General features: G+C 35.7%; 3 protein-coding genes across 3 annotated transcripts; 1 reads left to right on the top strand and 2 right to left on the bottom strand.

The window, feature by feature from the left end:
- Positions 1-4,223: 4,223 nt before the first annotated feature.
- Positions 4,224-5,662, bottom strand: LOC125648696 (uncharacterized). The gene is made up of 3 exons (XM_048875702.2): positions 5,221-5,662; positions 4,967-5,117; positions 4,224-4,844 (listed from the first exon to the last, which is right to left on the bottom strand). The coding sequence occupies exons 1-3, from the start codon at positions 5,660-5,662 to the stop codon at positions 4,451-4,453; spliced, it is 987 nt and encodes a 328-aa protein (XP_048731659.2). The 3' UTR covers positions 4,224-4,450.
- A 22,647-nt stretch (positions 5,663-28,309) lies between these two features.
- On the top strand, positions 28,310-32,447 carry LOC125647343 (uncharacterized). Its single transcript, XM_056147788.1, has 7 exons — positions 28,310-28,638; positions 29,474-29,645; positions 30,264-30,363; positions 30,711-30,785; positions 31,371-31,521; positions 31,856-31,896; positions 32,191-32,447. Exons 1-7 carry the CDS (start codon positions 28,448-28,450, stop codon positions 32,445-32,447), a joined length of 987 nt encoding a protein of 328 aa, XP_056003763.1. The 5' UTR covers positions 28,310-28,447.
- A 2,155-nt stretch (positions 32,448-34,602) lies between these two features.
- On the bottom strand, positions 34,603-35,559 carry LOC130049781 (putative nuclease HARBI1). The gene is made up of 3 exons (XM_056147787.1): positions 35,474-35,559; positions 35,051-35,302; positions 34,603-34,822 (listed from the first exon to the last, which is right to left on the bottom strand). The coding sequence occupies exons 1-3, from the start codon at positions 35,557-35,559 to the stop codon at positions 34,603-34,605; spliced, it is 558 nt and encodes a 185-aa protein (XP_056003762.1).
- Between the last annotated feature and the right edge of the window lie 36,530 nt (positions 35,560-72,089).

The raw sequence follows: 72,089 nt of genomic DNA, 5'->3' as shown, positions 1-72,089 counted from the left end.
GTGACTAGGTCTTCCAACAGTCTGTTGGAATTCCCATGGGCACGAATTGTGCTCCTTTGTTGGCTGACCTGTTTTTATATTCATATGAAGCAGAATTTATTCAAAAACTACGTGAGAAGAAAAAATATCTCGCTGTGACCTTCAATTCGACTTTTAGATATATCGATGACGTTTTGTCTATTAACAATGAGAGCTTTCATTCATATGTCGATTTGATATATCCCTGTGAGCTCGAAATAAAAGACACCACAGAGTCGTCCACTTCTGCTTCATACTTAGATATTTTATTGAAAGTAGACATTAACGGCAAACTGACAACTCAACTGTATGACAAACGGGATGATTTCAGCTTCTCCATCGTCAACTTCCCACATTTATGTAACAATATTCTATTATCACCTGCATATGCTGTTTATATATCTCAACTAATTTGATATGCAAGAACTTGTTCTGGGTATAGTCGGTTTTTAAATCGAGGTAGGCTACTGACAAACAAGTTGATGGTACAGGGATTTCAACAGTCTCGATTGAAGTCAGCATTTCGCAAATTATATGATCGTTATAACGATCTAGTTCGTCAATACGACCTCGCATTGGGTCAAATGCTGTCTGACGTGTTTCATACCGATTGTTAAACCGTTCTTGGTACACTGATTTTGACTGCGGATAACTCCGTTTACCTGATCAGGATATAGGGCTCACGGCGGGTGTGATCGGTCAACAGGGGGTGCTTACTCCTCCTAGGCACCTGATCCCACCTCTGGTGAGTCGAGGGGTCCGTGTTTGCCCAACTATCTATTTTGTATTGCTTGTAGGATTTATGTGATTGATCACTGTTCGTTATCTTCACCTTGCTGTTAGCCCGGAATTGAAATATGGTGGCCTTAAAACCGTTCAAAATATTTTGTAGAGTAACAAAGATGTGTTTGTTACTAACGACAATCCTGATACTGGTGTAACCAAGGTGACGCAATACACAAATCACGTGAAACTAAACGTATCATGAAATCACCATAAACCACGCCATCTCCCACCTCAAAAACGTGACATATTGCGCCATCAGTTTGATTGATTATTTTGACAAGACATTGTTGTACCGGTAGTTGAAAATGAAAACCTATATATTACTATAGTTGCAAACAAACTGTTAGAAATAAAAGGTAAATATTTCCGGAACGATGAACAAGAACATGCATTCAGAAAATCAAAGCGTCTGCTATTGGGAAGATCTCTTTTGATATTTTCTCATCATGATATTGAGTTCGTCTTCTCGTAGATACTTCCAGTAAAGGAATCGCGTACATATTTTACCGATAACACTCTGCTGGAACATCTCATGTCGTACGGTTTGGATCCGAGGAATTGCCAAAATAGCATATATCTTATGGTCCGACAAAATTACAACTTCTTGGCATGTTTACTGCCATTATCGATTGCTCTCACTATTTAGATGGAAAACATTTTAGCTTTGAGTGTGATCAACAAGCATTAAACCGTTATTCCAAAAGCAATTGCGAACTGCTAGTTATGAGGAATGGCTTGCACTTTTACAACGATACGACTTTTCAATTGAATGCAATCAATTGATTCTTGCAGATGTTGTGTCGCGGAACCCAGAATTTCTGAAAATGTTATTGGATAATCCAGATGAAGTGGACTCATTCTTCCCTTATGTCGATGAATCTTTAAGTTCTATTACATTACCAAATGGGTAACACTTCCGTCTCTTTTAAATGACAAAAGACTTTGTACAAATTTCATAGATGTTCGTGATAGATATGATGAGGAAACAGCGGCTAACATTGACTTTCCTGTCGTTGCTAATGAAGCACCTCATACACAATGAACCCCGCACAACAAGAATATCCGAGTTCCATATAGCACACCGCCGATTAAACAAACACTAATAAACGGTCATTTCGATCAATCACAAACCAATGATGAAATAACTGTGCGAACAGATTCTACTGATAATGAGCTTTTAAACCCTTCATTGTTGAGTACCCAGGGTCATTAAGACGAAATGATCTCTACTGAGCTTGTATATAACACCGATTCTGATAAAGGATATATAGACGTCGTTTCTCGTCGTGTAACCATTGTCAAAAACGGAAGCTTAAACAGAAAGTAACAAAGACACATAATACTGCACATTTCACTCCTTCTGGAACTTTTGAAGTGTTGGAAATTGATTTATACAAAAATTACAACCACCCTATGAGTGAATTATCATATGTGTTTACCGCTGTAGATATGTTTTCAAAATAACTATACGTACTTCCAATCGGAAGAAGGACGCTTTGACAGTGGCTAATGCACTTTTGTTCAATTGTTTAGAGCATCTGGTGTTTGTAGCTCGTTGATTAGTGATTAAGTTAATTCATTGGAATGTTACACAATCATTTGCAAAACTTTACATGTGACTTAAGAATTTACGTCAAGATCCGTTCATCTTTGTTTAGGGGCATGTGAGCCGACACATTTAACTTTAGCACAGAAAATAACGCCGAGTGTATCAGATGACCAAAACTCATAAGCAATATTAAATAGATAGTTGGGCAAACACGGACTCCTGCATATAAGACGCGATATCTCAAAAGGTATGTTCACTGGCATGGTGATGTTGGATCTGCCAAAAGTATTTAACACCATCAATCATAAAATTTAATGCGACAAACTAGAGGTTTAAGGAATTTTATCCACTGGGTGTCAAATATATATGATAGGCAGTCGCACGTTTATTTCAGTACTGTAGCATGCACTTTCAATTCAATGGAGTGTCGCGTGCCTGAGTGGGAATTATTGGCCTTTTCTAATCTCAATCATGCCAATGATATGTCTACAAGAATTAACAGATACTGCAACATGATTGTATATACCGATGGTAGTGCAATATGTTATGTTCATAGCGAATAAAATGGCATCACACATACACTAGGACATCTTCTAGAAATTGTTCCCCGTTTCTTAGATATAAAACACTGTCTCCTCATCTTGGCAAACCGACACAATTTTATCAGAATCATTCCGAAAACCGATACAAATGTCACGAGTTATTCAAGGTTATGCAATGATCATGAAATCATAAGACATCCACGTGCTATATATCAAATTATATAGATTGATAAGTTTCCCTCACGTAAATATATATTTTTTTAAGAAAGTAATGATTTAAGCAGCATTTGAAAGGTAAACACTAAGCTCAATTTTCCATACAGAAATGCATATTTCCTATTTTTAAGACAGGAAACACCTCCTGTTGTGTTATAATACACTACTATTGTAATTCACCGTGTTAGTCAAGGGATAATGGTACTGGTGTGTTCAACAAAACATTTTTGTCAAATTCATTTTTAATATAGTTCCTATAGCCATAATTTCTGTTGACATTTTAGATTGTTTGAATGTGGTAAGAATGAATGACACAGCTACTGAATAAAGATTGAACCATGTTTTAACATATTGTATGGTAACGCACCAAATTATCGCTGTGCTCAATTCGTACTAAAAATAAGAATACTAGAAGTGCTACCAATAAGTGGAATTCCCCAATATGTAGGTATCTTTGTTTAGGGTAGTATGTGGTAGTCTTTTTGTAGTGCTTTGTAGCAGCCTACTTTGTAGTATGCTTAAGGTAATGTCATTATGATTGAAGATTGATCTGACCAGGGATTGGCCCGAATCTTGCAAACGATTTTCTATTACACGACATCAACATAATATGAGGCATTATTTATCATCTAACACCTTTGTTATTACACGATATTAACACACTATAGGGCATTATATAACATCTGACACCTTTTCTATTAAACGATGTTCACATAATATGGGACAGTATTTATCATGTAAAAACTTATACGGTACCAATTTTGATGCACCAGATGCGCATTTCGACAAATAATATGGGACATTATTTATCATCTAACACCTTTGTCCAGTTGATGCAACTCTACTGAGACGTGCTACTAAAACTAATAGAAACAATGCATAAGTTATAACTTAAAATTGAATGTGAGGAAAAGAAACAATATTTTTGTCTATTGACAGGAGTCGCTTACTAGTTCATGGTGTCGACGTAAATAATTGGGTTACTCTGAGTTTTGCATTTTTAATAGGGGATATGGGACCACTTCTACTTTTGGTTATCATACGTCTAGCCCATCTGCCTGTTCAAAGGGTAACATTCTTCAAAAACATGGTTCAGTTTTATAAACATTTGAGCCGTCCCATGCAAAAAGGGCCCTTATGGTAAAAATTATCAAAATTAACTTTTTAATGGAATATGATAGAAAACAACATTAAAAAGACACATGTGAAGTTTGGGTCAAATATTCAGCATATTTACTGAGATATAGGCTGTCAAAGGTTAAGATAATATTTCAATGACGTTACAAAAAATGACGTTGAAATGACGTTAATCATTGTCGGAAACAATTGAAACTTTCACTTATTCTTCATGAAATTCTGGACATGTTGTGTCCCTGAAACATTCCCGGACATGAGGTCTGATATGTTTGAATAAATATTCCTGTCGTTCTCTACTGAGTCCGCCCGGCATTATCTCTGGTGGTAGATTTACACTGATTTGGTCGTGATTACTGAGGATTACTGGGACCTTGTCGCCATCTACATCAACGCTGCATAATACAACTCCAGGCAGCAGTGCTGAAAAAGTGAAGTGATGAAACTTGCGTATCCCTTTCAAAGGCTGAAAAGTTGTTTTTATATACTCTTTCCATTCATAGTATTTCACATTTCCATCCTCTATTATCACAGCCTCGTTACTTTTGGAGGACTTGGAGACTACGTCAGCAACATGCTGTAAAGTGTCACAATCTGATCTAAAAACAAAATGCATCGCCGCGTAAAGGTTTTGAACAAATATAGACTATTATAGAAATTCTCGATTATGCTAGATACAATTTTAGTTTTGGAATATTAATTGATATTAACACAATATCACCTCCTGTACTTCTTTTTGATCTGAGCAAAGCCTGCATCCACTTGACATTTTGTATGCCCTGGTATCTGCATGTGAAGTTCAATTGCTCGATGTAGCCCAATCATGACCCGCCATAGCAAATATCCAATCACATACCGGTTTTTGTTTTGACCTAAAGATGAAGTTAGCATTAGAATATTAGAAGCAGCATATACATGTGGACAAAATGAATAGAACTAGGTGTATATGAAAAAATGAAGATGAAATATACATACCTGGACAGTTATCACAGTGAAGAACAGCACATTTCTCTCCCATGCTATAATTTTGAAAATGGTGATGAAGTATGCTGATGACTGTATTTGGCCCATGGGCATTCTTTCCATCTCTTCCAATGGTCTGGTCTTCATCAATCAAATAATTTCGCTGAGATCCTGCTCCCTCCATACAAATTCCAAAGATCTGAATTTTCCGTGGTGTCTCAAAGAATACTGGCCCTACTTGTCTGGAATGATGAGGTACAGACACACATTGCGCGAAGTCAAAAGTGTAGTGAGTTTTGAGGAAATCTGTGGAACAGGGTCTAACAGGTGACTCAGGAAGCTGAATAGACTGATGTTCTTCCCTGGCTTCTTTAATGCACTGAATGTAGAGGTGATGCTCCCTCTGCTTTTTCAATGTGATCTGTAAACTTTCTTGTTGCTGTAAGCTTTTCATTTTCAGATTTTGCATTCAAAATGTGCTCTCTGTGGCGCTCACAGGTATTGCATACATCAGATCTGGGGTTGGCAATCTGAATGTTAGGAAGGCATGGCAGACCAGATGAAATAGAATGAGGACAATTTAACAGCACGAATTTGGACCTCATGATAAGTTTCAACATATAACTGATGAATTCCGTTCTTTGGTGTTGAACAAGGTAGAAAAATGGGTGGTTCGGAGTCGCGACCTCTTGGAGCAGCTGGCATAGGAAGTCCATTATCTTCAGAATATCGATTGATAAACTGCACGACAAATTTAATTTCTTCAAAGGACAGGGCATTGTGTGGTTTTTTCCCGATCTTTCCATGTGTCCGTGGTTTTATTTCATGGGTCTTCATATGCTTCACAAGATTTTTAAAATGTTTTTCACCAATGTCATGTAAAAATAAAAACACATCTGTACATACTTCCCGGTCATCAAAATTGTATTCGTATCTCTGTCGTTTGGCATCGCGTCTTGAAGATCCGCCACCAGAACTTTTACTTTTTAGCTTTCCCACAATGTACATATCCTTCTCTTCCTTGGAAAGTTCTCTCATGGAATAAATATGGTGACTGATTTCTTCAAAACTAATATTTGATATGCAATCCATTCTGCAGGAGCAGCCTTTGATTATCTTTTCACGAATTGTTAAGTCAAGATTGTTATTATCCCAGTCCTCCTCCTCTGAATTTAGGTTTTTATTCTGATCACTATCGTCTGTATTTTCATCAGATGATTCAACACTTTGTGAAGGAGGAAAATATTCCCTATGCCACTCGTCAATAATCTGTAACAAAATATCCCTGTGAAATTCTACATGTTCACATACCATGCAAATATTTAAACCTTCATGTATTTGTTTAAAATAAAATATCAAATACATTCATATTACAAACAGAGATTTTACAGTAGTACTGAATTTAAATTTTGACAAGTTGTTGATTTCAGCACAAAATGGTAATATCATTTTTATTATTATAAGTATTAGATTGTTTATGAGCTATTCATTAAATATAAATCCAGTAAATAGTATTTTTATTTATCATTAGCATGTTGATCAATTAAATGTAAGACTGAAATAAGCACCTAACTACAGAAATATTTTATCTGAATAAACGTGTCTACATGCAGAAAACTGCTCTGCACTCTGCATATTTCGATTAATAATAACCGCATTTGATAGAAAAAATTGTATTCAGTCTTTCTAATTTGAAGTCCCAGATCTCTCTCTCTCTCTCTCTCTCTCTCTCTCTCTCTCTCTCTCTCTCTCTCTCTCTCTCTCTCTCTCTCTCAGTAAGAGTAATAAGGGGTCATCCACTATGGTCATTCTGATTAAACTGGATTTATGTATTCAAATATTTATATATTTATTTGTTGAAACAAAACTTTACTTTAAAAATTGTTGATGAATTTGAAAAGATTAATTCTTTATTATTTTTTTGAATTTAATATGATCATTGTTTATTTAATTTTTGAGTAGCCACCGGTGAATCCGCCTATGAGATACGAAAACAGCGGGACGTAACTTTAAATTTTATCCATTTACCTATAAATAGCCGCGATGAAAACAAGTCATTTTAGGCACTAAATAAAGTTTAGAAAGCCAGATGATAACCCCATTATGATATAAGAACAATTAGTTATTTGTCTTTTTAAAAACTTTATGAAAAATAACTAGGATATCACAAGCGGGACATATATAAACACATGTACATGCACGGAGCTCAACAATCGCGAATGTAAACAAACGTACGTCATTGATTTATGTTTTAATGAATATCGGTAAAATAAGTATTTTTCACTTAAATGACAAATCTCTAAATTGTATCATTTGATTTGATTAATCTGCTTAATGCGTAAAATTGCATGTATATATATGTGGATACATATGATCTTAGATTGAAGTGCACCTGCAGTACCCGTCAACATATGCGCGGATCCCAAATCTTGTGCATCGAAATATTTTATAGGTCTAATTGTCACCAAGACAATATTGGTTATGTCTGTTTATATAAAACTCACCTCTAAAAAGTCCATGTTTTCCTCTTGTTAATTCCAGGTACATGTCGGCATCGTTCCAGGTGATTTATATAAACACAATCACGTTATATTGACAGCATTGCAAACATAAGTAACAGACGCAACTTGCAAATAATGACGTTATCTTTACCAGCGTTTTTCTCATTATGACGTCAATATACATAAGGGCCCTTTTTGCATGGGACGCCTCATTTAATATATTGGTGGCTCTGTTGATCAGATCGTCCAACAATATGTTGAAATTCCTAGGGGCATGAATTGATTTCCTTTGTTAGCTGACCTGTTTTTATATTCATGTGAAGCGGAATTTATTCAAACACTTTTACGTGAGGAGAAAAATATGCTGATGTGGCCTTCAATTCAACATTTACATATATAGTTCGTCAATGCAACCTATCATTGGGTTAAATGCTGTCTGACGTGTTTCATACCGATTGTTAAGCCATTCTTGGCACTCTGATTTTGACTAAGTATGACTCCGTTTACCTGGTCAGGTCGTATGGCTCACGGCGGGTGTGACCGGTCAACCGGGGATGCTTACTCCTCCTGGGCACCTGATCCCACCTCTGGTGTGTCCAGGGGTCCATGTCTGTCCAACTATCTATTCTGTATTGCTTATCTGAGTTTTGAGATGTATCGCTGTTCATTATCTTTGCCTTGCACTGACGATCCTTTATCTATTAAAATAATAACTGCCATTAATGTGTTGATTCAATATATCTCTGTAAACTCTTGATAAAATACACCACGGAGTTGTCCTTTTCTGCTTCATACTTGGATATTTTATTGAAAAACATATAAACGGCAAAGTAACGACCCAAACGTGATGATTGCAATTTCCCATATTCTTGTACCACCATCTGTATTTAGTGTTTATATAGATCCAGTGATTCGATGAGCAAGAGCTTGTTCTGCTTACTGTCATTTTGTAAATCGAAGTAGGCTACTGATAAACAAATTGATGGCGCAAGAATTTCAACAATATCGTTTAAAGTCAGCAATCCGCTAATTATTTGGTTGTAATAACGATCTAGTTTGTCAAAACAGCCTATCATTGGGTCAAATCCTGTCTGGCGTGTTTCATAACAGTTGTTAAATCGTGCTTGGCACACTAATTTTGACTACGGATAGCTGTGTTCCCTGATAAAAGTACACTTGTAATGCTCATGACGGGTTTGACCGGTCGACAGGGGATGCTTACTCCTCAGAGGCAACTTATATCATATCTGCTATATCAAGGGGTTCATGTTTCCTTAGCTCTCTATCCTACATTGTTTATAGGAGTTATGAAATTGATCACTGTTCTCTATTTTCACATTTAAGCAGGTTCGTTATTTTTCAAATGTACAGCCATTTAAGATATTCCTGTAGTATCTTATCTACCGTGCATTATCAATTCACGATTATTTCAAACTGTCTTCATTTGTTGTCTCAAAACAGATATAATACATAATCATACCGATTAGTTAAAATTATTTTTAAAAAACAATTATATTGAAATTGAAGTCCGTATTACAAATAACGCATTATTTGCACCAATGGTGTACAGACGATAAGTATAAGTCATTCACCTATCAACGGCTGCAAATTTTAATGAAATGATCATGGTGTCATTAAGGACGTGTGGAATATCAAAAATGATATGGCCGATTAAACTTGAAATGAATCACCAAGTAATTAAGACAGGGCAGACTATTTCCCAATGGAGGTTCAGTTTCAGGATATGCATTTTAGAGAAATCAGCGCGGATACAAAATGATATTCTCCCCGCGAAAAAAAGGAATGTTTATAACCACCATCATCATCAGAAAATTATGATTTCTACACATGCACATGTGAGTTAAGAGACAATTAACCAACTTCAATGCATTCTCAAGAAAATATGTAGCAAATTCAGGGAAGGCTTTATCCGAAAATATAAAGCATTCGGAGACACACATTTAGATTCCTACAATGCTTTTTGAAGGTGTTAGACTTGTGATAAATTATGTCACAGTGAAGAGGGTATACCTTGTTTGTTGCAACACATCGTTATGTTTCAAGACTGGATACATATCAGTGATTCCTTATGAAGTGTTTAAAGTAAAATAAATATTCGCCTAACAAGCAAAGGAGGGGTACCTTTTTAAGATTGAAACATATTATGTGAAATATAACTAATTTGCAAATTTCCCAAATGATAATATCTACATGAGTGAACGCAAACTATCTTCAAAATGGTTTGATAGAGGCCGGATGCCCAGCTATCGTAGTGGTTAATACACTTGCTTCTCACCCCTTAACCCTAGTTTGATAATCAGTATCGACAGTGGTTATATGGCATAGGGTATTGTGATCGATCATTTTTAACCCATGGGTTTCTACTGAGTACTCACGTTTCCCCCACACCAACAGCCTAAGAGCTTTTACAAAAACGTTATGATATGTCTCATCAATCTAAACAATAACCCAACAAATTAATCTTTATGGAATGAAGCTTATTGTTAATCAATTTCCCATTAACCTTTGATATAGTGTTTCTATATACCAGTTGATACCATATGCACAATATTCTACGTTATGATTATTGTTTTTGTAAATCGAGACAGGCTACCGACATAAAAGTAAATGCTGCAGTCCCTGAAACGGTATGATGGCATACTTGAACGGTGAACGCACCCAGAGCAAACGATGAACACAAACAGAGCAAACGATAAAGGCACGCAGAGCAAAATGTGAGCGCAGTTTGGTGAGCAGTGAGCGCACGGTTATAGCAATGCGATTGGTAAGCACATGGTAAACGCAAAATGGTTTATCCAGTCGGTATATTTTGGGTTTTTTCCTTGGATTGTACTTACTTAATAATCAGGTAGATACAATATATACATAAATACATCTGATTGTTAGTGTTTGTGGAAGTACATATTTCTGTCATATTATAATATATAGAATTCTTTACTTTTTCATAGATCATCAATATTGATGCGTCATCTCGGTATACTGCATGCATTTTATATTTTGGCTTAAGAAATATTCGGTTGAGCATCACTGAAGATACATTATATTTCGAAATGCGCATCTGGTGCATCAAATTTGGTACCGTATAAGTTTTACATTATAACCCCTGGGTCGAGGCCTCTGCTGGTGGACTGTTAGTCCCCGAGGGTCTCTACAGCCCAGTAGCTAACTACTTCGTTACTAGCTTGGAAATACGGATGTATATTTAATTGCTGTTATAAAATTTAGAAATTAATTTCAAAATTAAGGAATATATCCCTCATACATAGCTCTTATCCTTAGATGAATTTGACTCCACTTTTTTGGCACGCTGTTTTCGGCTCTGATAGCTCTATTACTTCATTGTTATTTCGGATTTCAAACATTTCGGTTGAGCATCACTGAAGAGACATTAATTTTCGAAATGCGCATCTGGCGCATCAAAATTGGTACGGTAAAAGTTTTGATACATAGTATTTAATGTCTTATTACATGAGTATAAACAATCCATGTACAATAAAGCTAGTCTAGTAATTAGCGCCAGGAATTTACAGGTGCACAAACAAGACTTCAAAATGTATCTGGGTATAGTCAGTTTTTAAATCGAGGTAAGCTACTGACAAACAAGTTGATGGTACAGGAATTTCAACAGTCTCGATTGAAGTCAGCAATTCGCAAATTCTATGGTCGTTATAACGATCTAGTTCGTCAATACAACCTCGCATTGGGTCAAATGCTGTCTGACGTGTTTAATACAGATTGTTAAGCCGTTCTTGGCACACTGATTTGACTGCGGATAACTCCGCTTACCTGATCAGGATATGGGGCTCACGGCGGGTGTGACCGGTCAACAGGGGATGCTTACTCCTCCTAGGCACCTGATCCCACCTCTGGTGTGTCCAGGGGTCCGTGTTTGCCCAACTATCTGTTTTGTATTGCTTGTAGGAGTTATGAAATTGATCACTGTTCGTTATCTTCACCTTGCATCAGTAATGTCGTTTGGATTACACGCAATTAAAACAAAAAAATCATCTCAGAAAGGAGTCAAGATAAATACAGTAAATAATCAACACGGTAGAACAGGTACCTCGTAATGACATCTGAACGCTTCTAAATAGTGTGGAATATGTCTTCCCATGTAGATCTTTTGTAATTCACTTTATTGGAAATATATGTATAAAACATCGACCTGAGGAAATAATATTGGAATCAATGTACGTACGATGAAAATGGTGTAACCACAAATTTTACATTTACATTGAGCAAAATATATCTTAAATGCGGAAAATAAATTGTTTGTTGTAATGAACTATTCATGTACGTAAATCAAATGTGGGGCAGAAATGTACGTGAACAATTGTATCTTTATATTAGAGACAAACGATACTAAGATATAAAATTTGGGGAGAGGAATAAATACATTCATTGACAATACATGCCATCAATATAGGCACACAATAATCAGAAATACTTGTCAAATCAATTTGACATTCAGACACGAATGTGCATTGGGATATAGCATCGTTTTTTAAGTAATAGAGAAATGAGAGTGGAGCTTAACGGAATAAACTGACTTACATACAATTCTTGTCAAGTGAGACCAACACATATATAGTAAATTGTTCTTTTGCCCAAACTTTAAAATGTTAAAATGATTATTTGGGGGGGTATATTAACTGAAACTGTCTCATTTTGTTCCTCGTACCAGTGATCGTTGCTCGTTCTTCGCTACTTGTATTTGAATAAGGGTTGTATTGATTACTACAGGCTCTTACATTTTTCTATTATTTAGAATCACTCCCACTCTTTAATTAAACTATACTGATATTTGTTTAATGATAATAACAATGATTTATTATATTCTTTGATTTTGATGAGTGATCGTTCGTTTTCCTTCACTTTTCGCAGCTGATAATCCGATATTTGTACTTTATATATTAAATTTCTGATATAATAAGAACGTTTAGTTTCACTCATACCCATGCGTTCCTTTTTCATGTTTGCTTTGCTACGAAAATAAATCAATGCACTTTTAAATTCCGAATGGCAATGAACAGTGCATGCGTTATGAACGTTGAACGCACGGTGAGTTCAAAACTGTAAATAGATAACGCACGGTGAACGCGCAGAGAGCGGATAGTGAACACACTGAGAACGCACGGAGAAGGTCGGGTAAGCGAATAGAACTAATGGTAAAGTAGAACGTTTCCGGGACTGTACAGGTGTTTCAACAGTTTTATATGAAATAAGCATTTCGGAAACTCTATTGTTATAATAATGATATAGTTTGGAAAGACAACCTATCATTGGCTAAATTGCTCCCTCACGTTTAATACCGACTGTTATGCTGTTTTGCATGTTGATTTGCACTAGATAACGGATAAATGCGGATAACTCCATTTACCTAGTCAATATATAGGGCTCACGGTGGGTATGATCGGTCGACAGGGGACACCTAAAACTCCTAGACCTCTGGTCCAACCTCTCGTATATCCATGTTTTTGTGTTTGTCCAGCTCTCCATTTTACATTCAGTAAAAGAGTTATGATATTGATCACTGTTCCGTATCTTCCTCTTTGTATCCAAAGTACTTCAAAACAAAACAATAAGATTCACCTTAAACCTGAACCCCAGAACTAGTATAAATTGTGATATTTTAGATTCAATAAACACACTCTATACGTATTAAAGAATTACGACTCAACCATGCCTTTAACATAAACCGTGGTTTTGCACCAACTCATTTACATGAGAAATTTGACATGAATCATAATGCTACCAGGGGAGCCTCCAATTTTAATTATCGTGTCCCTAGAGTTAGCGCGTACAGTAGTATCATGTCATTTTAAACTGGAATTATCTTCCCTTGAAAGTAAAACATATAGCTAATAGAGCTAGTTTTAAATCTGCTGTCAAGTTGCGTATTGCAGAAGAAGCTTGTAGGAGGGAAGAACGCATTTTGTAAATAATGTTTTGTATGGGGTATAATGATACATTTTCAAAAACATTTTGAATCAATACATAATCATACAATGTACATAAATTTACTTAATTTTGTCGAGGAAAATCATATAATGCTCAATCTAATTTTTGTCTATGCTGCCTTAGTCATACATAATCTAATGTTAACTTATACCATCTTAGGACCCCATTGGAAATAAGCAAGATTTTTAAATTGCTTTCATGAGTTATCCTAGACAAAGATTTATTTAAAGTATATACTTTATATTGTCTCGGATAAGACCTGATACTGTAATAACCATGCATTTCATGATAATGATGTTATTGGTGGTTATAGCTGTGATAATATATGGAGCCCTATTGTGTACACATGATAACAATGTGCCAACAATTCATTTGTGATCCCTAATTGACATTATTAATGTATTTTGCAATGCATATGATTAAGATTTGTATTTTATCTTATGTTTTGCCTGAATAAACATAATAATAATATAATATACATATTTTGTAACGAAGCTTATTGTTACTCACTCCATGCATATATCTGGTTATGTTGGTAAAAATATGGACAGAAATTATAGTGTGTCGGGATATTTGTATATGTACGTTTAAAATTTCTTTTGTTTTAGATACGATTCAGCTTGGTGATTCCTCGAATGAGGTGAAGAAAAGTCATTATTGAAAACACGGAAATAAAATGGTAATATATTAATCCCTCATTCATCAAATTAAAAGGTTAGTTACCATAGTTATTACATGGGAATGCTTGGAGGGACCGGATAGGCTATTATATACGGGAAAAAAATAGATACTTGCAAGCCTTGTCATTTGCCTCAAACACGTTGCTCATTTATCCAAGTTAAGTTAAGAAATAAGCACTGTGATGTTATTTTTAGAACTGAGATTGTTGGTAATTTAGCAGACAGTATCCCTAAAATGAATTTATCTTTGTTATTAAGATAACTCAAAAGAAGAAGAAAAAAAACGATGTGAGTGGATGGTAGTGTATACACTGTATATGCGACATGGGGTATTTCCACAACTATTATTGTCATTATATGAACACTTTGGGTCGAAAGATGAATCAGATTGGGAAGTCCCCAAAGATGAAGTGATTTTTTATTGGAAAGCACTACAGACAGTTAAATGTGTATTAATGTACACCAGTAATAAAGTGAATTAGGGTAGTGGGAACAATTTGAGGCACTGGATTGTTTTGAAGTAGTTAATTGTTGTCTAGACACATGATAGAAAAAATTAAATAACTATGCAATGTGATTCCTTGTTCAGGACTAAAGCAGGACACTGGGACTGACCAAGATAAAGAATCTGAGGAATCCGAGATAAATTTGAGACTTTTTCCTGTCAGTAGATTCACTTTGATTTGCATTAATGGTTTCATTAGTGTTTATCAAGTGTACACCTGTAATATTCTAAATACACAAACTTGAATTTATACAATAACATAATACGGACAATCACGACTGCAAAAAAAAAACAACAACAACAAACAAACAAACAACAAAACAACAATAATTAACTAACTCAACTCATTTGTAGGGTTTTCATTAGTAAAAGCAATACCTAAACAATATCACAAACATTCAAGAAATAGAACATTTATAATATGCCATTTTTGTTTAGACAAGCGATATAATGTTTGTTACATTTATCAACCATCCTATAATACAAACAGTAATTTATTTTTATATATCAGTCTTTTTATAGGATGCATGGAGGTACATTTATATCTCCCCCTCTTTCCTTTCATTTCCAAGCTATAATATACTATTTTAATGTAACCAATCAATAATTCGCCTCTGTGGAATCAGTTGACTGTGTTGTGAAGTGCTAAACCATCGGACAAACTAAAATGAAATGAAATGAAATGAAATCATCCTAAACACATGATCCCACCTCTGGTGTGTCCAGGGGTCCGTGTTTGCCCATAATATATTTTATATTGCTTATATGAGTTATGAGATTGATCAATATTCGTTATCTTCACCCTGCATTGTATTTTCAAATAAATGTATTTGATTTGTAATTGTTTTGCTTTTCTGATCAAAATTTGTCTGATATGTGTCCTCGTCGTCAGTGTCATCCTTGTCGTCGTCATTGCAAACCTTTTCACGTTTTCATCTTCTTCTTCAGAACCATTGGACATATTTAAAGCAAACATAGCACAGGACATCCTTGAATGAAGGGCTTTCAAGTTTGTTCAAATGTAGGTTCACCTCTCCCTTCAAAGGGGAGACGATTACAAAAATGCAAAATAGTGTTGAGTTATTTAAAAATCGTCTTTAAAAAAAACTTGGCCAGAACAGTTAATATTTGCATGAGAACATCTTCACATAGTGCAAATTTATGTTTGTTAAAATATGCCACCTCGGGTAAAACCTTTTTAAGAACCATTCGACTAGAAAAGTACAAATCTATATGAAAACTTCCTGTCATAATGAAGATCCAAGTATATTCCAAACGTGACTCCTAGGGGTAGGATTGAGCCACATAGAGGATCAACATTTTGCATATCAATGTAGAGATAATCTTTAAAATCTTCTCAAGAACAATTAGGCATACAAAGCTTATAATTACATGAAAGCTTCCTGACATATTGCAGTTTCAAGTTTGTAAAAATCATGGTTCCCGGGGGAAGGTTGGGGTCACAATAATGTCCAATGTTTTACTTGCAAATATATATGAAAAATATTTAGATATGGGACAAGGTGACTGAGGTGAGCGATATTGCTCATGAACCTCTTGCCTTTGTGTCTATAAACGCTTTTAAGTAAATATGAATACGTTATCAATGAAAGGTGAATAAAACGAAACGTGATCAATGCCATAACTTCTATAAGAAATAAAGAAATATTAAATCAGGCTAACACGGATGTACACAATTTCACAACAGTTGAAATTGCGCCCATATATAGAAAGCGGAACAAATCTTGTCGTTCAAACACAACCTGAAAAGCAGTGGCGATGTACGACTAGATGTGTAGAGTTTGACAAAGAACATAATTATTCTCCAGCACATTGATGTGACAACATCAACTAGTGTCAGGACACGGCATCAACAACTTAAATTCAACATAGAACACTTCAGAATCACGTTTTGAAGGTTGGCGGGAAGTATAGTTTCGTACGTTGAGTCAGAATTTTTCTCAACGTAAGAAATGCTGAAACTGTTACCCAAGATCGCCTTTTGAAATGAAACATTACTTTGACTGTAGATTATTTAACAATAAGATCCCTATTGATGTATTGGATACATAAGTTCCAACAACTTGTAATGGTGATCTATCTAAAAACAATAACATAAGTATATTCTTTTTAAACTCGTACATATTGTAATGCATACATGAGGACATACATTAGCGGGCAAGGGATCGAACAAAGACAAACCCCTGCATTACTAGGCAGGTGTTCTATCCAGTGAACATTACTAGGCAATTATTCTATCCAGTGAACATTACTAGGCAAGTGTTCTATCCAGTGAACATTACTAGGCAATTATTCTATCCAGTGAACATTACTAGGCAAGTGTTCTACCCAGTGAACATTACTAGGCAAGTGTTCTATCCAGTGAACATTACTAGGCAAGTGTTCTATCCAGTGAACATTACTAGGCAAGTGTTCCATCCAGTGAACATTACTAGGCAAGTGTTCTATCCAGTGAGCTATCAAGGCCGAACATACAGTTCTTATAAACCTAACGTTTAGAAAATGTTAGTGTATGATGCGGATAATTCAAATTCCAAATAAGTTTTTTTTTCACATGTATATCGTACCCATAACGTTTTTCTTGACATTTCCATCGTGTTCTATGGTGTGTGTGTATGTTATCCTATCTTGCGTATATCCTATCGTATTATGTTTGCGTTTATCAGGTTCTCCGTTTTCTATCGTGTTTTGCGTTTATCAGGTCTATATTGTACCGTGTTTTGCGTTTATCAGGTTGTTCGTCTATCGTGAAAATCGTTTATTGTCTAACTTCTGAAACTATCGGGTTTTCCGTTTCAATGCAATGCTAAAGTACAATGTCTTTCAAAAGCTTTATTCGTTTTGTCTGCAAATTATTTTTCGGAATCATTCAAAACAATGACGGCTCGATTAAAGACATACCGTTTAACGGTAACATTAAATTAGCAATTATTAGATACAAGAACAGCAACTTCTCTGTTGAGAGAATAAGACAGAGAGTAAGACTTCATCATAGTGTCGCTGTGGTTTCTTAAAGCGATGGTAATCAGGTACAGGCTTGTCGAGGAAACCCTGGGCAGTGGTTGGTTGTCCATAAACAATGGAATGACTACACAAGTGTAATATAGTGAAATTTTACAAGTACTGCAGAGTAAGCTCTTTGAAGAGACTGGTTTATGCGTTTCTCGCAGCCTAATTCGAAAGCGGCGTAAAAAACTTGGTTGGAAGGCCATTGTTTCCAAGACTTGCCAGCTCATCAGACACAAAAAACTCGGTACTTTATATATTTAACCTATTTAATTGTTCTTTTTAGCTTTTTTGAATTCTTTATAATGTAGAGTTATTAATTTTAGATATTCATCTATAGCATGTGCGGATGCAGTTGTGCCTCAAAGCTCTGAAGGACGGGAACATTTTAGAAATGTTGTGTTTGTGAACGAGAGCACGTGGAAATATCAGCAAACGACATACTTTTCGTTCACCAGGATACATCAAAGATCCACAAGAAGTGTGTTAGGTAGTTAAAGTCAAAACGTTCATACAAGGTAATAAATCCAAATGATGGATAAAATGATACTTTTTAGGTATTTTACAATTTCGTTTCTGAATTTTTATTATACATGGTAATTAAAGTACCAATAATATGAAAATTAATTCGTTGGATGGTTTGTTTTTTTATTTCTTCGAAAGAATAACAAACTTTCCCAAAAACCGTTGCAAGTTTGGGCTGTCATTTCATGTATAGGACGAACAAACATATGTATACTAAATGGAGTGATGGACTAGTTCATTTACCAAGGAATAAAACTGTCTATCGTTTGTTGAAAGGAGATTCCTCAATGGATTTCGGCTATACTAGGTATTAATCTAATTATTAGAAATGGTTTGTTTGTCAGTTACTGCATGTACATTTAAGGGGGTACTTTACATCATCATACTGGTTGACGTTCTCTTAACACCTGGATGGGGATATAAATATTAGCTATATTTGTCTATTCATTTAAAATATTTTCTCATATATCTTTGCCACTGCCGGATTTGACCGGGAAGTTTGCTCCTAGCAAGATCCAGTGGACGGAGTCTCAGGAACTTGCATTTCAGGGTTTGAAAAAAGCTCTTACGTCTCCACGTATTCTAAAACTCCCTAACCTTTCAGAGATATTTATCAAACAGACAAATGCTTCAGATCGGGGTATAGCCGCGGTTTTGCTTCAAGAGGAAAACAAAGTGAAGCAACCTATCGCTTTTGTAAGTAGAAAGCTAAATAAAGCAGAACAAAATTATTCCACCATAGAACGAGAGTGTATCGGAATCGTGTGGGTCGTGAACAAGTTTCACAAGTATTTGTTTGGCCGCGAATTTCTTCTTGAAACGGATCAACAGCCTTTGTTTTATTTTAATGGCTCAAAACTGTTGAATTCTAGATTTATGAGATGGGTGTAGTTATAGAAACATTGCTTGAGACAGCGATTATAATGAAGTGTAAATAAGTAGGTTTTCCAAAAAACATTGGGTGCCAACTATCGCTGTGCACACCTTGACTGCTACGCCCAAACCAACTCGCAACTGGTATTTCAAGTGAATATATACACAGTTACCTAAGTTTAGACCTGGTGAACATCATTAACTTTACCTGCATGGAAGCAAGTTAGGAATAAAATTATATACAATTAATTATTGTGTACAAGGTTAAAACTAGGGGAAGTGTTTTAGACATAAAATGTGACAATGTTTAACCTTAGATGTCAATAAAAAAGCTTGTTTTTTTTTTACTTTGACAGGCTAATTGTTTTAGTATATAATTGTAGTTAGCATTAAAGTTAAGTAAACCACAAAGATATACAAATCTGTCAACAATCTCAAGCGACTGACCATTCAGATTCCTTTTTTCTGTAGGTTTAATTTTAGCTTCAGTCCTAAAAATAACTACCTTTGTTTTATATACATTAATAAAAAGACCCCATATATTCGTATATTCATATGTAACGCATGTAACATGTTTTGAAGCTCGTGCATTCTCTCAGCAAACACAGCCATATCATCTGCATACATCAGTACAGATTCAGTTCTCATAAATGTAAAGATATAACATCATTATTCTTTTCTTTTTTTTAAATTCGTCTTCAAGATACAACGTGAAAATAACGAACAGTGATCAATCTCATAACTCCTACAAGCAATACAAAATGGATAGTTGGGCAAACACGGACTCTTGGACATACCAGAGGTGGGATCAGGTGCCTAGGAGGAGTAAACATCCCCTGTTGACCAGTCACACCCGCCGTGAGCCCTATATCCTGATCAGGTAAACGGATTTATCTGCAGTCACAATCAGTGTGCCAAGAACGGCTTAACAATCGGTTTGAAATACATCATACAGCATTTGACCCAATGCGAGGTTGTATTGACGAGCTAGGTCGTTATAACGATCATAGAATTTGCGAAATGCTGTCTTCAATCGAGAATGTTGAAACCACTGTATCATCAACTTGTTTGTCAGTAGCTTCCCTCGATTTAAAAACTGACTCTACGTAGAACAAGCTCTTGCATATCGAATCAGTTGAGATATATAAACACCATACGCAAGTGGTAACGGAATATTGCTACATAAATATGGGAAGTTGACGATGGACAAGCTAAAATCACCCCGTTTGTCATACATTAGAGTTGTGAGTTTGCCGTTAATGTCTACTTTCAATAAAATATCTAAGTATGAAGCAGAAGTGGACGACTCTGTGGCGATCTTTCTTCCAAGCTCGCAGGGATATATCAAATCGACATATGAATGAAATCTATTATTGTTAATAGACAAAACGTCATCGACATATCTAAATGTCGAATTGAAGGCCACAGCGAGATATTTTTTTCTTCTCGCGTAGAAGTTTTTGAATAAATTCTGCTTCGTATGAATATAGAAACAGGTCAGCTAACAAAGGAACACAATTCGTGCCCATGGGAATTCCAACATATTGTTGGAAGACCTGATCACCAAAGACAACGAAGATATTGTCAATGAGGAACTCTAGCATATTTTTTTTATTTCAACTTCAGAGTACTTGTGCGTGGAATCAGAGTGTTGTTTAATAAAGTAAGTTTTTCAATGACTAATCACTAGCTGAGAATATTTCCGTTTTCCATTTTTGTTGAAGAAGCAAATGTCTATGATGTCAAAAAGTTGTATATTTGAATGTTATTGATTGGGGGAAAATTCTGCGATTTCAAGTTTACCAAAGGTTCTTATGTTTTTAGAATCCACATTTGATTAGCACCACTTCTGGCATATGTATTCGCACAATAAATTTGAAGTTTCTCCTTCACAGCTGTTAAGATTTTCGTGAGGAGCAAAGCTAGGGGCTTGGTAGAGTACTTACTGGATCCAGCAATGTATCTTTGTTTGTAAGGGTTTTTATGTAGTTTAGGAATCCAGTATAGGTACGGTAACTCATATTCATTCGACCCATTGACTGGGATATTAAATATGTCTAAAACTGAAGAATGTTTTTGAAGAATTTCATCTTTTGAAAGGGCAGTTGGGGTATAAGTATGATTGCCAAAAGTGGAATTAATGCCAAATTCGTTTAAAATACAGTTGTAATAATGAGCCTTACAAACAAAGACAATGTTGTTACTAGCTTTGTCAGCTGGAACCAAAACATATTCCTCATGTAACTATGATTATCTAGCTTCCTTTCTAACATTATTTAAAAACGTTTTCGTGATGCTTTTAAAACATGTGAAATAATAAGTTTTTCTCTAAGTTACATTTATAAATAAATGGTTAAAAATTTTCTTTGAAACTAAAAAACAAAAGAAATGGCCTTGTTGTACATAACACTTTTTTAAATGATGTCAATTAAATTGCAGTATGTTTTTCATCAGAAGTGAGGAATTTTTTTTTAAAATAATAATAAAATTATTAAAAAAAATTCCAAACGTTACAAACAAAATCCAAAAGCTTATAAACGTGTCCCCTCCCCCAAAAAAACATGTTCAACAATATTAATTGTTGCGTGCATTCATTTACAAATAAATGCACCCCAGAGCTGCAATCTCTGGACTTTCAATGTATTAATGGAATGACACAGCGGGATGTTATGGCTAAGTTAGAGCAGTCCATCCTAGTTATGCAATTTCCAAGTGATTTGATATCTTATATGGGTCAGTGTTGGAAAAACAACATTCTTGAAAGACAAAGAGCTGAGGCACATACGATCATCATATTTTGAGTATTCATTTGTATTTATACCGATATTTATATTCTTTAAAGCTGAAGTTAATGACAGTTCATGATATAGCAATATATAACAATTTAAGCACATATTGCTTTTAGAAAATAGCGTTTCATCATGTTGATCAATTAGAATGAAAGTAGTGGATGAATGCAAAACTGTTGTACCTATAGGGCTATTATGACCAATGGTTGTATGAGTAAATTCAGTGGGACCGGCCAGAAAGACAAATATGCTGTTTTTGCTTTACATGAGATGATTAAAAAAACATTAAGTAATAAGAAGAAGTTGTATTGCTGCTTTGTGGACTATCGGAAGGCTTTTGATAGTGTTAACAGACAAAATTATTTTTTTAAATTAGTTCGCAATGGAATTGTCGGGAAAATGTATTCAGTGATCAAATATATTTATACTAGTATAAAAATATGTGTGAAGTATAATGGTAGTATTTCAAATTTATTGATGTGCAAAATGGTCTCATGCAGGGTGAAGGATTAGCTCCATTTTTATTTTCTATGTACATAAACGATTTTGAAAACTACAGACTGTGGACAAAAGTATTCGCACGATCGCGTCATTTTTTAAACGTGTTTATCGAGTATCATACATTGCGGGCTATCTCTCTTTGCACACACAGGTGTTATCCTTTCACTGATGATGTATTTAAAAAATTGAAGGTCAATTATGTGACGTAATGATGTTTGTATTCGCCTGCAACTCTGTTTATACATACAAGGTAGTGATTAGAAAACATGGGTTGTAAACATCGGAACTCGGTATAGGCTTCTAAGAAAACATCGTAGCATTAGTTCAGGGCTGTAAAAGTTCCGGGGAAGTTGGACAATTATTAAGAATTCCTATATTAACTGTGCATAGTGCTTCGGATAAGTTTCGAGTGCGAGGTACAACAGAAAATTAACAAAGAAGTGGACGAAAGACATTAATGAGTACACGTGTTCAACGGAGACTTGTTAGATAGACACAGTTGGATAGAAAAAGACAACTGTCAGGCGTTACAAAAATGTAATGAAAATAGCAATGCAAATATTTCAAAGAAAACTGTTTGGCGATGTTTAAGACGGAAATGGATACTAAATATGTGTTTGGATCAAGAAAATACGGTCCGAGTTGTCAATCGTGTAAAACATGTGCAATGGTGTGCGGGTAAAATAAACTGGACCGTGGAAAATGAAAGGAAAATGGTAACTTCTTCTGACAAGTGCCAGATTGTCTTTGGAAAATACTGTCGAGTATATATATGGAGAAGAAGTGATTTAAATATTGACTGTTGGACTGTATTTTCCCCCGAAACTGGTAAATATTTAGGGATGCATTACGTGTCATGGCGTTATTACTCTTTGCAGAGTCATTACATATAGCAACATGAATAACTCTGAACAATCCGTAGATAACTTGTGGCCTGTATAGCAAAACTCTTTCAAGATGACAATTATCTGTTTATGGATGGCCATACACCTGTTCATTTATCCTGTCTTTCAACAAATTACAAAACTGACAAAGTCCAGCATTGAAGTGCCTCACACAATCACCTGATTTATGCCCCGTATAAAAGACATGGCTGGTAATTAAAAGAAAATTTCATATCACATTCGTATACATTAAATTCTGGTGATGAACTGTATCACAAAATTCTGGAAATCTGGACTTCATTTAGAGTAAATTATACAAAATATCCATGCACCCTTCCACAACGAGTGCGCCAAGTTCAAAGGGACCGAGGGTATATCACGGAAGTATTAAGGTACTTGGCATTCTTTAATTTAATTTTAATGATTATTGATAGAAACAAATTGTTTATTTACAAAATTTTTGCATTTACAAGTTATTTGTCCTGTTCAGACACTCCAAAAATATGTTAGTTTACCGTCAAACGTGTTCGATAAACAAAATGGCCGCCATCGCCCGTGCGAATACTTTTGTCCACAGTCTGTACTTTATTGAAACCACATTAGAAAACGTTGAATTGAATGACTTGTCATTATTTCTGTTCCTCTATGCTGATGATACTGTATTAATTGCTGAAAGTAGAAACGCATTACAGAACATGTTGGATAAATTATATACGGCGGGTGTGACCGGTCAACAGGGGATGTTTACTCCTCATAGGCACCTGATCTCACCTCTGGTGTGTCCAGGGGTCCGTGTTTGCCCAACTATATATTTTGTATTGCTTATAGGTAGTGTACCTTATGCTATTGAGTTCGTATTTCAAAATGAACATGTGTGAAGATATCCATATAACCTATTTCCATATGTATGTAACAGTGATATATGTATGTAACAGTGATATATGCGTGAAGTGAAAAATTCATAATTTATTTTTCTAATCAACAGTACATATTTGAGAGCTTCTAACTTTACCGATTATTGTATGCTTATATCTGATGTTCATTTGTATGATATCACTTCCAAAGTGCATGGATATATATTGTTGAGGGTTATAATAATATAGATATGGTGAAGATATTATCTAATTAGATTTGCTTTACTACCAATACCCGATTTCTAGAGTACATCCCATAGAACTTATTGTCGAAATAATGCACACCGAATTGTATTATTGAGTAGATGCAGATTTTGCAAATGTTGAGGTTTAGGTTCAAACTTCTAAAAAACGGTAAATATACTTTCAGGTTACAATATGTACTTTCAGGAACTTGAATTTAGAAGTGTCCATCAGTGAATGTTTGTATTAGAATGCTTAATTCATTTCTAATGTGTGAAACTTTGCATGTTATCAAACTGCACTGCATTCAATTCATAGTATAAGATATGATGATTCCAAAATTCACTAGTCCTTAATTTTGTGAACAAGTACTATATGCTACATATATTCGCACACAGTTTAGTACCCGAATGTTACAAACATGGGAAGTAATTTAAAATTCGTCTGCATAATCGAACACAAATAAGAATGTAAGTAAGTAAGTATATGGTTTATTATAGTGGCATGTGTTTTATACATTACAGAATTGAAAAATACATTAAACAGAATGATAGGAATGTAAACACCAGGCCCATCGGGCCTTTATGCCACTTTGAACAGAACACCCCCCCCCCCACATTAAATAATAAATATAGTGGTACATGTATTAAGCATGACTTTTACTATTTTGGTATATGATAGACTGTCTGTAGGTGTATGCGGGGAACAGAAATTTTGCAGTTTGTCTTGGGAAATTTAATAATAGAAATTTTGTTTTGTCTAAATCTGACATATTGAGCACAGTGGGGTTAAATCCGATACTGGTAAAAAAGATTACTGTAAGATTTGAATAACAGGAACAAAGAAGTAAAAAGTGACATTCATCTTCTACATTATCTGAAGAACATAAAATGCACATTCTATCCGATAACACCTCCCCCTTATACCGCCCTGTTTCAATTAGTATAGGTAAGACACCACATCTGAACTAGGCAAGTATAGAACGATGCCTTTTTGGAATATCAATGATTATATATCTTTCTGTTTGAAAATCACTCATATTTTTTATGGTTCGGTAAGTTCTAAGTTTTAGAACGTTATGGACCTCTTCATGTCAGCCATTCATAAAATCCCGACGAAGTATTTCTTCCACTGTGTTCAAGTTAGAGACCATACAAATTAGGAAATATACTGTCATATCAAGAGATTCAAAAAGGAATTTGACTGTATTTGACCAATTTATGTTGTGTGATTGTTTCATATCCCACATTATTTTTTTTTCGTAAGCCTGTCGTCCGGCATTGTAACGAGTCGATTCCATAGGCGTAAAATATTCATTTATTGTCGATAAAATGAAGGAAGCATTACATCCTTACAGGCCAACTGCCTTTCTATTGGTATTAGAAATGCTCATTCAATCACAAATTATAAAATATAAATAAAGCGGCAAGTTAAATTACCACTTATGGTGGTACATCTAGGTACTATATTTTGTCATAATTGTGTACTATGAACAATGATCTATTACTGCAACATCGTTATGTTCATGTGAATATTATAAGTAGAATATGCATACCATTATTTTGTTCTTCTGTCCGAAATTCGCAAAGGCTAGGGAGGATTTCTTCTGTTATTTTTAAAGACTTGATGAAACTCAAACCGTTGACACCATATGTTTTATGAGACGATGATTCGTATTGTGTTAAATTATTTTGTATTTTTCAAAGATATATTAGAAAACCTGACAAATTCAGCTAAACTTTGAATTGAAATGTTTTTAAACAAATAATATTAATATTATTACACATGTACAATGTCCTAAAATGTGTTGTGACTCATAATGTGTGTACACATGTCATAATCTCTATGTACACTGCATGTAGAGAGAGAGCAACATAAGTTTTCAGAAATAATCACATTGTATATCGTTGATACTATTATAGGATATGATAAAATCAAAACACTCATTGGCATACATGCATAATTATACATGTATGCAAATTACATATTGATTGCTAAATCAATCAATTGAGCATATTCGAAAAAAAAATCCAATTGGCATATTCCATGTAATTACTTGCATTTGCGAACGTATTTCACATGCAGACATATGTGTCTAATTCTACCCGCTGACTATATTATTTGTGATTGAAATCTTAATTTATAGTATTCATAATATGAAAATAAAAAATCTACATTCTTAGTAATGCACATGCAACGTAAAATATGCGTAAATACATGATTGTATACACATGTCCCAGTTAAGATTTATGTTCAATTCAACCCCAACCCCTCATGCACTTATTTTTAATTACAATTAACTTCGATCTTTGTTTCTATGCGGTGACAAAGCTGGGCATTATTCTTCCAGTTTACCTTGTGTATTTATCTCTATTGTTCCCATGACGGAGGAAAAACCTTGCAATTAACATGGAACTAACAAGAAATACACGGATCGATTGACTGAAGTACACAGGCATGCTAGCTTGTCAAACGTAACAACACACCGAATATACTTTGTTTTCTGTATCTCATTTCATATCTGTTTTGTTTAACTGAAAAAAATCTTATAACATTATGATGTATATAAAGTGCTTACTATTCTTCTCTCACTTATATTTTTAAGTTTTTTGTGTGTTTTTCAAATTCGCATTTGAATTATTTTTTGCATATTATTACTTTAAAGACCTCCGAATTTTAGTTAAGTTCCAGCATTGCGGAGACCATTAGGAATCATAGCCTACAGTTTCAGGAAACTGAAACTCGACGGAAACTATATAATCGTTTACGCACGGCGTAAACCATACGGGAAACTTCAACTTCAGGTTTCCGCAGACTGAAACTTGACGGAAACTTGCGGAAACTATATAATCGTTTATGCACTGCGGAAACCATGTAGGAAACCTCAACGTCAGGTTTCCGCAAGGTTTACATATTGTTTCAGTTTTGCGGAAACTAACGTTTTCATTCAGTGGTTGCAAGCATTTTATTAATTATTGGGATTGAACTCATCGAAGTAAAATCGGTTTATGAAAGCTTATATCATTATTTATCACTACTCTGTATTACCGGGATATTTCCGGATACCACCTATCCTCTATTTGGGTATTAGTGAGGTCATAATTACGTCACCACCACCGTGCAAGATTTCCCAGCAGTTGGCACTTGGAAATTTAAGTCTCGGTGTATAAAAAAGAAAGAAAAGAAATAATTTTAAAATGTTGTAGCTACAACAAGACGTTAGGCCCCTAGCGTTAATTTGGTTATTTTTGTCTGTACCGATTTTGTATGTGTGTATTACGGTAAATTTGAAAAAAAAAAAAAAAAAAAAATGCATTTATATTACCTCAATTTCCTTTGCACTGTGATTGATTAAATTTAAATTGCTTGCATATTGTTGGAGAACAAAATGCCAAAGAGAAAGGGAGAAGCGCAACCTTCGTCTACGGGAAGAAAGTGGAAAATCCCCGCTGTGACTGTGAGTGAGCCCGAGCGTATTAACGATCAGGGCCAGGCCGCGGGTGTTAATGACAACCCTCCTCCACGCTTTACTGACGAACAAATGCAGCAAATCACTGATGCTATCTATGCGGACATGACGGCCAGTGTAACCAAGGCCCCCATTCCAATCCGAGCCACGGACGCAAGTGTGAATTGCGAGGCTACTCCCCCAGGTAATGCAGACTTGTAGCCCTTTTCACAAAAAATCTTGCGATTTATCGTAAGATTTTAGGTTAAGATTTTCGTAAGATGAATCTTAAGTCAGTTTCACGAACGCACTCGTAAGTGCAAAAATAATCGTACGAAAAAAATTAAGATTTCCGTCCACGAGCGCACTTACGATTTCACTTACGAGAAAAAGCTTCCTTAGCTACGTACTTTCGTTTTGACTGCTCATGCGCAGTTCGCAATTTAGCGTGTCGTCTGTCAACAACAACATGAGCAAACGGAAGCCGAACTGGAGTGTTGCAGAAATTGAGGCCCTGGTGGGAGCTGTAACGGAAAATATAAGAGTCGTGAAGGGAAAGTTTACCCCCTCATTGACGAATGAGGTTAAGAATCGCCAGTGGATGGCGATAACCGAGCGGTAAGTACAGACATTCACCAAGTACGAAGTGACGTTGAGTGTATCGCCTTATCTGTCAAAAACAGCTGGCAAACTTAAACATGTAGTTTTAAAGTGACTTCTATGCACTAACGTAGAACAAAACATTTTACAAGCCTTTTATTGAAGAAGTAACCGTTATGCAACACTTAAATACTTCATTAGCACTGCGTATACTTATGATTGAAAACCATATGGTATCGGTGGCGGATCTAGAGGGGGGAGGTTACAATTCCCCTTTTAAAAGTTCTCCCAATAAAGTAATTCAAGAAATCAATAGACTTTGTCATTTATTTCTCCAGGAATGGAAGAAAATATTGCTTTTTACATTGTTTAGTACATTTTTATAAACGAGATACTACGATTTATACCTTATGTTTGGTTGCCCCCCCCCCCCCCCCCCCCCTTAAATCCGCCACTGATAGTTCTAGATATATAAATAAAACAAAAGTTGCAAATTATTTCTTTTTCCTTTTGTTTTGATAATCTACCTTTCCTGTTTTCATTTTCAATTGTAATGAGTCAGTTTTTAATTAATTTACTGTTTAATTATAATGTATGCATAGGGAGGTTAAAATCCTGATTTAGTTTGAATGGAAGCACGTGAGGGTTAGACTACTATTTTGTATTCAATATTTTTATGGGAGGGTCAGATAAGATTAGGTTATTTCAGTTGTGTTATTTTTTTTATAGCAGCGAATTGTTATTCAGTTGAACTTCATTGGGATTTCATTCTTTGTATGCATGTATTTTAGTTCCTCAATTTTAATACCAATATCCTTTCAATATTAATTGGCATTATATTATTTTCATTTAGAGTCAATACAGCTAATGTGTCTAAGTGTGATCGAGATGTAGCAGAAGTAAAGAAAAAATGGCAAGACTTCAGTAGCCAAACGAAAAAGAAGGAGGCCATGAGGATTCGTCACAGGCAAGCAACTGGAGGAGGTCCTGCAATAGAAGATGATCTGAAATCATGGGAAACTCTGGTAGAATAACTTTTGTAGCTTGGAAATTATTATATCATTTCTTGTTTTTTTATGCAACTACCAAGAAAATTGAAAAGGGAATGGAAATTTTAAACAGGAATATGTCATCCTAATTCACAAATACGTCATGAATATGAACATGTATGATATTTCTTGAATGTTGACTGCATACACCTACATGCGTATGATGCTTTGATTTACACTTTGTAAATGTTGTACAGAGTTATTTTCGCTCCTTGTTCATGATCTTGTAGACATGCAGTTTCACTGTTTTAAATTTGCCCAGACACAATTATTTGGAATGAGTTTAACTTATTTAGATTTGCCTTGTCTGAATTAAACCACTGACTACAGCAAGGACAAAAGAAATGAAAATAAAATAGTGGTGATTATATATATATATATATATATATATATATATATATATATATATATATATATATATATATATATATATATATATATACATCACTGATGAATCTATAAAATCAGATGAATGCATGATCTTAATTGTTGCACTTATCTTCAATACATGATTCAGAAAAAAGAACTGCATGGTAATTTGAAACTACATGTGCATAGATTATATTGATTACAAGATCTTTTCTCTTTATGTAGATCATTGGAACATTTTCCAAGAGTGCCGTTGAAGGGGTGCCGGGTGGGGTTGATTCTGGAGCACTATCCTCATCACAAAGCCGAATACTCTTAGAGAAAGGTACAGTGTATTTATGGATGATTCCTCTTTCCTTTATGATGATTAAGAATAAGGGGAGGGTAGGCAGATGAGAAAATACACACATTTGATGGTGTTCTACAGAGACACATCAGAGGTTGGGGCCTCAGCATGTGATCAATTTTTTTTATTGGAATACATTTTTTTTTAAATTCTTTTAAAAAGTACATTAGCTAAAGAAGAGCAAAAAGTACAATAGCTATAAAGAAGATCATGTAGGGTCAAAGGAACTCGTGTGAGTGATGTGGCCCATGGTCCTATGGTTTTTCTTGTGTAATCACCTATTTGGGATCAAATAGAGTTTATTGAATTGAACTTTCTTTTGTAAGAAACATCATATGTATTTGAGGCAACTCTTGCTGAACAATCACCTGCTGCTGAACAACCATCTGCCTTCATCACAGGTTTGTTTTTTTATGCCTCTACATGTAGAAATTTAATCTGTGTTAATGTACAATGACAATACCAGTGAAATATATTTAAAAAAAATGTTCAATGGATAAGATACAGTACATGTTGTTGGTTGTTTTTTTTTTTTGGTTTTTTTTTTTTTGCTGTTTAAATGCATAAAGTTAACACAATACATGTATTTAAGAAGGAGCAACAATGATATGGATGGAAGGTGGAGGATATATGTACAAGAATGTTTTATAATTGAAAAATTTCAAAATTACCCATTTAGTTTTTTTTAAAAATGCAGTTTTAGAAGAAAGTGTAACCTGATTAAATTTAAAACCCCTGCAAGACTTGAACCCATGCTACTAAGCTAGGCAAATATATTTAAAAGGGATAGACAAATATTGCTGATATTCATAATTTTATTTATGTTTTAAAAGGAAGTCGGTCATTATAATGATGTGTTAGTCCTCCTTATAATACTTATTGATAGCAATTTTAGATCCAATGTCTGGACAGTTTTATTTAATACATGCACTTGTACAAGTACACATATGTGCTCTGATTTATGGAATACATATATATAATTTCAGATAACTCCAGTGAAAAGCCTGTGAGTGAGGAGTTTGAGACAGGTATTGTATATACATGTACACTAATCTATTTTTCATACTTCGAGAAATTTGGAAGTATTCAATGGTTTAACAGTATAGGCAAAGTAGACCTACAAAACTGGTATTTCCTGTAAGGGGAAACTTTCTGTGTTCCATTATCCTTTTAAGGTATCAAATTATTTTCTGCGTTTTCAATTTCTGCGATTGCATTATACCAATCTATACCTAATTTTATATTGATATATACAATTGTATATTTTGCGATTGTAATTTTATGGGATTTTTCATGTCTGCAAAAAATGGAACACCACAGAAAATACCCATTATACAGTATTTACCCCCAGAACTTGTACGAATTAAGCTTTATAAAATATCACCAATAAATAAGCAGTGTTGTATATAATTTTGGGGAACAAAATATATAACAGTGAGAATCTACCTTTTCTATTTTCACATGTTTTCAGTTATGTTTGCAAATTCTTTGCCTTCTGCTGGTGGAGCAGCTGTGTGTTCTAGCGGTACCTCCACACAGAACAAGAAAAAAAAGGAAGAGTCCCTGTAAGTCATTTGATTGAGAGTCATATATGTTTCAATTGCTTACATCATCAAAGTCTTAATTTAGCTAAGCTGCTTTGTATTTCCGTCTATAGACTTTAAGACTTCTACAGATTTTGACAATCTGACAAAAATAGCAAAACATCAGCAACATAAAGTGTTGATCATGCTAATAAGAAAATGTTTGAAACCCAAAACTGTAGTTACTGTAGAAGAAGATGGTAATGACTTGTATTTTTATTAGGTGATGACACCGAAGACGATGTCAGGTTGAAAATCGAATTTATCAATTTGGGAAAAGAACGGAATAGAGCTGTGAAGGAATACAGAGCCAAGAAGTTGGCATTTTATGAAGAGATAACTCAGCAGCAGGGTGAAATGATTCAACTTCAAATGAAGACAGCAACAGCCTTGGAGTTGATTGCATCAAAATGTCAACAAACAGCAACCTTAATACCATCACCCTTTTCTGTTTCTCCTATAATCAGATTTGATAGCTAGATATGCACCATCTGTTAGTTTAAACATGTACCATATTTAAGGTAGATCGATCCTCATGTGATGTCATAGATTTTTACAAAAATCTGTATTCAATCAAAATTGAACTGATAGAAATATATCTTTGCTGGTACATATATTTCCTCTACTGCATGTCTATTGTACAATTATTTTCCTACTATCGACAATTAATTGATACATATTAGCATTTTTCTAAATTGTTGACGTTAGATATTTTTCATTTTAACAAGTTTTTTTTCTATACTTATTATTCCTCTTTGCATATTTAATTGTGTGATTTTCTAATGTTGACCTACACTTCTGTTATTTGTTTGTCTGACATCTTTTTTTAAAAAAAGGTGGCTGCATAATACATTTTCTTTGGTTATTAATTGAATTAAACTATATTGTGTGGAAATGTATACAGTTTTTTCCACTTTTAATCTATTAATATTGATAACTCACATGAGGGTGGAACTACCTTAAACATGTACCATATCTAGTATCTTAATTGTGTCTTATTTATATTTTATATTGAAGTTATATATATGTGAATTCTTTAAGGTTGCTATTGTCCTCAGATGAAGCTATAAACATTTCACTCTGCTGTTGAGAAATGGGTAATTATCATATTTTCTTATTATCAAAGGACTGCACATGAAATGCCTGTAATTGTTGAAGGATGAAAACTGAGTTATTCCCCTTTAATTTGTCCATGCAGTCTCTGTATTCATTACTCTTTACTTATACATGCAACAGTATTTGTTCCTTTCTTTTTCCAAGTTCATAGTTTGCTATATTGTACTTTGATTTATATTTTGACATCACTTGTGTGTGCATATTGTCCATACTCAGAGTAGAGACAAATAAGTTCAAAAAAGAAATATTTGATAATAATGTAAATTGTGAAAAAAATATTGCAATGGTAGTACTTTAAAATTCATAATGTAACAAAATGAATTTGATGTAAGAATCATTGTTTTTTTTGGGGGGGGGGGGGGGTGGGTGGGTTTGGCCAAGAGATGTAGGGATTACACTCCCCCTCCACCTCTAGATTTACAATTACTGTTCTTCATGAATTGCATGCACTTATAGCTGACAGTATGTTTATTCATTTTCAATGCATACCACATTTATCTATATTTTTGTTTAATATTTGATTCTCTTGAATAAATGTACATGAGGTAATTACTTAACACTTCCGTAATTTTGGAGAGACAAAACTGAAATGTTCCCCTTTGATTTCTTAATGCGATATAGCTTACCTACACATATCTTTAATTACAACGGAATTTGTTCATTTCTTTTTTCGAAGTTGATAGTTTGAATTTATTGCGTACCGGTAGTTTGATTTTTATTTTTGTCAACACTTGTGTGTTTGTTGTCCTTCTTCAAAGATCTATAGTGGTGTCTTCACTAAATGATTAAAACACTTCTTATGATGTCCGATATATTTATATCTATTTATGAAGAATATAAAAAAGATTTGTGACATAATTTTGATGCAAAGCATCAATCTGGCAACTAAAATTATACACATTCTAAACTACAAATTGTACATGCATTTCTATAGCATTACACAGGAATTGTAATATGACTTCTTTTTACACACACACACACACACACACACACACACACACACACACACACACACACACATATATATATATATATATATATATATATATATATATATATATATATATATAAAACATGGAAACAGCAGAGTTGTTTTTAGATGTACTATCTTTTTTTTTTTAAAGCATTAATACATGTACATTGTACTATAATCATTGAATCATGTGAAAACCTGAAATATTAATCAAACATGTAAAGAGAGAGAGAGAGAGAGAGAGAGAGAGAGAGAGAGAGAGAGAGAGAGAGAGAGAAAAGGTTCTGGAAACATATTACTTTCAACATAATGGTATTATTGATATCAGTAAAATAATAAAGTTTGCTGTTCTCGTTCCTTCAACTCAATTTTGTGTTACTTTAAAACAATGCCAAAAAGGAGTAAATTATATACACTGAAGATGCACATGAAATTATGAATCGGATGTAAAAACTATACAAAGAGAACAAATATTTTGGTTTATGATACTTATAGAAATTTACTTTTGGAAATTTAATCCAAATACAACATTAAGAACTTGCAAGATTAAAATCTCTGTGTTATCCTATGTCTCAAAGTAAGACCATCATTGTCATTTCCTTGATATGCTGCATGGTGGTGAAACACTGGCACAGCTGCCTCATTTGTGGCTTGCAGGGGTATTTTGTCGAGGATAGCCTTGTTGTGGAGCCGAAAGCAGCATTCAATGATTTTGATGCATTTCTCCGAACCAAATTGTAAAGTCTCACCAATCTTGTGCATACATCTTAAATTATAAAGAAAATAATTGCCTCTTATAGTTTTGCTTTTAATTACTACACATCTACATGTTTGTGGATTCTGACCTCCCCTTATACCTTCTTTGTCCAAATATTTCACATAATGTGTAACCATTCAGTGATTTGAAGCCAACTAATTGACCAAAGTAGGTTTAATTCAAATTTGATGTCTAAATCAATTTTTAACAAACTATTTGAAATTTCTTTTAAATTACCTAAACCTGCTCTTGAGTACACCAAAAGCTCTCTCCACTGTATTTCTAGTGGAACAGTGGGCACGGTTGTACCTCTGTTCCTGCTGATTTGATGGCTGAGCAAAAGGTGTCAGAAGCCACTTCTTCAAAGGGTACCCAGAATCCCCCAACAGCCATCCATCAGTTCCTTCCATAATGTTTGGGAGAAAGGAATTTGTTACGATGAAGGAGTCACGTGTGGACCCAGGCCATCTCACCACTATGTTTGTAAAGCTAAAGGAAATTAGCAAATATTTTCATTAAATTGTTAAATATTTATGTACAATTCATAGGCAAATGAATATATGTATATAATTTTGCTACAATTCTTTTTTAAATTTCAAAAAGTTCATTTTTGTCGTGGTCACATTACTTGTCACCTATGTATCTGTGATAACGTTTTACCTGAGATTTACATCCACAACGGCATGCACGTTGATGGCATGGAATCCCTTCCTACAGATGAATGTGGGCTCCTCATCACCTGCCATCCCTTGAATGGGAATCAGGGTTCCATCGATGGCTCCGACCACATTGGGAAAATTCGCAATTTTATGAAACCCTTCCTTAACCCTTTCTCTACCGGTACATTTTAGAGGTTTTTAAGACTAAATGACAATATTCTTGAATCGAGATACATCTGCATGTATCACGATTTTAGCTAGGCATGTGATATATAATTTTGTTATGAATTGGACAGGGGACATTTTTTTCATAAAGTTTGTCATGTTATCCCATGACCCAAATAGTTCTACGGGGTCAAAGGTCATTTAAGTGCACATTTTTGCAATCTTTTTTCTCTGGAATATATATATATTACGACCCCTCTCACTGGATTCGAGTCAAAAATAGGAAATTCTAAATGTATGAGGTGATATGTCTTTTAAAATACTACAAAAACATCACAATCAAATTAATCAATTTTATGGACAAACAAATATTTTTGGTTGCTAAGTAACAACACTCATGGTGTAATTTTGACCATAATTTGCCTTTCTACATCCATTCGACACAATTCAAACATAATTACATTCCATGATGATTAGTCAATGTCACATTATTTTAAAAATATAATCTTTGACTAGATCTTAATCATTTTAAAAGGTTTTTAACAAAAAACATAATGAAGAGAATTAAGGTCAAAGGTCATAAAATGAAAATTTCGTACTTCATATACATATTCATCATTTTCTAATAATATGACGTTTTGCCATTGTATCCCACTAAATAGTATAAATATTGCAACATTAAAACAAAGATCTTTCCTGTTAAAATCTAAAAAAAAAATAAAAAAAATTTATATTCAAATATATTTGGTTGATAAGCAACAACAGCATTATGATATCAAATGCTATGCGAAAATAATACCCGTTTTTTCTCCTCAAGTTCATTGTACATGTATACGAATGTTCAAGTACTTACTTTCAATCACTAAATTTAAATGTACTTGCATTATATTTAATAAAAATTGTTCTTCTTATATTCAACCTCTTAAAACATATTTCTAGACATAATTCTTGATACTAGGTTGTTCCGATAGGGGCATGCGTTGACCAATATCTGTCTATCGACTGGAACTTCTCAGCAGAAATGTATAAGATAATGCCCAAAAATCTGAAGAAAAAGAGAAAGAGTGTTTATACTTAGCCCCAATATACTGATGTATTCTCAAAGCTTTTGAATACTCAATTGGCTCTGTAAATGTTTTCTATAATCAAGGCCCTCTGAAAAGTATGCGTTTAATTACTTGTAAAATTTTATCTGGGGTAATTGTAATACACATTTAATAAATGTGTTAGATGCACAGCCAGATTAATTTTGGTAAAGGTAATCTTATAAAATACATTTTATTATTCGTTTTAAACTAGGAATCACTGTCACAATATCGGTACTTTAAAACTAGTAATACCTGTACAGTTCCTCTTCAGTGAGAGGCTTCGAACTTCCTTGGGAAGCATATGACAATCCTTCCCCCTAGATATGACCATCACAGTATAATGGTTGGTGGCAACACAGATGGAGAAAACCAAATCTTCTGTCAAAAACAGCTTCATAAAATCTGCAATTATCTGAATAACCAGGTCCCATATCTGAAAATAAAAATGCAAATAAAATCAGTATTGGCCATCATACCTTATTTGTCAGCATTTAAAACACTTAGCATACCTTATAATTAGAAACAGAATAATGATTTTCCGTGTTTTGTCTCTTTTTGTATGCATGTTATATCTAGTAATGCAACGATAAACAGTAAAATGGTACATGCATATCAGTGTACCATAATGCCATGATTCCATTTGTGAATGTATTATCTGGATTCATTTGAATGTTAACTAAATGTATATGGATTTAACCCTATATTCAACCTCAAAGAGTCATACCAACTGCATGCCAGGTTGTCACTTCGAATGAAATGCCACAGTTCTTGGATCAGGTGTCCCTGTGTCCTCCACATCAACATACTCCCAATGCATGTCTGGATTTGCCAGTAGACTGTCACTAGTGGAAGATACCTGGAAGCTTCCCACTAAATATTGGGATGTCAATAACCTTTTTAAAGATGAAAAAATACAATTAAGAATTATTGGTTTGTGTTTTAAAGCAGAATATAAGCTTCATGATAGTAAGGGACAGTTTCGCACGAAAGTACTGATCATATTTATTTAAAGATAGAGATGTCCTATATTTGAAGTGCTATTTGGTAAGGGATTACATACATAGTTATTTCGGGTTTCAAAGATTTCGGTTGAGCATCACTGAAGAGACATTATTTGTCGAAATGCGCATCTGGTGCATCAAAATTGGTACCGTATAAGTTTTACATACATATGTTAGAAATCAAATGAATGGAATATTTCATTATACTTTGCGAGTGTAGCAGAGTGCGTATTGAAAAAAACCCACTATACATCATGGAGGTGTTAGCATTATGCCCAACATATACATGGGAGCAAATACTGAAGAAATTCAGGTTAAAATATACAGTGTCCAGCGAAAATATTGTGCCTCTGAGGGAAATTGAATGGCCCCAGATTTAAAGTAGAATTGAATTGGTTCTTCATTGTACACAGTGTCTAAATCCCCTGGAATGGTACTCTGATGGGGTGTGGATTTAGTCGAAATTAGAGAAAATCTAAGCAAGAAGTGGGCAGATGTCCATCAGCTCAAAGCACACCAGCATGTATGGATCATATAATTAAATGCTTTATCAAAAGCCTGTCATAACCAGATTTTGATTGATGTTACCCCCCCCCCCCCCCACGCACACACCTTTTGTCCCAAACACACATTTTGTTTTTATTTCTGTTACAATATGAAGAAAAACCTCAAATTACGGTAATAAATTATATTATTACGGTAATACAATAATGCAGTATATGCTTTCCTAACAGATTGTGTTTTCTTTTCATAGAAAGATAATTTTTTTTATAAACATAGACAATCTTGGAAAATAGTCTCCGCACCAATGGTCATAAATGCCCAGTCTGATTAAAACCATCCCACCCTTTTCTCATCGTACACTAAATCCACCCTCTTCTTACACTCACGCGTCAGGTGAGGAGATACCAAAAGGGGGGGGGGGGTCAGACTGATTAATGCCGGGCCAGGACAGATTAATTGATGTCAGATATGTTCAGCTCTTAATAAACAATTGTGTGTTATACACTTGGTTTAGATATCATAAAATATAAATATTTTCTTTCATGAAACGACAAATTATGCCATCAAATCGCGGTTAATATATTAATCGTGCATTTTTCATAACATGACATAACCGCGAACGTTTTTTTTCTTCTAGTCGTCCTATGTGGCGACATCAACTTACATGTTTATACTGAATGCATGATCGTTTGGGTCATCCTGCAACAGGATATCCAAGGTATCTTCAGACTTCTTCATCTGACATCAGGTCGTTTTCAAGATGTAAAATACAATACAAGCGTTTGTTGTGTTGTTGTTTTCGTTGAAACGGAAACACGTGTGTTGCCCGTGGACACTTTCAGAAAACCCCGCGGCCGAGATCCGGATCACGGGGGAAAAAGTATTATATATACAATGTGCAGACTGGTCTTTTTGTTTTCTCTGTTTGGCAGAAAAAAATATTTCTATACCGAATAAATATTACATAACGTTTATATCTGAATTTGAAGTATTTTTTTTTATTTACTCTGCCGATGTAACATTCTCATTAGGTGTTTTATGAAGTTACAGTTCAAGTAGGTGGTGTAACTGTTATTTACCAATAATGGTTTTTATACTTCTTTTTTTTTTAAAAGCAGACAATACCTGGTTGATTATTTCATACATATATGTATATTGTTTTAGTGTATCAAAAAGTATCCATATTACCAACAGAGGACAATACAAATAGTTTTCACTACACAGGCAAATGTGCCTCACGTGAATTTCACGTGAAATGCTGTTCACGTGAAATTCACATGAACCTTTCTCGTGAAATTCACGTAAATTTCATGTGAATTTCACGTGAAAAGTTATTCACGTGAAATTCACGTTAATATGTCCACATGAATGTCACGTGAATCCCTTTTCACGTGAAATTCACGTTAAAATATTCACATGAATTTCATGTGAACAGCAATTCACATGAAATTCACGTTAAAATTTTCACATGAATTTCACGTGAAAAGCATTATATCACTTTTCACATTAGTTCCTTGCGAAAATTTTAATGTGATTTGATTTTCACAAGGGAATACTGTGAACGTTGATTCACGTGAATTTCACGTGAAAAGATTCACACGAATTTCACGTGAAATTTCTTCATGTGAAATTCACACGAACAATTTCACACGAATTTCACGTGAAAAGCTATTCACGTTAAACATTTCACAAGAAAAGCGATTAAAGTGAAATATTCACACTTCTTAATATATTCAAGCGAAAAAATAAATAAAATTAAGGTAAAATATAAAACGATATGGAGATTAGGCAATTCAAAAGTTAGAGTACATTTATAAAATGTAGGCAAACGACCAATAAAGTAGATCCTGCTCACGCCTCCCTCTCCTCGTTTATTTACGAAATTATTAACTTGCATTGTAGTTCTGTACGCAGTATGATTACATGTACTTTCCACACCTGATTTCTCTCATTTCCCATTATATTTTCTCTTAAGAATTAAAATATAAATTAAATCTCCCATCATCATAGATATTAATGAAAGCATATTTTCCAACTACTTGAAGAATCACTATATTGATAGAGTTAGAATATGCAACTTCAAAACTACGAAATTTTATAAACATGGAAAATTACTATTTTACAGTAAAATCAGAAAGAACTATGAATTAAAACTAATAAGACCATTTGAAATTTCCATTTGTGAGAGTAGCACATTTTTTAAAATAGCTAAGAATATTTGCCCACCCTTTAGAAATTGAAACTGGTGAATATTCAAAACCATGCATTCCAAAAGATTGTTGTTTTGGTCAGTTTTGTAAAACTACTGAAGATGAGTTAAATTTTTTATCTCCCTGCTTTATGATGTTAGTAACAGGCTACTTGTCGGAGTGCACTTGGGCTGTTTACATACATGTGATTTGAGGGTAGTATTGTGCAGGTGGGAAAAAATGCCATGATATTGTTTTCCGCTGTCTGTAGTTTGGCATCAATTTTAATTACCCCCCCCCCCTCCTTATTAGATACATCGAGAATAATTACCGGTGTGATACCTTGGAAGCTGGTGTATGCATAAAGTTAGACCTACTGGAAATTGCTGATACACGCATGTAGAAATGAAAATTTTCTATCAGCCGTATAGCCGTATTCACTATCCCGAATTTGTAGATCGTCAATCAAAAGGAAAACACAGATTTCTAGCACTCGGAAGAAAGCGAAAAACATAAACAATCCTTAACATTACTGTCCATGTATATTTAGATAACTTTTAAAAAATATCTATAAAGCTTTACACTGTAACAGTCAGATTCCGGTAATATTTACAAGACTGTGACGTCACACTCGCGTAAGCCGTCTGACGCGTCTGACGTATGTAAGACAGCGAATGTGAAAGTACATAGAAACTCTACAGGTAAGATGAGATTGAGCATTGTAATTATAAATGTTCAGTGTAAATTCAAGCCATTAGGCTTATTACATTTATGTGATCTAAAGTTCCTGATGCAACCGCTTATTTCAGACTGATGAGAATTACTTTAGACGGGGTACGTCAACGAATAGGCACGGCAGCGAAAATACGGAAGTCACTTCGGGGACGTGTCGCAGAATCGCATAACTCTACACGGTTTGTTAATTTTTCCTTATTCATCAGAGAACATGGTAATCGTAATTCAGAACATAATTTTTATAATTTAATTGATCTATATATTGATTAGGGGTGCTAAGTAACGTTCTATATTACCTTCATAGAGGCATCATCGAGATCAGGCACGTTGAAGGGGGGGGGGAGGGGTGATGTGTAACAATGTCCATCGATTGTTATATATATCGTAATGCCAATAAAATGTATATATATATTGGTTGCTCCCCCCTTTAACTATAGTTTTGAATGAGAAGAATGTAAGCTTGAAAGCTCTATCAATGTAAATCGTTTCATTTTAATAGCTGCAGAACTGTAGCTCTCTGAAAAAAAAAATTTTGACATAACAGAGATATGTCAAAATATTTTTTCAGAGAGCTACAGTTCTGCAGCTATCATTTTAAGCAATGCATTTATATAGATTTAATCTAGATAATGAGGAATGCAAAGTCATTTTCAAATCGCCTCTGGATTAGAACATGACAATTTGAAAACATATTCCATGACTTCCTTCTGTATCTTGTATAATAATTCTATTCTATTCTGTATGATGATATATAAAAGGTTATGTTTCTTTCAAACACAAATTATTGATAATTTTGCAACTTTTGTTTTCTTCGTTTCTGCTACATCTACGTGCAATTTTATTCATAGTACAGTATGTGTACATAAGGCTTAATATGACTCCTTTTGTATATTGAACAGTCCTTCTAATGCATAAATATTTCTTTTTCAGAGATTAAAAGAAAGAAAAAAAGACAATGAAGACAACATGTAAAAACAAATTCAATCAATTAAATTATCAGCAGATTGAAAGCAGATTTGTACTCCTTTTTGTGTTCATCTGAACCGGAGATTCAGAGTATCAAAATACCCATGTAAGATTTAACGTTATAAATTTTATGTGAAATTCACGTGAATTTTATGTGAAATTCATGTTAAAAATTTCACGTGAAATTCACGTGAATTTTATGTGAATTTCACGTGATTTTTTTTCGTGTGAATTCACATTTGATGCTCTTTTAACGTGAATTTCACATAGAAATTTTCACGTGAAATTCATGTGAATTTCACGTGAAATTCACGTGAGGCACATTTGCCTGTGTACTTTATTGTGCGATGCGCGTCGATCGTTTTCAGCACCGACGTTTTATCGCTAATTTTAAAGAAAACCGCGCAGCATGTCCCAATTTCATTTTATCGTAATATAAAAACTAACAAGAATTACAACACGAATAAAGGCCCATCAAAAAGAAAATTTCCTGCACTTGTACAAGCTGTATTTACTTTTAACTATTTCCATATATGAATATTGGTAAAACGCCGATCTGTTTAAACATTGAGAAATAAAATTGTAAGAAAGCGTACATGTGCAAAAAATAGCTATTTTCTTATAACTTTGCCAGACATTAGAAATAATGTTTATATGTTCTGAAAGCAGGGAATATATGCTTTTCAAAAATAAAAAAAAATAGTGCATTCATACAGGAGATTAAAAAAATCGTATCGAGGGGGGAAATGGCCTTGCGACAAAGCGTTGTGTCATATTTAAACGAAGCCATCTTTCGCTTTAAATGCTTTTATTAATTTAATAGCTTTATTTACTTAACTGAGTTTTACATAGTTCAGAAATAGAGAAAATTTCCAAAAATATGATATATAGATCATATATCTTATGACCGTAGTTTGAAAGATTTAGAGGCACTCCTTTTGCGCTGTCCCGTTTTTACGCGCCACCGGTCAAATTGACCGGTACGGTAGAGAAGGGGTTAATGCGGACGAGCTCTGGCACTGAAGTGGGGAAATTTATATTCCCTAGTCTCAGACATAAAGTGGAACAGACTCTGTGCACAATTCTTGATGCTGATGCTATGGAAATGCCACGACTATCTGCTACTTCTGATAGATAATCTACCTTTGCCAGAAATCGTAAAGTTGTCAACACCTACATATCACAAGAACAAAGTGTCCAGATTAATGATTTTCAAGTTATCACCTTAGATGTGGACATGACTCCCCCTCCCCACCTTGGGTTTTTATTGGGATTATGATTTTCAAGTTACCACCTTAGATGTGGACATGACTCCCCCTCCCCACCTTGGGTTTTTATTGGGATTATGATTTTCAAGTTACCACCTTAGATGTGGACATGACTCCCCCTCCCCACCTTGGGTTTGTATTGGGATTATGATTTTCAAGTTATCACCTTAGATGTAGACATGACTCCCCTCCCCACCTTGGGTTTTTATTGGGATTATGATTTTCAAGTTATCACCTTAGATGTGGACATGACTCCCCCTCCCCACCTTGGGTTTTTATTGGGATTATGATTTTCAAGTTACCACCTTAGATGTGGACATGACTCCCCCTCCCCACCTTGGGTTTTTATTGGGATTATGATTTTCAAGTTACCACCTTAGATGTGGACATGACTCCCCCTCCCCACCTTGGGTTTTTATTGGGATTATGATTTTCAAGTTACCACCTTAGATGTGGACATGACTCCCCCTCCCCACCTTGGGTTTTTATTGGGATTATGATTTTCAAGTTACCACCTTAGATGTGGACATGACTCCCCCTCCCCACCTTGGGTTTTTATTGGGATTATGATTTTCAAGTTACCACCTTAGATGTGGACATGACTCCCCCTCCCCACCTTGGGTTTTTATTGGGATTATGATTTTCAAGTTACCACCTTAGATGTGGACATGACTCCCCCTCCCCACCTTGGGTTTTTATTGGGATTATGATTTTCAAGTTACCACCTTAGATGTGGACATGACTCCCCCTCCCCACCTTGGGTTTTTATTGGGATTATGATTTTCAAGATATCACCTTAGATGTGGACATGACTCCCCCTCCCCACCTTGGGTTTTTATTGGGGTTATGATTTTCAAGTTATCACCTTAGATGTGGACATGACTCCCCCTCCCCACCTTGGGTTTTTATTGGTATTATGATTTTCAAGTTACCACCTTAGATGTGGACATGACTCCCCCTCCCCACCTTGGGTTTTTATTGGGATTATGATTTTCAAGTTACCACCTTAGATGTGGACATGACTCCCCCTCCCCACCTTGGGTTTTTATTGGGATTATGATTTTCAAGTTACCACCTTAGATGTGGACATGACTCCCCCTCCCCACCTTGGGTTTTTATTGGGATTATGATTTTCAAGTTACCACCTTAGATGTGGACATGACTCCCCCTCCCCACCTTGGGTTTTTATTGGGATTATGATTTTCAAGTTACCACCTTAGATGTGGACATGACTCCCCCTCCCCACCTTGGGTTTTTATTGGGATTATGATTTTCAAGTTACCACCTTAGATGTGGACATGACTCCCCCTCCCCACCTTGGGTTTTTATTGGGATTATGATTTTCAAGTTACCACCTTAGATGTGGACATGACTCCCCCTCCCCACCTTGGGTTTTTATTGGGATTATGATTTTCAAGTTACCACCTTAGATGTGGACATGACTCATCCTCCCCACCTTGGGTTTGTATTGGGATTATTATTTTCAAGTTATCACCTTAGATGTGGACATGACTCCCCTCCCCACCTTGGGTTTTTATTGGGATTATGATTTTCAAGTTACCACCTTAGATGTGGACATGACTCCCCCTCCCCACCTTGGGTTTTTATTGGGATTATGATTTTCAAGTTACCACCTTAGATGTGGACATGACTCCCCCTCCCCACCTTGGGTTTTTATTGGGATTATGATTTTCAAGTTACCACCTTAGATGTGGACATGACTCCCCCTCCCCACCTTGGGTTTTTATTGGGATTATGATTTTCAAGTTACCACCTTAGATGTGGACATGACTCCCCCTCCCCACCTTGGGTTTTTATTGGGATTATGATTTTCAAGTTACCACCTTAGATGTGGACATGACTCCCCCTCCCCACCTTGGGTTTTTATTGGGATTGTGATTTTCAAGTTACCACCTTAGATGTAGACATGACTCCCCCTCCCCACCTTGGGTTTTTATTGGGATTATGATTTTCAAGTTACCACCTTAGATGTGGACATGACTCCCCCTCCCCACCTTGGGTTTTTATTGGGATTATGATTTTCAAGTTACCACCTTAGATGTGGACATGACTCCCCCTCCCCACCTTGGGTTTTTATTGGGATTATGATTTTCAAGTTACCACCTTAGATGTGGACATGACTCATCCTCCCCACCTTGGGTTTGTATTGGGATTATTATTTTCAAGTTATCACCTTAGATGTGGACATGACTCCCCTCCCCACCTTGGGTTTTTATTGGGATTATGATTTTCAAGTTACCACCTTAGATGTGGACATGACTCCCCCTCCCCACCTTGGGTTTTTATTGGGATTATGATTTTCAAGTTATCACCTTAGATGTGGACATGACTCCCCCTCCCCACCTTGGGTTTGTATTGGGATTATGATTTTCAAGTTATCACCTTAGATGTGGACATGACTCCCCCTCCCCACCTTGGGTTTTTATTGGGATTATGATTTTCAAGTTACCACCTTATATGTGGACATGACTCCCCCTCCCCACCTTGGGTTTTTATTGGGATTATGATTTTCAAGTTACCACCTTAGATGTGGACATGACTCCCCCTCCCCACCTTGGGTTTGTATTGGTATTATGATTTTCAAGTTACCACCTTAGATTTGGACATGACTCCCCCTCCCCACCTTGGGTTTTTATTGGGATTATGATTTTCAAGTTACCACCTTAGATGTGGACATGACTCCCCCTCCCCACCTTGGGTTTTTATTGGGATTATGATTTTCAAGTTACCACCTTAGATGTGGACATGACTCCCCCTCCCCACCTTGGGTTTTTATTGGGATTATGATTTTCAAGTTACCACCTTAGATGTGGACATGACTCCCCCTCCCCACCTTGGGTTTTTATTGGGATTATGATTTTCAAGATATCACCTTAGATGTGGACATGACTCCCCCTCCCCACCTTGGGTTTTTATTGGTATTATGATTTTGAAGTTACCACCTTAGATGTGGACATGACTCCCCCTCCCCACCTTGGGTTTTTATTGGGATTATGATTTTCAAGTTACCACCTTAGATGTGGACATGACTCCCCCTCCCCACCTTGGGTTTTTATTGGGATTATGATTTTCAAGTTACCACCTTAGATGTGGACATGACTCCCCCTCCCCACCTTGGGTTTTTATTGGGATTATGATTTTCAAGTTACCACCTTAGATGTGGACATGACTCCCCCTCCCCACCTTGGGTTTTTATTGGGATTATGATTTTCAAGTTACCACCTTAGATGTGGACATGACTCCCCCTCCCCACCTTGGGTTTTTATTGGGATTATGATTTTCAAGTTACCACCTTAGATGTGGACATGACTCCCCCTCCCCACCTTGGGTTTTTATTGGGATTATGATTTTCAAGTTACCACCTTAGATGTGGACATGACTCCCCCTCCCCACCTTGGGTTTTTATTGGGATTATGATTTTCAAGTTACCACCTTAGATGTGGACATGACTCATCCTCCCCACCTTGGGTTTGTATTGGGATTATTATTTTCAAGTTATCACTTTAGATGTGGACATGACTCCCCTCCCCACCTTGGGTTTTTATTGGGATTATGATTTTCAAGTTACCACCTTAGATGTGGACATGACTCCCCCTCCCCACCTTGGGTTTTTATTGGGATTATGATTTTCAAGTTATCACCTTAGATGTGGACATGACTCCCCCTCCCCACCTTGGGTTTGTATTGGGATTATGATTTTCAAGTTATCACCTTAGATGTGGACATGACTCCCCCTCCCCACCTTGGGTTTTTATTGGGATTATGATTTTCAAGTTACCACCTTAGATGTGGACATGACTCCCCCTCCCCACCTTGGGTTTTTATTGGGATTATGATTTTCAAGTTACCACCTTAGATGTGGACATGACTCCCCCTCCCCACCTTGGGTTTGTATTGGTATTATGATTTTCAAGTTATCACCTTAGATGTGGACATGACTCCCCTCCCCACCTTGGGTTTTTATTGGGATTATGATTTTCAAGTTATCACCTTAGATGTGGACATGACTCCCCCTCCCCACCTTGGGTTTTTATTGGGATTATGATTTTCAAGTTACCACCTTAGATTTGGACATGACTCCCCCTCCCCACCTTGGGTTTTTATTGGGATTATGATTTTCAAGTTACCACCTTAGATGTGGACATGACTCCCCCTTCCCACCTTGGGTTTTTATTGGGATTATGATTTTCAAGATATCACCTTAGATGTGGACATGACTCCCCCTCCCCACCTTGGGTTTTTATTGGGGTTATGATTTTCAAGTTATCACCTTAGATGTGGACATGACTCCCCCTCCCCACCTTGGGTTTGTATTGGGATTATGATTTTCAAGTTACCACCTTAGATGTGGACATGACTCCCCCTCCCCACCTTGGGTTTGTATTGGGATTATGATTTTCAAGTTATCACCTTAGATGTGGACATGACTCCCCCTCCCCACCTTGGGTTTTTATTGGGATTATGATTTTCAAGTTACCACCTTATATGTGGACATGACTCCCCCTCCCCACCTTGGGTTTTTATTGGGGTTATGATTTTCAAGTTACCACCTTAGATGTGGACATGACTCCCCCTCCCCACCTTGGGTTTTTATTGGGATTATGATTTTCAAGTTACCACCTTAGATGTGGACATGACTCCCCCTCCCCACCTTGGGTTTTTATTGGGATTATGATTTTCAAGTTACCACCTTAGATGTGGACATGACTCCCCCTCCCCACCTTGGGTTTTTATTGGGATTATGATTTTCAAGTTACCACCTTAGATGTGGACATGACTCCCCCTCCCCACCTTGGGTTTTTATTGGGATTAAGATTTTCAAGTTACCACCTTAGATGTGGACATGACTCCCCCTCCCCACCTTGGGTTTTTATTGGGATTATGATTTTCAAGTTACCACCTTAGATGTGGACATGACTCCCCCTCCCCACCTTGGGTTTTTATTGGGATTATGATTTTCAAGATATCACCTTAGATGTGGACATGACTCCCCCTCCCCACCTTGGGTTTTTATTGGGGTTATGATTTTCAAGTTATCACCTTAGATGTGGACATGACTCCCCCTCCCCACCTTGGGTTTTTATTGGGATTATGATTTTCAAGTTACCACCTTAGATGTGGACATGACTCCCCCTCCCCACCTTGGGTTTTTATTGGGATTATGATTTTCAAGTTACCACCTTAGATGTGGACATGACTCCCCCTCCCCACCTTGGGTTTTTATTGGGATTATGATTTTCAAGTTACCACCTTAGATGTGGACATGACTCATCCTCCCCACCTTGGGTTTGTATTGGGATTATTATTTTCAAGTTATCACCTTAGATGTGGACATGACTCCCCTCCCCACCTTGGGTTTTTATTGGGATTATGATTTTCAAGTTACCACCTTAGATGTGGACATGACTCCCCCTCCCCACCTTGGGTTTTTATTGGGATTATGATTTTCAAGTTATCACCTTAGATGTGGACATGACTCCCCCTCCCCACCTTGGGTTTGTATTGGGATTATGATTTTCAAGTTATCACCTTAGATGTGGACATGACTCCCCCTCCCCACCTTGGGTTTTTATTGGGATTATGATTTTCAAGTTACCACCTTAGATGTGGACATGACTCCCCCTCCCCACCTTGGGTTTTTATTGGGATTATGATTTTCAAGTTACCACCTTAGATGTGGACATGACTCCCCCTCCCCACCTTGGGTTTTTATTGATATTATGATTTTCAAGTTACCACATTAGATGTGGACATGACTCCCCCTCCCCACCTTGGGTTTTTATTGGGATTATGATTTTCAAGTTACCACCTTAGATGTGGACATGACTCCCCCTCCCCACCTTGGGTTTTTATTGGGATTATGATTTTCAAGTTACCACCTTAGATGTGGACATGACTCCCCCTCCCCACCTTGGGTTTTTATTGGGATTATGATTTTCAAGTTACCACCTTATATGTGGACATGACTCCCCCTCCCCACCTTGGGTTTTTATTGGGATTATGATTTTCAAGTTACCACCTTAGATGTGGACATGACTCCCCCTCCCCACCTTGGGTTTGTATTGGGATTATGATTTTCAAGTTATCACCTTAGATGTGGACATGACTCCCCTCCCCACCTTGGGTTTTTATTGGGATTATGATTTTCAAGTTATCACCTTAGATGTGGACATGACTCCCCCTCCCCACCTTGGGTTTTTATTGGGATTATGATTTTCAAGTTACCACCTTAGATTTGGACATGACTCCCCCTCCCCACCTTGGGTTTTTATTGGGATTATGATTTTCAAGTTACCACCTTAGATGTGGACATGACTCCCCCTCCCCACCTTGGGTTTTTATTGGGATTATGATTTTCAAGATATCACCTTAGATGTGGACATGACTCCCCATCCCCACCTTGGGTTTTCATTGGGGTTATGATTTTCAAGTTACCACCTTAGATGTGGACATGACTCCCCCTCCCCACCTTGGGTTTTTATTGGGATTATGATTTTCAAGTTACCACCTTAGATGTGGACATGACTCCCCCTCCCCACCTTGGGTTTTTATTGGGATTATGATTTTCAAGTTACCACCTTAGATGTGGACATGACTCCCCCTCCCCACCTTGGGTTTTTATTGGGATTATGATTTTCAAGTTACCACCTTAGATGTGGACATGACTCCCCCTCCCCACCTTGGGTTTTTATTGGGATTATGATTTTCAAGTTACCACCTTAGATGTGGACATGACTCCCCCTCCCCACCTTGGGTTTTTATTGGGATTATGATTTTCAAGTTACCACCTTAGATGTGGACATGACTCCCCCTCCCCACCTTGGGTTTTTATTGGGATTATGATTTTCAAGATATCACCTTAGATGTGGACATGACTCCCCCTCCCCACCTTGGGTTTTTATTGGGGTTATGATTTTCAAGTTATCACCTTAGATGTGGACATGACTCCCCCTCCCCACCTTGGGTTTTTATTGGTATTATGATTTTCAAGTTACCACCTTAGATGTGGACATGACTCCCCCTCCCCACCTTGGGTTTTTATTGGGATTATGATTTTCAAGTTACCACCTTAGATGTGGACATGACTCCCCCTCCCCACCTTGGGTTTTTATTGGGATTATGATTTTCAAGTTACCACCTTAGATGTGGACATGACTCCCCCTCCCCACCTTGGGTTTTTATTGGGATTATGATTTTCAAGTTACCACCTTAGATGTGGACATGACTCCCCCTCCCCACCTTGGGTTTTTATTGGGATTATGATTTTCAAGCTACCACCTTAGATGTGGACATGACTCCCCCTCCCCACCTTGGGTTTTTATTGGGATTATGATTTTCAAGTTACCACCTTAGATGTGGACATGACTCCCCCTCCCCACCTTGGGTTTTTATTGGGATTATGATTTTCAAGTTACCACCTTAGATGTGGACATGACTCCCCCTCCCCACCTTGGGTTTTTATTGGGATTATGATTTTCAAGTTACCACCTTAGATGTGGACATGACTCCCCCTCCCCACCTTGGGTTTGTATTGGTATTATGATTTTCAAGTTATCACCTTAGATGTGGACATGACTCCCCTCCCCACCTTGGGTTTTTATTGGGATTATGATTTTCAAGTTATCACCTTAGATGTGGACATGACTCCCCCTCCCCACCTTGGGTTTTTATTGGGATTATGATTTTCAAGTTACCACCTTAGATTTGGACATGACTCCCCCTCCCCACCTTGGGTTTTTATTGGGATTATGATTTTCAAGTTACCACCTTAGATGTGGACATGACTCCCCCTCCCCACCTTGGGTTTTTATTGGGATTATGATTTTCAAGATATCACCTTAGATGTGGACATGACTCCCCCTCCCCACCTTGGGTTTTTATTGGGGTTATGATTTTCAAGTTATCACCTTAGATGTGGACATGACTCCCCCTCCCCACCTTGGGTTTTTATTGGGATTATGATTTTCAAGTTACCACCTTAGATGTGGACATGACTCCCCCTCCCCACCTTGGGTTTGTATTGGGATTATGATTTTCAAGTTATCACCTTAGATGTGGACATGACTCCCCCTCCCCACCTTGGGTTTTTATTGGGATTATGATTTTCAAGTTACCACCTTATATGTGGACATGACTCCCCCTCCCCACCTTGGGTTTTTATTGGGGTTATGATTTTCAAGTTACCACCTTAGATGTGGACATGACTCCCCCTCCCCACCTTGGGTTTTTATTGGGATTATGATTTTCAAGTTACCACCTTAGATGTGGACATGACTCCCCCTCCCCACCTTGGGTTTTTATTGGGATTATGATTTTCAAGTTACCACCTTAGATGTGGACATGACTCCCCCTCCCCACCTTGGGTTTTTATTGGGATTATGATTTTCAAGTTACCACCTTAGATGTGGACATGACTCCCCCTCCCCACCTTGGGTTTTTATTGGGATTATGATTTTCAAGTTACCACCTTAGATGTGGACATGACTCCCCCTCCCCACCTTGGGTTTTTATTGGGATTATGATTTTCAAGTTACCACCTTAGATGTGGACATGACTCCCCCTCCCCACCTTGGGTTTTTATTGGGATTATGATTTTCAAGATATCACCTTAGATGTGGACATGACTCCCCCTCCCCACCTTGGGTTTTTATTGGGGTTATGATTTTCAAGTTATCACCTTAGATGTGGACATGACTCCCCCTCCCCACCTTGGGTTTTTATTGGTATTATGATTTTCAAGTTACCACCTTAGATGTGGACATGACTCCCCCTCCCCACCTTGGGTTTTTATTGGGATTATGATTTTCAAGTTACCACCTTAGATGTGGACATGACTCCCCCTCCCCACCTTGGGTTTTTATTGGGATTATGATTTTCAAGTTACCACCTTAGATGTGGACATGACTCCCCCTCCCCACCTTGGGTTTTTATTGGGATTATGATTTTCAAGTTACCACCTTAGATGTGGACATGACTCCCCCTCCCCACCTTGGGTTTTTATTGGGATTATGATTTTCAAGTTACCACCTTAGATGTGGACATGACTCCCCCTCCCCACCTTGGGTTTTTATTGGGATTATGATTTTCAAGTTACCACCTTAGATGTGGACATGACTCCCCCTCCCCACCTTGGGTTTTTATTGGGATTATGATTTTCAAGTTACCACCTTAGATGTGGACATGACTCCCCCTCCCCACCTTGGGTTTTTATTGGGATTATGATTTTCAAGTTACCACCTTAGATGTGGACATGACTCATCCTCCCCACCTTGGGTTTGTATTGGGATTATTATTTTCAAGTTATCACCTTAGATGTGGACATGACTCCCCTCCCCACCTTGGGTTTTTATTGGGATTATGATTTTCAAGTTACCACCTTAGATGTGGACATGACTCCCCCTCCCCACCTTGGGTTTTTATTGGGATTATGATTTTCAAGTTATCACCTTAGATGTGGACATGACTCCCCCTCCCCACCTTGGGTTTGTATTGGGATTATGATTTTCAAGTTATCACCTTAGATGTGGACATGACTCCCCCTCCCCACCTTGGGTTTGTATTGGGATTATGATTTTCAAGTTATCACCTTAGATGTGGACATGACTCCCCCTCCCCACCTTGGGTTTTTATTGGGATTATGATTTTCAAGTTACCACCTTAGATGTGGACATGACTCCCCCTCCCCACCTTGGGTTTTTATTGGTATTATGATTTTCAAGTTACCACATTAGATGTGGACATGACTCCCCCTCCCCACCTTGGGTTTTTATTGGGATTATGATTTTCAAGTTACCACCTTAGATGTGGACATGACTCCCCCTCCCCACCTTGGGTTTTTATTGGGATTATGATTTTCAAGTTACCACCTTAGATGTAGACATGACTCCCCCTCCCCACTTTGGGTTTTTATTGGGATTATGATTTTCAAGTTACCACCTTAGATGTGGACATGACTCCCCCTCCCCACCTTGGGTTTTTATTGGGATTATGATTTTCAAGTTACCACCTTAGATGTGGACATGACTCCCCCTCCCCACCTTGGGTTTTTATTGGGATTATGATTTTCAAGTTACCACCTTAGATGTGGATATGACTCCCCCTCCCCACCTTGGGTTTTTATTGGGATTATGATTTTCAAGTTACCACCTTAGATGTGGACATGACTCCCCCTCCCCACCTTGGGTTTTTATTGGGATTATGATTTTCAAGTTACCACCTTAGATGTGGACATGACTCCCCCTCCCCACCTTGGGTTTTTATTGGGATTATGATTTTCAAGTTATCACCTTAGATGTGGACATGACTCCCCCTCCCCACCTTGGGTTTTTATTGGGATTATGATTTTCAAGTTATCACCTTAGATGTGGACATGACTCCCCCTCCCCACCTTGGGTTTTTATTGGGGTTATGATTTTCAAGTTACCACCTTAGATGCATGTGGACATGACTCCCCCTCCCCACCTTGGGTTTTTATTGGGATTATGATTTTCAAGTTACCACCTTAGATGTGGACATGACTCCCCCTCCCCACCTTGGGTTTGTATTGGGATTATGATTTTCAAGTTATCACCTTAGATGTGGACATGACTCCCCTCCCCACCTTGGGTTTTTATTGGGATTATGATTTTCAAGTTATCACCTTAGTTGTGGACATGACTCCCCCTCCCCACCTTGGGTTTTTATTGGGATTATGATTTTCAAGTTACCACCTTAGATGTGGACATGACTCCCCCTCCCCACCTTGGGTTTTTATTGGGATTATGATTTTCAAGTTACCACCTTAGATGTGGACATGACTCCCCCTCCCCACCTTGGGTTTTTATTGGGATTATGATTTTCAAGATATCACCTTAGATGTGGACATGACTCCCCCTCCCCACCTTGGGTTTTTATTGGGATTATGATTTTCAAGTTACCACCTTAGATGTGGACATGACTCCCCCTCCCCACCTTGGGTTTTTATTGGGATTATGATTTTCAAGTTACCACCTTAGATGTGGACATGACTCCCCTCCCCACCTTGGGTTTTTATTGGTATTATGATTTTCAAGTTACCACCTTAGATGTGGACATGACTCCCCCTCCCCACCTTGGGTTTTTATTGGGATTATGATTTTCAAGTTACCACCTTAGATGTGGACATGACTCCCCCTCCCCACCTTGGGTTTTTATTGGGATTATGATTTTCAAGTTACCACCTTAGATGTGGACATGACTCCCCCTCCCCACCTTGGGTTTTTATTGGGATTATGATTTTCAAGATATAACCTTAGATGTGGACATGACTCCCCCTCCCCACCTTGGGTTTTTATTGGGGTTATGATTTTCAAGTTATCACCTTAGATGTGGACATGACTCCCCCTCCCCACCTTGGGTTTTTATTGGTATTATGATTTTCAAGTTACCACCTTAGATGTGGGCATGACTCCCCCTCCCCACCTTGGGTTTTTATTGGGATTATGATTTTCAAGTTACCACCTTAGATGTGGACATGACTCCCCCTCCCCACCTTGGGTTTTTATTGGGATTATGATTTTCAAGTTACCACCTTAGATGTGGACATGACTCCCCCTCCCCACCTTGGGTTTTTATTGGGATTATGATTTTCAAGTTACCACCTTAGATGTGGACATGACTCCCCCTCCCCACCTTGGGTTTTTATTGGGATTATGATTTTCAAGATATCACCTTAGATGTGGACATGACTCCCCCTCCCCACCTTGAGTTTTTATTGAGGTTATGATTTTCAAGTTACCACCTTAGATGCATGTGGACATGACTCCCCCTCCCCACCTTGGGTTTTTATTGGGATTATGATTTTCAAGTTACCACCTTAGATGCATGTGGACATGACTCCCCCTCCCCACCTTGGGTTTTTATTGGGATTATGATTTTCAAGTTACCACCTTAGATGCATGTGGACATGACTCCCCCTCCCCACCTTGGGTTTTTATTGGGGTTATGATTTTCTGACATTGAACATTGCATATATATGCAGATATGGGAAGTCTTATCAAGAAGCACATGTGGATATATATTGTACCATATTTTTTTTCAAAGTGGGGAATTGGAGAAGGATAGATATGGATTTCACCAGTGGCATAAATATATGTTATAACATTAACTTTCCTTAATGATTCTAATTCTCTAATTCATTTTGGCTGGGATACAATTTGATATATAATGTATTCTTCTACCAGTGTTCATTCAAAACGGGGGGGGGGGGGGGGGGGGGTGTAAGTTTAATTATGTATTCTATGAATGTGATAATTTTGTAAATTTTTGCACAACATTTCAAGAAATTGTATTCAACATTTTACTTCAAGTTTCCTGAACTGTTTGGAAAGAGTGAATGGTTTTGAAAATGAATTTATCATTCAAAATAATTACCCAGTCAAAAATTTACTCAAATTATATAATATTGAATTTTAGGTCTCACCATTTCCTTGAAAATATAATGAATTTCATGCACAGTAAATAGTTTTCCTTACCATCGGGATCATTTTATTTCTCATACATTCTAATATTTTCTTGTGATTTATTTAGAGTTGCAAAATTCAGTAATTTTTAATTGTGTAATCAACATAATTTTTTTAGTTTAGTGGGAAAAATGCAAACATTGCAACTAATCCCAAAAAATTAATTTGCTGTTTGCCAGCTTACCATAATTAAATGAAGTATTATGATTTTTTGGTGGGGTGGTAATACACTACAATGTTAATGACCATTTAATTAAAAGGTTCATTACTCAATGTTCTATGTATGTAAATGAAAGTATGTAAAAATGCTGAAACATATTCTTATTAATTAAAAAAATATATATATTTGTATGTCGGTCACAGTAGCTAAATAATACCATCAACGTGGAACTAAATAACCTGGGGACCGAACATAGTGATAGTACAATATAAACAAGAACCGTATGCAGTCTTCGTTATTGAAGTTAGCAAAGACCTAACTTTCGATTTAAAAACTTACTTGTATGTGAGAAGGAATCGGACACGATCTGGAGGTAGGGTGTTGAATGCAGTTCCTGACTACATCTGTCAGTTCTAGGATGGTTTGCCTTGGAAATCGATACCTTGCAATCAAATATGTGTGATTGTACGTATCTAATGGGTTAATTCGGTCCCGAAAAACTCTTTCACGACGCAAAGCTCTTTCATTTTCGAAAAGGATAAAAAAAAAAAAACCGCAACCATTCATATTGATACGTCATTTATTTCTATCTTACGACAATTATTTTGCACTTACGAGAAATATTTTACACTTAAGAGAGGGTAGAGGCTTTCTTAAAGTTACGAGGAAAATCAATCTTACGATTTTCGTAAGTTTCTTTGTGAAAAGGGAAATAATCGTATGTTTTCTCTTTCGATGATTATTTATCGTAAGATATTTTGTGAAAAGGATTGCAGGACTTTATTTTCAATGAAACTGGGGGTAATAGTTACTCGCCTGAGCAAGCTCCTAGTTATAATCTCGAACTGGGCTACAATGTGCCCAACAAAATAAAAGTGCAAATTTCTAATGAGCAATATGTCAATCTAGCCAAATTAATGCATAATTACTCTGACCCCGATGATGAAACTCAATACATAGCACTTCAAGATGGTAACTTAGCAATGGCCAGAAAATCTAAGGTCAAATCTATCACAGATATCCAAGTCTGGATAGATGTATTCCTTGTTTACGTTTCAATATTTGCCACTGTGAATCCAGAATGCAACACTTCATTATTTAAGTATATGCACATAATTCGTTTGGGCGGTAGTAGATCACCTGGCGTGATTATGATATTTAGTTTCGTTTAAAGAAAGAGCAAAACCCCGGTATGTCATTTGTTAGTGTCGATCAGGAACTGTGGTTGTTGTATATGCAAGCCCCATTAGTACCCCCAGTAACAAGAACAGGGACCAAATCAACAAGTGTTACGATTTCAATTTCCGGGAAAATTGTCAAGAGAAGCCCTGTCCATATAAAGATCTCTGTATGCGATGTTCACGCAATCATCCCTGTATCAAGTGTTTTTCATCAAATCGTTTCAGTTCTGGACCCAACACGCCACAGACATCTGAACGTGTCCCACAATCGACACCCAACAATCTAAAACCAGGCCAGTCATTTAGAGATTAATATTTTAGCAACTACGCCAATACAAACTGCACATTTAGAAAATTATTTAAAGCATTACCCGGATAAAAGTACAGCAGGGGGAACTATTACAAGGGTTTTCACTAGGTTTTCGACTTACTTACAATGGTCCAAGATATGCGACAGTTTGTCGTAACCTTCGATCCTTGGAGGGGCTTGAAGATCAAGCAATTGAAATAATGAATAAGGAAATCCATCTTGGCAGAGTGGCGGGGCCATTCCCCATCCCCCTTTGTCTAACCTAACGGGTTAGTCCCCAAGAAGGATGGATCATTTAGGCTTATTTGTCATCTATCATACCCCACAGGATCCAGCGTTAACGACTACATTGATAAATATTGTTGCTCAGTAACTTATACGTCTTTTGACCAGGCCCTCAATATGTTGGCTAAGTTAGGAAAGGGGGCCCTCGTAGCACGTCTTGATATTAAAAGTGCATTTAGACTTTTGCCAGTACACCCATCTGATTTTAACCTGTTGGGATTTAAAGTTCAAAGCAATGTCTACATTGATATGTGCTTACCATTTGACTGTGCAGTCAATTGTGCTAAGTTTGAAAAAGTTTTCTACTTTTTTAGAGTGGACCCTAAAGGAAAAGTCTGCAAGTGACAATGTGATACATTATTTAGATGACTTTTGTTAGCAGGGATACCTGGTACTACAGACTGTGTAAATCCCATGTTGTGTTTTTGTTCTATCTCCTCAGATATAGGTGTACCTTTGGCACATGGAAAGACAATAGGTCCTACATCAGTCCTGACCTATCTAGGCTTAGAAATTAACACTATCAAAATGACTATTAAGATCCAACAAGACAAGTTAGGTCAGCTTAAGACTGAGTTGCTAGGTTTGTTGTCAAAAAGAGGATTCGGAACCAAACCGGAGCTCTGCGTGATGTGGACGCACGAGACAGGACCAACTCTCACCCTAATACTGACTGGAGACCATTACCATTATTTCAATTACTCCTATTAAATATACCCAATCTCATTTCTGGGTCGACCTCGGTCATATTTTGACATTCTACAGATGAGTTATTTTGTAACATTGATATAACATCGTATACATTCTTGCTCCATCTTTCTCAAAAAATTCTTATACTTTGAATGTTCCCGGAGAAGTTTTGGGATATACTCGTAGATGCACTAATGGCATTAAGAGGTAATCCAATACCTATAGATGAAAAATAGATAATATAACAGCAATATATTGTAATTTACTTCATATAAAATATGTTGTCTAAATGCTGATTTAAAATCAGTATTTCTAACCTGCCATGACCCCTATGAAAATAACTCCAGACCTGTCGGTAGGAAACAAACACCAATCCCGATCGCTTATAACAGAGCACCACAACACCCGCATATCCTTGTTCCAAATCTTAAAACAAAAGTACCAGTCACAAAACCTGAAAAAAAAATGTACGAAAAACGATATTGTTTGTACATCAATAGTCAGTCAGATTTTTCACCTCCAACACTCTTCTGATGAATTGCGATGTTTATCTTCTTCATTTTGTAGCTGCAGAACCGTAGCTCTCTGAAAAAAAATATTGTGATGGAACAGAGAGCTACAGATCCACCCCTTCGATTTACGGCGCACAAAAAGTTGCGCACGGTTGAGGCCTGATATCGTTTTATTCTTGTGTTGTCTCATAGATTCAACATTAAACAATTCCTAACATATTTTCCTACTATACTTGTGTCCACATATTCCTTAAAGCTCCATACAACCCGAAAACTCACAGGTTTTGATGATTTCGTTCATTCGACCTCATGTTGATAGGGCGCTATATAAATCTTTTAATTACAACTGTCTGATTTTAACGTGATAATTTAATAGCGTTTTAAACTTTAAAATGTAACAAGATGTAATTGTACGAAACTAGAACTAAAAGAGTAAATGCCACTTCTCTAGCATTGGATGTTGCATTGTGCAATGTTAGAACGTCTTTGATGTGCATCTTATTTAGAATATGCTGCATCAAGAATTTTTTTTAACATCTGCCCTAAAACCAGATTGTGGTTTGGAGAGATTTGTGAATTATGGTTTTTTTTCTTTTGAATTGTGTTCAATGATTTTATTAACCCTATGAAACTAACAAGTGCTATGCAGATAATGCTAGTGCTAGAATTATGTATAAAATTATGACAAAAGGGCTGATATGTTCCAAAGTATAGGTAGATGGTTAGATAAAAGGCCGAGGTCAACCCTCGCCTCTGCTTTAATTAATCCAGCGTTACTCTGATTATTCGTAATCATCCTGGTCTGAAAGTCCTTAGAAAACATAAAAAAAACCTGCAAATCTTGCAGAATGAGACTATCAGATTTATTCTTAATCTAAAACCCAGGACCCATATTACTTGGGATATTTGTAATTCTTTAATTATGCTACCTGTATCTGAGAGAGAAAATCAGCTTAGACTGAATAATGTTTTCAATATATTTCAAGGACTTCCTCCTGTTTATGTTCAGATCAGCATTTTACATCTGAAGATAGGGTGGGAGGGTTTCAAATACGAATTTTCAGGTTCCTAGGCTTTGGACATATAACAAATCAAACTTTTATTACATACAAGGGCATCTTAGATTGAAACGTGCTCCCTGTTAACATCAAAGTCATTTGTTATAAGGTCAGTTTAAATGGCGGTAAAACCACTTCTTAACCTCACCCCCATGAAAACTATTAAAACAGATTTGAAAAGCTCTGACATGTAGCACTTTTTGCCATTAGAAGAAATATTTTTTCCATTAGCCGTTCATTTTTTATGAAGCCTAAAAGTCGTTAATTATTTGTATGGGATTTCTGAAGCATAAGCACGAAAGTAGTTCCGGCTGGGTGAGGTTTTCACGGGATAACTTCCTAACCTCACCCCCCCCCCCATAATAAATATTAATACAGATTTGAAGAGCTCTGACATGTAGCACTTGTTGTCATTAGAAGAAATATTTTTGCCATTAGCAGTTAATTTTTTATTAAGCCTTAAAGTCGTTAATTATTTTTATAGGATTTCTGATTTTTGCCATTAGCCGTTAATTTTTTATTAAGCCTTAAAGTCGTTAATTATTTTTATAGGATTTCTGATTTTTGCCATTAGCCGTTAATTTATTTATTTAGCCTTAAAGTCGTTAATTATTTTTATAGGATTTCTCTTGCATAAACACGAAAGTAGTTCCGGCTGGGTGAGGTTTTCACGGGATAACTTCTTAACCTCACCCCCGTGATAAATATTAATATACATTTGAAGAGCTCTGACATGTAGCACTTTTTGCCATTAGAAGAAATATTTTTGCCATTAGCCGTTTATTTTTTATTAAGCCTTAAAGTCGTTAATTATTTTTATAGGATTTCTGAAGCATTAACACGAAAGTAGTTCCGGCTGGGTGAGGTTTTCACGGGATAACTTCCTAACCTAACCCCCCCCCCCCCCATAATAAATATTAATACAGATTTGAAGAGCTCTGACATGTAGCACTTTTTGTCATTAGAAGAAATATTTTTGCCATTAGCAGTTAACTTTTTATTAAGCTTTAAAGTCGTTTATTATTTTTATAGGATTTCTGATTTTTGCCATTAGCCGTTAATTTTTTATTAAGCCTTAAAGTCGTTAATTATTTTTATAGGATTTCTGATTTTTGCCATTAGCCGTTAATTTCTTTATTAAGCCTTAAAGTCGTTAATTATTTTTATAGGATTTCTGTTGCATAAACACGAAAGTAGTTCCGGCTGTTTGAGGTTTTCACGGGATAACTTCTTAACCTCACCCCCGTGATAAATATTAATATACATTTGAAGAGCTCTGACACGTAGCACTTGTTGCCATTAGAAGAAATATGTTTGCCATTAGCCGTTAATTTTTTATTAAGCCTTAAAGTCGTTAATTATTTTGATAGGATTTCTGATGCATAAACACGAAAGTAGTTTCGGCTGGGTGAGGTTTTCACAGGAAAACTTCTTAACCTCACCCCCCATGATAAATATTCAGACAGATTTGAAGAACTTTAACATGTAACACTTTTGCCATTAGAAGAAATATGTTTGCCATTAGCCGTTAATTTTTTATTCAGCCTTAAAGTCGTTAATTATTTTTATAGGATTTCTGATTTTTGCCATTGGCAAATTGAAGAAATATTTTTGCCATTAGCCGTTAATTTTTTATGAAGCCTTAAAGTCGTTAATTATTTTGATAGGATTTCTGATGCATAAACACGAAAATAGTTCCGGCTGGGTGAGGTTTTCACTGGATAACTTCTTAACCTCACCCCCCCATGATAAATATTAATACAGATTTGAAGAGCTCTGACATGTGAGCACTTTTTCCCATTAGAAGAAATATTTTTGCCATTAGCCGTTAATTTCTTTATTAAGCCTTAAAGTCGTTAATTATTCTTATAGGATTTCTGATTTTTGCCATTAGCCGTTAATTTTTAATTAAGCCTTAAAGTCGTTAATTATTTGTATAGGATTTCTGATGCATAAACACGAAAGTTGTTCCGGCTGGGTGAGGTTTTCACGGGATAACTTCTTAACCTCACCCCCTGTGATAAATATTAATACAGATTTGAAGAGCTCTGACATGTAGCACTTTTTGTCATTAGAAGAAATATTTTTGCCATTAGCTGTTATTTTTTTATTAAACCTTAAAGTCGTTAATTATTTTTTGAGGATTTCTGATGCATAAAGACGAAAGTAGTTACGGCTGGATGAGGTTTTCACGAGATAACTTCTTAATCTCACCCCCCATGATCAGTATTAATACAGATTTGAAGAGCTCTGACATGTAGCACTTTTTCCCATTAGAAGAAATATTTTTGCCATTAGCGGTTAATTTTTTATTACGCCTTTAAGTCGTTAATTATTTTTATAGGATTTCTGATGCATAAACACGAAAGTAGTTCCGGCTGGGTGAGGTTTTCACGGGATAACTTCTTAACCTCACCCCCCATGATAAATATTAATACAGATTTGAAGAGCTCTGACATGTAGCACTTTTTGCCATTAGAGGAATTATTTTTGCCATTAGCCGTTAATTTTTTATTAAGCCTTAAAATCGTTAATTATTTTTATAGGATTTCTGATTTTTGCCACTAGCCGTTAATTTTTTATTAAGTCTTAAAGTCGTTAATTATTTTTATAGGATTTCTGATGGATAAACACCAAAGTAGTTCCGGCTGGGTGAGGTTTTCACGGGATAACTTCCTATCCTCACCCCCATGATAAATATTAATAGAGATTTGAAGAGCTCTGACATGTAGCACTTTTTGCCATTAGAAGAAATATTTTTGCCATTAGTTGTTAATTTTTTATTAAGCCTTAAAGTCGTTAATTATTTTTATAGGATTTCTGATGCATAAACACGAAAGTAGTTCCAGCTGGGTGAGGTTTTCACGGGATAACTTCTTAACCTTACCTCCATGATCAATATTAATATACATTTGAAGAGCTCTGACATCTAGCACTTTTTGCAATTAGAGGAAATATGTTTGCCATTAGCCGTTAATTTTTAATTAAGCCTTAAAGTCGTTAATTATTTTTATAGGATTTCTGATGCATAAACACGAAAGCAGTTTCGGCTGGGTGAGGTTTTCACGGGATAACTTCTTAACCTCACCCCATGATAAATATTAATATACATTTGAAGAGCTCTGACATGTAGCACTTTTTGCAATTAGAAGAAATATTTTTGCCACTATACGTTAATTTTTTATTAAGCCTTAAAGTCGTTAATTATTTTGATAGGATTTCTGATGCATAAACACGAAAGTAGTTTCGGCTGGGTGAGGTTTTCACGGGATAACTTATTAACCTCACCCCCAATGATAAATATTAATACCGAGTTGAGAAGCTCTGACATGTAGCAGTTTTTGTCATTAGAAGAATTATTTTTGCCATTAGCCGTTAATTTTTTATTAAGCCTTAAAATCGTTAATTATTTTTATAGGATTTCTGATTTTTGCCACTAGCCGTTGATTTTTTATTAAGTCTTAAAGTCGTTAATTATTTTTATATGATTTCTGATGATAAACACGAAAGTAGTTGCGGATGGGTGAGGTTTTCACGGGATAACTTCTTAACCTCACCCCCTATGATAAATATTAATACAGATTTGAAGAGCTCTGACATGTAGCACTTTTTGCCATTGGAAGAAATATGTTTGCCATTAGCCGTTAATTTTTTAATGAAGCCTTAAAGTCGTTAATTATTTTTATAGGATTTCTGATTTTAGCCATTTCCGTTAATTTTTATTAAGCCTTAAAGTCGTTAATTATTTTGATAGGATTTCTGATGCATAAACACGAAAGTAGTTTCGGCTGGGTGAGGTTTTCACGGGATAACTTATTAACCTCACCCCCAATGATAAATATTAATACCGAGTTGAGAAGCTCTGACATGTAGCAGTTTTTGTCATTAGAAGAATTATTTTTGCCATTAGCCGTTAATTTTTTATTAAGCCTTAAAATCGTTAATTATTTTTATAGGATTTCTGATTTTTGCCACTAGCCGTTGATTTTTTATTAAGTCTTAAAGTCGTTAATTATTTTTATATGATTTCTGATGATAAACACGAAAGTAGTTGCGGATGGGTGAGGTTTTCACGGGATAACTTCTTAACCTCACCCCCTATGATAAATATTAATACAGATTTGAAGAGCTCTGACATGTAGCACTTTTTGCCATTGGAAGAAATATGTTTGCCATTAGCGGTTAATTTTTTAATGAAGCCTTAAAGTCGTTAATTATTTTTATAGGATTTCTGATTTTTACCATTAGTCGTTAATTTCTTCATTAAGCCTTAAAGTCGTTAATTATTTTGATAGGATTTCTGATGCATAAACTCGAAAGTAGTTCCGGCTGGGTGAAGTTTTCACGGGATAACTTCTTAACCTCACCCCTCATGATATATATTAATATACATTTGAAGAGCTCTGACATGTAGCATTTTTTGCAATTAGAAGAAATCTTTTTGTCATTAGCCGTTAATTTTTATTAAGCCTTAAAGTCGTTAATTATTTTTATAGGATTTCTGATGCATAAACACGAAAGTAGTTCCGGCTGGGTGAGGTTTTCACGGGATAACTTCTTAACCTCACCCCCAATGATAAATATTAATACAGATTTGAAGAGCTCTGCCATGTAGCACTTTTTGTCATTAGCAGAACTATTTTTGCCATTAGCAGTTAATTTTTTATTAAGCTTTAAAGTCGTTAATTATTTTTATAGGATTTCTGATTTTAGCCATTTCCGTGAATTTTTTATTAAGCCTTAAAGTCGTTAATTATTTTTATAGGATTTCTGATGCATAAACACCAAAGTAGTTCCGGCTGGGTGAGGTTTTCACGGGATAACTTCTTAACCTCACCCCCCCCCCCATGATAAATATTAATACAGATTTGAAGAGCTCTGACATGTAGCACTTATTGCCATTAGAAGAAATATTTTTGCCATTAGACGTTAATTTTTTATTAAGCCTTAAAGTCGTTAATTATTTTTATAGGATTTCTGATTTTTGCCAATAGCCGTTAATTTGTTCATTAAGCCTTAAAGTCGTTAATTATTTTGATAGGATTTCTGATGCATAAACACGAAAGTAGTTCCGGCTGGGTGAGGTTTTCACGGGATAACTTCTTAACCTCACCCCCGTGATAAATATTAATATACATTTGAAGAGCTCTGACACGTAGCATTTTTTGCCATTAGAAGAAATCTTTTTGTCATTAGCGGTTAATTTTTTATTAAGACTTAAAGTCGTTAATTTTTTTGACAGAATTTCTGATTTTTGCCATTAGCCGTTAATTTCTTTATTAAGCCTTAAAGTCGTTAATTATTTTTATAGGATTTCTGATGCATAAACACGAAAGTAGTTCCGGCTGGGTGAGGTTTTCACGGGATAACTTCTTAACCTTACCTCCATGATAAATATTTATATACATTTGAAGAGCTCTGACATCTAGCACTTTTTGCAATTAGAAGAAATATGTTTGCCATTAGCCGTTAATTTTTAATTAAGCCTTAAAGTCGTTAATTATTTTTATAGGATTTCTGATGCATAAACACGAAAGCAGTTTCGGCTGGGTGAGGTTTTCACGGGATAACTTCTTAACCTCACCCCCATGATAAATATTAATATACATTTGAAGAGCTCTGACATGTAGCACTTTTTGCAATTAGAAGAAATATTTTTGCCACTATACGTTAATTTTTTATTAAGCCTTAAAGTCGTTAATTATTTTGATAGGATTTCTGATGCATAAACACGAAAGTAGTTTCGGCTGGGTGAGTTTTTCACGTGATAACTTATTAACCTCACCCCCAATGATAAATATTAATACCGAGTTGAGAAGCTCTGACATGTAGCAGTTTTTGTCATTAGAAGAATTATTTTTGCCATTAGCCGTTAATTTTTTATTAAGCCTTAAAATCGTTAATTATTTTGATAGGATTTCTGATTTTTGCCACTAGCCGTTGATTTTTTATTAAGTCTTAAAGTCGTTAATTATTTTGATAGGATTTCTGATGCATAAACACGAAAGTAGTTTCGGCTGGGTGAGGTTTTCACGGGATAACTTCTTATCCTCACCCCCATGATAAATATTAATACAGATTTGAAGAACTCTGACATGTAGCACTTTTTGCAATTGGAAGAAATATGTTTGCCATTAGCGGTTAATTTTTTAATGAAGCCTTAAAGTCGTTAATTATTTTTATAGGATTTCTGATTTTTGCCATTAGTCGTTAATTTCTTCATTAAGCCTTAAAGTCGTTAATTATTTTTATAGGATTTCTGATGCATAAACACCAAAGTAGTTCCGGCTGGGTGAGGTTTTCACGGGATAACTTCTTAACCTCACCCCCCCCCCCATGATAAATATTAATACAGATTTGAAGAGCTCTGACATGTAGCACTTATTGCCATTAGAAGAAATATTTTTGCCATTAGACGTTATTTTTTATTAAGCCTTAAAGTCGTTAATTATTTTTATAGGATTTCTGATTTTTGCCAATAGCCGTTAATTTGTTCATTAAGCCTTAAAGTCGTTAATTATTTTTATAGGATTTCTGATGCATAAACACGAAAGTAGTTCCGGCTGGGTGAGGTTTTCACGGGATAACTTCTTAACCTCCCCCATGATAAATATTAATATACATTTGAAGAGCTCTGACACGTAGCACTTTTTGCAATTAGAAGAAATATTTTTGCCATTAGCCGTTAATTTTTTATTAAACCTTAAAGTCGTTAATTATTTTTATAGGATTTCTGATGCATAAACACGAAAGTAGTTCCGGCTGGGTTAGGTTTTCACGGAATAACTTCTTAACCTCACCTCCAATGATAAATATTAATACAGATTTGCAGAGCTCTGACATGTAGCACTTGTTGTCATTAGCAGAACTATTTTTGCCATTAGCCGTTAATTTTTTATTAAGCCTTAAAGTCGTTAATTATTTTTATAGGATTTCTGATGCATAAACACGAAAGTAGTTCCGGCTGGGTGAGGTTTTCACGGGATAACTTCTTAACCTCACCCCCCATGATAAATATTAATAGAGATTTGAAGAGCTCTGACATGTAGCACTTTTTGCCATTAGAAGAACTGTTTTTGCCATTAGCCGTTAATTTTTATTAAGCCTTAAAGTCGTTAATTATTTTGATAGGATTTCTGATGCATAAACACCAAAGTAGTTCCGGCTGGGTGAGGTTTTCACGGGATAATTTCTTAACCTCACCCCCAATGATAAATATTAATACAGATTTGAAGAGTTCTGCCATGTAGCACTTTTTGTCATTAGCAGAACTATTTTTGCCAATAGCCGTTAATTTTTTATTAAGCCTTAAAGTCGTTAATTATTTTTATAGGATTTCTGATTTTAGCCATTTCCGTTAATTTTTTATTAAGCCTTAAAGTCGTTAATTATTTTTATAGGATTTCTGATGCATAAACACGAAAGTAGTTCCGGCTGGGTGAGGTTTTCACGGGATAACTTCTTAACCTCACCCCCCATGATAAATATTAATACAGATTTGAAGAGCTCTGACCTGTAGCACTTATTGCCATTAGAAGAAATATTTTTGCCATTAGCCGTTAATTTTTTATTAAGCCTTAAAGTCGTTAATTATTTTTATAGGATTTCTAATTTTTGCCAATAGCCGTTAATTTCGTTATTAAGCTTTAAAGTCGTTAATTATTTTTATAGGATTTCTGATGCATAAACACGAATGTAGTTTCGGCTGGGTGAGGTTTTTACGAGATAACTTCTTAACCTCACCCCCCATGATAAATATCAATACAGATTTGAAGAGCTCTGACATGTAGCACTTTTTGTCATTAACAGAACTATTCTTGCCATTAGCCTTTAATTTTTTATTAAGCCTTAAAGTCGTTAATTATTTTTATAGGATTTCTGATTTTTGCCATTTCCGTTAATTTTTTATTAATCCTTAAAGTCGTTAATTATTTTTATAGGATTTCTGATGCATAAACACGAACGTAGTTCCGGCTGGGTGAGGTTTTCACGGAATAACTTCTTAACCTCACCCCCCATGGTAAATATTAATAAAGATTTGAAGAGCTCTGACATGTTGCACTTTTTGCCATTAGAAGAAATATTTTTGCCATTAGCCGTTAATTTTTTATCACACCTTAAAGTCGTTAATTATTTTTATAGGATTTTTGATGCATAAACACGAAAGTAGTTCCGGCTGGGTGAGGTTTTCATGGGATAACTTCTGAACCTCACCCCCATGATAAATATTAATACAGATTTGAAGAGCTCTGACATGTAGCACTTTTTGTCATTAGCAGAAATATTTTTGCCATTAGCCGTTAATTTTTTATTAAGCCTTAAAGTCGTTAATTATTTTTATAGAATTTCTGATGCATAAACACGAACGTAGTTCCGGCTGGGTGAGGTTTTCACGGAATAACTTCTTAACCTCACCCCCCATGGTAAATATTAATAAAGATTTGAAGAGCTCTGACATGTTGCACTTTTTGCCATTAGAAGAAATATTTTTGCCATTAGCCGTTAATTTTTTATCACACCTTAAAGTCGTTAATTATTTTTATAGGATTTTTGATGCATAAACACGAAAGTAGTTCGAGCTGGGTGAGGTTTTCACGGGATAACTTCTTAACCTCACCAACCATGATAAATATTAATACAGATTTGAAGAGCTCTGACATGTAGCACTTTTTGCCATTAGAAGAAATATTTTTGCCATTAGCCGTTAATTTTTTATTAAGTCTTAAAGTCGTTAATTATTTTGATAGGATTTCTGATGCATAAACACGAAAGTAGTTCCGGCTGGGTGAGGTTTTCACGTGATAACTTCTGAACCTCACCCCCTATGATAAATATTAATTAAGAGTTGAGGAGCTCTGAAATGTAGCAGTTTTTGTCATTAGAAGAATTATTTTTGCCAATAACCGTTAATTTTTTATTACGCCTAAAATCGTTTATTATTTTTATAGGATTTCTGAATTTTGCCATTAGCCGTTAATTTTTTATTAAGCCTTAAAGTCGTTAATTATTTTTATAGGATTTCTGATTTTTGCCATTAGCCGTTAATTTCTTCATTAAGCCTTAAAGTCATTATTTATTTTTATAGGATTTCTGATGCTTAAACACGAAAGTAGTTTCGGCTGGGTGAGGTTTCCAAGGGATATCTTCTTAACCTCACCCCCATGATAAATATTAATATACATTTGAAGAGCTCTGACATGTAGCACTTTTTGCAATTAAAAGAAATATTTTTGCCATTAGCCGTTAATTTTTTATTAAGCCTTAAAGTCGCTAATTATTTTTATAGGATTTCTGATGCATAAACACGAAAGTAGTTCCGGCTGGGTGAGGTTTTCACGGGATAACATCTTAACCTCACCCCCATGATAAATATTAATATACATTTGAAGAGCTCTGACATGTAGCACTTTTTGCAATAAGAAGAAATATTTTGCCATTAGCCGTTAGTTTTTTATTAAGCTTAAAGTCGATAATTATTTTGATAGGATTTCTGATGCATAAACACGAAAGTAGTTTCAGCTGTGTGAGGTTTTCACGGGATAACTTCTTAACCTCACCCCCCATGATAAATATTAATACAGATTTAAAGAGCTCTGAAATGTAGCACTTTTTGTCATTAGCAGAAATAGTTTTGCCATTAGCCGTTAATGTTTTATTAAGCCTTAAAGTCGTTAATTATTTTGATAGGATTACTGATTTTTGCCAATAGCCGTTAATTTCGTTATTAAGCCTTAAAGTTGTTAATTATTTTTATAGAATTTCTGATGAGAAACACGAAAGTAGTTCCGGCTGGGTGAGGTTTTCACGGGACAACTTCTTAACCTCACCCCCAATGATAAATATTAATACAGATTTGAAGAGCTCTGACATGTAGAAGTTTTTGTCATTAGAAGAACTATTTTTGCCATTAGCCGTTAATTTTTTATTAAGCCTTAAAGTCGTTAATTATTTTTATAGGATTTCTGATGATCAACACGAAAGTAGTTCCGGCTGGGTGAGGTTTTCACGGGACAACTTCTTAACCTCACCCCCAATGATAAATATTAATACAGATTTGAAGAGCTCTGACATGTAGCACTTTTTGTCATGAGAAGAAATATTTTTGCCATTAGCCGTTATTTTTTTATTAAGCCTTAAAGTCGTTAATTATTTTTATAGGATTTCTGATTTTTGCCATTAGCCGTTATTTTTTTATTAAGCCTTAAAGTCGTTAATTATTTTTATAGGATTTCTGATGCATAAACACGAAAGTAGTTTCGGCTGGGTGAGGTTCTCACGGGATAACTTCTTAACCTCACCTCCCCCCCCCCCATGATAAATATTAATACAGATTTGAAGAGCTCTGACATGTAGCACTTTTTGCCATTAGAAGAAATATTTTTGCCATTAGCCGTTAATTTTTTATTAAGCCTTAAAGTCGTTAATTATTTTTATAGGATTTCTGATGCATAAACACGAAAGTAATTCCAGCTGGGTGAGGTTTTCACGTGATAACTTCTTCACCTCACCCCCCATGATAAATATTAATACAGATTTGAAGAGCTCTGACATGTAGCACTTTTTTCCATTAGAAGAAATATTTTTGCCATTAGCCGTTAATTTTTAATTAAGCCTTAAAGTCGTTAATTATTTTTATAGGATTTCTGATGCATAAACACGAAAGTAGTTCCGGCTAGGTGAGGTTTTCACGGGATAACTTCTTAACCTCACCCCCCATGATATATATTAATACAGATTTGAAGAGCTCTGACATATAGCACTATTTGCCATTAGAAGAACTATTTTTGCCATTAGCCGTTAATTTTTTATTAAGCCTTAAAGTCATTAATTATTTTTATAGGATTTCTGATGCATAAACACGAAAGTAGTTCCGGCTGGGTGAGGTTTTCACGGGATAACTTCTTAACCTCACTCCCCATGATAAATATTAATTCAGATTTGAAGAACTCTGACATGTAGCACTTTTTGCCAGTAGAAAAAATATTTTTGCCATTAGCCATTATTTTTTATTAAGGCTTAAAGTCGTTAATTATTTTTATAGGATTTCTGATGCATAAACACGAAAGTAGTTCCGGCTGGGTGAGGTTTTCACGGGATAACTTGTTAACCTCACCCCCCCCCCATGATAAATATCAATACAAATTTGAAGAGCTCTGACATGTAGCACTTTTTGTCATTAGCAGAAATATGTTTGCCATTTGCCGTTAATTTTTTATTAAGCCTTAAAATCGTTAATTATTTTTATAGGATTTCTGATTTTTGTCAATAGCCGTTAATTTCGTTATTAAGCCTTAAAGTCGTTAATTATTTTTATAGGATTTCTGATGCATAAACACAAAAGTAGTTTCGGCTGGGTGAGGTTTTCACGGGATAACTTCTTAACCTCACCTCCCCCCCCATGATAAATATTAATACAGATTTGAAGAGCTCTGACATGTAGCACTTTTTGCCATTAGAAGAAATATTTTTGCCATTAGCCGTTAATTTTTTATTAAGCCTTAAAGTCGTTAATTATTTTGATAGGATTTCTGATTTTTGCCATTAGCCGTTAATTTTTTATTAAGTCTTAAAGTCATTAATTATTTTTATAGGATTTCTGATGCATAAACACGAAAGTAGTTCCGGCTGAGTGAGATTTTCACGGGATAACTTCTTAACCTCACCCCCAATAATAAATATTAATACAGATTTGAAGAGCTCTGACATGTAGCACTTTTTGCCATTAGAAGAAATATTTTTGCCATTAGCCGTTAATTTTTTATTAAGCCTTAAAGTCGTTAATTATTTTTATAGGATTTCTGATGCATAAACACGAAAGTAGTTCCGACTGGGTGAGGTTTTCACATGATAACTTCTTAACCTCACCACCCATGATAAATATTAATACAGATTTGAAGAGCTCTGACATGTAGCACTTTTTGTCATTAGCAGAACTATTTTTGCAATTAGCCGTTAATTTTTTATTAAGCCTTAAAGTCGTTAATTATTTTTATAGGATTTCTGAT

Source organism: Ostrea edulis, chromosome 8 (genome assembly GCF_947568905.1).
Source record: "Ostrea edulis chromosome 8, xbOstEdul1.1, whole genome shotgun sequence".
In the NCBI taxonomy this organism is placed as follows: Eukaryota; Metazoa; Mollusca; class Bivalvia; order Ostreida; family Ostreidae; genus Ostrea; species Ostrea edulis.
This window is presented reverse-complemented; position numbering and strand designations above follow the sequence as displayed.

Coding starts and splice junctions, on each gene's coding strand:
- LOC125648696 (XM_048875702.2), bottom strand. CDS start 5,662: ATGAAAAGCTTACAGCAACAAGAAAGTTTACAGATCACATTGAAAAAG. Junction 5,118..5,220: donor TCACTGTGATAACTGTCCAG/GTATGTATATTT, acceptor CTTCATCTTTAG/GTCAAAACAAAAACCGGTAT. Junction 4,845..4,966: donor ATCAAAAAGAAGTACAGGAG/GTGATATTGTGT, acceptor TTTTGTTTTTAG/ATCAGATTGTGACACTTTAC.
- LOC125647343 (XM_056147788.1), top strand. CDS start 28,448: ATGCGCAGTTCGCAATTTAGCGTGTCGTCTGTCAACAACAACATGAGC. Junction 31,522..31,855: donor CTACAAAACTGGTATTTCCT/GTAAGGGGAAAC, acceptor ACATGTTTTCAG/TTATGTTTGCAAATTCTTTG. Junction 31,897..32,190: donor CTTCTGCTGGTGGAGCAGCT/GTGTGTTCTAGC, acceptor TATTTTTATTAG/GTGATGACACCGAAGACGAT.
- LOC130049781 (XM_056147787.1), bottom strand. CDS start 35,559: ATGGCAGGTGATGAGGAGCCCACATTCATCTGTAGGAAGGGATTCCAT. Junction 35,303..35,473: donor GTTGTGGATGTAAATCTCAG/GTAAAACGTTAT, acceptor AATTTCCTTTAG/CTTTACAAACATAGTGGTGA. Junction 34,823..35,050: donor GTACTCAAGAGCAGGTTTAG/GTAATTTAAAAG, acceptor TTATAATTTAAG/ATGTATGCACAAGATTGGTG.